The following is a 72089-nucleotide window of genomic DNA, read 5'->3' as shown; positions in this document are numbered from 1 at the left end:
TTTTCACAAAAGAAGATTGAAGAGAAGCTAAGTCTGGCGAGAGATGATTAATAGAGCCATAGTCCTAACCGAGGTTTAAAATTTCGGTTTCAGTACTGGTTTTGGACCCTGAGATTTCAAAATTTCGGTCGAAATCTGGTACAAAACCCGAAACCAATATTTTATTCAATATTAAAAACAACAGATTTTTTGGGTCAAATTTCGGAAAAACTGAAATTTCGACCAAAATTCCAAAATTTTGACCGAAATAAATGACCGTTTCAGTTTTGATCGATTTCGGTGTTCGTCTCCACCGAAATCCGATCGAAATTTAAAACCATGGTCCTAACTTCCACGCCCTCACATAAGTGAATAAAATGGATCCACCGAACAAAAGCATCTTGGCACATATTTGAAACGGGACGTCCTTGCTCAAGCTTCCATCCTAATTTCTTACTGGGACTACGCTTTCCCTACTTCTATGTACCTCATAAAATATCTCCCGTTCCCTATAACACCCCACCTGCAATATTTATTCAACTATACTGCGAGTGCGAACACACGCATTTCTTACAATTTGGGATTTGCTAGTCACCATCGCAGAAGGCATTTCATGCATGGGCTGTTGCATCTGAGAGCAGCCATATAAGCTTACTTTTTGGCTTATTCATTTAATTCATCTCAGGTGGCTGCTCTTAGATGCAACAGCCCATCCGCAAAATGTCTTCTGTGATGGTCGCTAGCAAATCCCTTACAATTGTGGGCTTTCCAATGTGTATTCATTAGCTATAGCCCTCACCATAAGGGTAGTGTCTACACATTCCCTCTGTGCAAATCCACATCTCCACTATGTCATCTTTAATGAACTCAGATTTTTCTTTTCATCTACTTCTACTCCCTCTACCATTTTTTCTCCTCTGCCATCAGTGCCAATCTTACATGAAGAGGCTTATATGGCTCAATCACCCAGTAAATTTACTGATTATCATAAGCTTATGACTTACGAAGAGTTTCTAAATGAATATTCTTGTTTTCTAACTTTGTGAATGGCACATATTAGAGGGATAAGATCAATTGATGTGATATGGGGACTTTTTGGGCCCATAGCCAGCTCAATAGGTTAACTTTGAATAATGAGCAAGTAGCTTGAGCTTGTAATTTTGCCTAATAATGTATTTTCCAAGGAAAATGTTTTTTCAGTTCGCATACAATTGCTCTAATTATTATTTTACAGACAGAGGTCATGTGAAATTCCCAATTCCCCACTTTCCAAGCTACTTCAGATGTAGCTAGGGAGACCTTGAGAGCTTATTTCATCGGAAATGAAATGGTAGAAAGAAAAACCTTTATGGGCCCTTTTTTTTTTTTTTGAACGGTAAAGAACGAAATTAGTAAACAGGAAAGAACAACACAAGAGAAACATTTGGATGGACTGGAGGTTTTCCAACTGCGGCATTAGTTTAATTTAAGTGTTATTGGGGGCTTTGGAAAAAAACAAAAAAAATGGAGGGGGAAAAGCCAATCACTAAGACTATAATTTAGAGCATTCTGCACAATAGAAGCTACATAGAATCACAATTGAACACATTGACAACCAGAACTGTCAGAATTCAGGATTCTCTTGTTTTGGGTCATTAGCAGGGAACTGGATTCTTTACACATGAACCACCTTGACACCTTCTTTTCCTCATTCTTCCACAGCCTTGCAGCCAGAGATGTAAACAGGCTCCTAACATATGTTGCCACTGCTACCATGAGATCTCTGCATAATGAAAATAACTATCAGATATCACAAAACCCCAGGAATGAAGGAAAGAACAATTGAGAATAGCAAGGAACCTGAAGACCAAGTCATCTGCATAGAAATTTATTGTCCTTGTAACAGTGACGCATACAACCAGGGGAAAATTCTAGCACATGCACAATGAACTTTATCACAGTCTATCAAATTTGGCCTACATTTTTTATCTCAACCTGATTTGCTCGGGGAAAAAAATCAGATTTGCTATTCGTTTTCGTAAAATGAAAATGTAGCCATTGGGAATAACCAAATTTTTAATGCATTGATAAATGAGTGACAAAATTCATTGCCATTCAAAAAAAAGATAAATGAGCGACAAAAAACTTCTCTTTTTTTAGTCGAACAATAATTCTTTCAAAACTATCTGCATTTCAATCGAAACAAGGCGTCATCCCAGACCCAACACTTCTTTTGGCGAGGTAGTGGATTCATTGTGTCTTTTTTAGCAACACAAATGTTTAGATTGCCCACACACATGGTAAAACAGAAGAGTCGGGGATGCAACTTGTAAGGAGTGGGCTTACTAACTCTATGGAGATATGATTTTTCAATGAGGGCACACTTTAACTGAAAAGTTGCAACGATGGAAAGATGGGATGAGCTCTCACCACAAGAGCTGGCTTACAATTAAAATTATATTCTTACTGCTGGTTTTTGTTGTCATACTCTATAGCATTGTAATGTAATTCTATTCTTTTTACTGTAATATGACCATATCATAACGTTGGGTCACACAAATCCATAGAATTTCTCATTGATTTTTCACTTCTTTTGGGATCAAGGATGTAATTCATAGCATTATAATGTAATTCTATTCTTAAAGACAGGTAAAAGTCGAATATTTTTACCGTATTACCTTTTATATCTCTAGAACAAAATACTGTTACAGAAATGAGCGCACGCGCACACGCAAAAAAAAAAAAACCACTCAAAAGCACTTTTGCCTTTCAATAGAAAAAGAATGTTGACTTACAGTGGGGAACATGGAGATCGATCGCCATTCACATAGTACATAAACAAGTATGAGTCATAATGATGGCCCTTGATGTAATAGAAATTTGACAATCTTCCTAAATACTTGAATGACATCTTCTGATAGAAGTGGATGGCAGGATCATTGTACGCTATGACGTGCAAGTAAACTGCTCGGCAAGTAGGAATGCTTGAACCATATTTGATAACCTCCCGAATAAGTGAAGTAGCTACAAATACAAAGCATAGATGCACAAATTTAATTAAATCAAGAGCACAAGTTTTCGAGGAAAATAGAAACAGAAGGGGGGCGTTTGGATATGCGGATTTTAGAATCTTGAATTTCCTCAAAATCGTGGATGGAAGAGGAGATAAGGGGGAGACCGTCCGTCGTTTTCTGATTTCTCACCCTTCTTTCCGTCGAGCGAGAGAGTAGGAGATCGCCCCATGTTTCCAGGTTTTAGAAATCTCAGAATGGGGGAGAGATTTCTAAAACCTGGATTTCTTACTTGAACCCTTTAAACCCTTCATCTGCAACCTACTTCCCCCACATCTGCAACCTACTTTTTCATTGTAAAATCCAGAATTTTACACTGATTTCAAACTAGAACCTGGATTCTGAAATCCACATATCCAAACAGAGGGAAGAAGAAATACCTATTCCAAGATTTCTATAAGGCTCTACTACACCAAGTGTTAGAATATAAACTAGTGTTTGATCCGCGCTTGAAGGATCGTATCCGATCATATCCCCTATCTGTCACACCAATAGATAGTTCCAGTGAAATTAATACCTTTGAATAAATTTTGAAGGAAAATTATATTTTAAAATATAAAAATCTTGATACGCACGTCACTTTCTTTTGCTAAAACAATACGTGCGGTGACAAATCCAATGAGCTCATCGCTTTGACTGCCAGGCCTACTACTGTCAACAGCCGCCCAAGAGACTATGTCATGGCTATTGACAACATTGAGAAAGAACTCTGACTCATACCTGCAATATCATCTTTTAAAACAGTGCCAATCTACCATTTTAAAAAAATCAATGTCAATCTACATGCATGCACCAAAATCTTCATACTCATGCCAGAAATCAAGTACAGGATGCAAAGGCACTCCATGAATGTAACACCATGTGGCTGTCAAAATGAGCATTTACTAGAGCTCATCTCACCTTATAGGGAATAAGGCAGCGTGGATCTTCTCAAGAACTTCAAGATCAGATGGCCGTATAGGCCTATAAACAATGGTTGGAAAATGCGCGGCCTTTGAGATTATCATGGAAATTCTACTTTAATCCCCTGAAAAAAGTTTGATATATTTGGAGAACATGCACAAAAACTTTTGTTTCCATTTATGCCCTCTCCCAGACAGTAATCATATGATCATCTCTGGAGTATGTTGTAGCACCTCTCTCCTTTTTTAGTCCCCTGTATTAGAAAAAAGTAATAATAAATTTTCTAGAAGCCAGACCTTAAATAGGAGAGCTGTGAGTAGTACCAATCAGAAAACCAGAAAGAGGTCACAATAGCATGGTTCAAAATAAAAATGGCTTATCTTTAAAAAAAAATTAAAAAAATGGCTTGATTAGGAAATATTGCATATATTCAGTCTATAACAGCCTTGGCTCAACCACCCAGAAAGGTTTAAAATCAGAGGTTGATGCAGGATACCAGCAACAAATATCTTCAAAAGCGACGGTGAGGCATGGACGACCCAAATCAACCGAAGGTGGGCCCCACTATCCAATAGTGAGTCTCATTTTATTGCTAAGAGGTCGAGTCCTTTGAAGCATTCCATATACAATGAGGTTGAGAAAGGCAAGTCAAAGTTCTCCCAACTATGAGAGCTCAAGAAATGTTAAGACCCCATATCCCTAACGAAGTAGTGTTTGATAAATAGAATATCAAAACAAGGTTTCCTAGACTCACATGCCTTACTCCCTTTCAAATTGAAGTAGCTCAAACTTCACGTCATAGTACTGAGTAGAGAAGGAATTGACGATCAAGGGCTTCACTTTTATTTTCATGAGTTCCTCACTTGGTTTTTAAATCCCAAAACTATGTTGAAAAGTTTTTACATTGAGCGCAAATAAACTTGTTATGACCATCACAAATACTAATCATTTACTTGTCCTGTATGGTATCATAAGGATTATGGTCTCATGAACCAGATCCAGGGATTAAGATTCTTCCAATTTTTCTCTTTTTTTGTTGACAAATAATAAGATCCTCTAGCTGCAGGACAAATGGAATGCATCGATGACATTTTTTTCCTTTTGAATCATAAGACAAACAACAACATTTGGAAGAAGTATAAGGAAATCAATGATTAATAAACTTAGGTTATCACCGAATTCCCAAATGTATTGATCATAAGGCCATTACCAAACACCCAAGGCCAACCAAGTATTTGCTCACTACGCAAAATTTAAAATCGTAAGACACCAGATCAAACCATCTCCAGCTTCTAAAATAATTTGTCATTGTTTTCTTCTTTTCTTTGGCGGCTGATAAGCTTGGTAACAAGCGACATTAACATTGTAACCCTTGTGTTCTAACTATAGGTTTAAAACTTACCCACGTCATCGTGGACTCCCCCGAGTCGACTCCCTTTTACCTTGGCCGTGTTCCATGTTTTGCCGTCGCATTCCACGTTTTGCCCTACATAGTCAATAAAAACTCCTTTGATTCCCTCGAATTATGACCGCATCAACCGGGGAACTCAGCCGTGTCAACCGAATATGTTACGGTCCTGAGTGGGGGCCCGCCTAAGTATGAGACTAGGTGGGACCCAGCCTAGCATGGGACAGGTTTAAAATGCCTTGCCTAGCGTGTTCCATCAGCTTTGGAGCTTTTGGCGTATTAGTAAGGTACCTAACATTTGGTATCAGAGTAGCCACCACGTCTCGTGTTCGAGTCACGGAAGGGGCGACCTGTAGAGAGGGCTACCTAGCAAAAAAAAAAAGGCAGAGTGAAAGCTGCCAGAGTGAAGTTGCCACAAAGGGGGTAATGCGGATGAAAATCATAAAGATTGTTCCAGTTGTTGGCGTTGAGCAAGTGTTTATATTTTAACTATTATTTTCGTCATTTTATTTGTAGGCTACTTTTTAGGCATCAAATCTCATCCGTTTGAAGTATTTTTTGTGTCTTTAGAAAGGTTCTTTGATTACCCATCTAACGAGCCCAAGATCACATGATTTGGATGTGTTTTGAGCAAGTTATGACTGTTTTAAGGAAGGGTTGGTAAGTTTTTATCTTTATTTAGCTTTGCTTTAGATTAGATGAGTGGTTAAGATTAGTTTTTACTTTAGGTTATCTTCTAGGGTTTCTTTTCTTATAAATATATCTTATCAAAGGAATGTAAAGGGACTTTTGAATATTGAATAGAATTGAGATTTTCTTTTGTGAGAGCTATTGTGGCTTGGACTTCTTCTACTCTTCTCCTCTTGGTGGTTTGGAACCATCTTCTCTCATCTCCTCTCCTCTATTATCTTCTATTTCTTCAATCAAATCAGCACAAAGAAGGTTAATAAATCAAATTTTCTTTTTTTTCTTTGTTCTTGAACCCTAAAATACAAAAACCCAAAATCCATAGATCTCTCTCATTCTTCAAGATCTCGTTTCGAGACTTTGAAGGATTGTTTTTATGATTACACCTTAGCCTAAACACCCAAGAACCATAGCTTTAAATTCCTTTTGACCCTTATTGAAAATTTGCGTAATTTTCAAGCCCAAAAACCCTTTTTAAAGATCCATAGCTTAACCTGCCACCAAATCAGAGCCTAAACCCTAGATTAATCTTTCTTTTACCTTCTCAACCTTAACCTAAGATTTGGACAACAGTATTAAACCAAAATTCCAGATTTGCCAAATTACCAAAATACCCCTACAACCCAAAATTTGACCGTTTTGAGCTTTTTACTGCTGCTGGACATTTTTTTTGTTTTTTCTTCATTGAATATTATTATTTTCATGCTTGTGTGACATCTATTTCATTGGTACTTGCATTAGCTTTTTAGTTCTTTTAATTAGTTGCATGCGTAGGCCTAGTTTCAGACTAATCTTTCTATTAACAATTCATCTTACGAATCCTTATTGCTTTGATTGATTTGTATAAGATTTAGTTCATGCTTAATTACGATCTTTATAATTATTTATGCTATTTAAGTCTCATTATTGTTGCTGCCCATAGATTAATTAGGCGTTAATTTGGCAAGTTGTTAAGTGTTCTTTTAATTTTCCGCGTAAGCCCTAAATTGTCCTAACGTCTTAATCTCATTAGGAGTGTAGGATTTTCCCTATTCTAGGCATTGTCCTGCATCAGGGAGCCACCAAGGAAGGCAAGGCACTTTAAACCTGTCCCATACCAAGCTGAGTCCCACCCAGTTTCATACCTAGGCAAGCCCCCACTCAAGACCGTAACAGAGTACTCGATAGCAGCATGCCGAGTTGGCTAGGATTTTCTTCGGCCGTGTTCCATGCCTCATCCGCATTTTTAAACATTGGTTCTAATATCAAGACCGTATGGCATAAACCTTGCCAGTGTTGTGACATGAGACTCATCAAACCAATGAGCCATGTTAACATTTGAAATAGAAATTTAGATTTACATACACAGTATGATTCAATCACCATTTACAAAGTTGGAATTCAAGAAATCAATTCTCTATACTGCAAAAAGCAGCGAACCCATAACTCAGTTTCACTATCAATGATACAAAAAAAAAAGATCCAATTTCACTGTAAACAAAGTATCATATGACCTAACTGAATGGCTTAGTTACCAAAAGGAAAAACCGAGCTCGGTTAATTCTACAGAGTAACCAAACAGATATAACAATAACTAGGTGAATAGAATGTTTGTCTATACCCTTGAACAACAAAATTGAAGCCCTTATATCAGTTAATGCTTGTGGCGATACCCTTGAACAACAAAATTGAAGCCCTCATCATCTTTTTCTGGATAAAGATTCTAGATTTCACCACTCTCATAGTACAATTCACCAAATTCAAAGATTTCATTTACAAAAATTACTCCTTTAAAGTACTAAACCCATTGGGAAGTACTAAAACAAAGAGAACCCCTTCACCTATATACACAGACAAAATTCGAGGCAAAAACAATGTGATTTCTGCATGATATTTTATTTAACCATGCCCACAAACTCCAAAGCACAAAATTCAGCTATTAAATTACTAAAAATGAAAAGCCAAAATTGGAACTAGTCTTAGAAAAATAACACTCACGTATCAACTAATATTGTATTCAGAGAAAGCAATTGACACATAAATCCTAACGATATAGTCATAATTTATCTATGAAGGTCCAATTCCACAATACCCACAAACCCTAAATCACCAAATTCAATAATTCAGATGCCAAAAAGGAAAATCTGAAAATCTGAAATAACTCATTATCACTGTAGTTTCTTAAGGAGGATTAATTTTAACCATACCCACCCCAAATCACTTGAGTAAAAAATATTGTTACCCAAAAGAGAAACTAACTATGAAAAAATAACACTATAAACATAATTTATTTCAATTCTACCAAACCATTCAAAAAAAAAAAAAAAAAAGATTCAATTCTACCATACCTAAATCTGAAATAGGACATAACCATCATAAAAAAGAAAGCCCAAAATCTCAAATAAGAGATGACCATTGTAATTTCTCGATAAAGATTGACTAATCAAATTTGAGCAGTGAATTACCAAAAAAAGAAACCCCAAATCTGAATATAAATGGAAACTCGTGTATTAGCCTAAAATAAAGAAAATAAAAATGCCGTTAAAATTTAAGTTTTTTTCGTGAGCAAAAAAAAGGGGATAAGGAATTGCGTATATCACCTGTTTTCCATGGCGTAATTTGGAGAGATCTCAGGATGGGACGCCTTCTTTTCTTTTGCAGAGAACTCCTTGAAAAAATTTACATGTGAGCGTGGATTTTTCCTGGATCTTGATTTATGCCAGGTGGAAACCCTCCGTTTGGTTTCCGGAATTTTTTTGGTTCTTCGGATTTTTGTGGAACAAAAGCTTCCCGAGAGATTGGTGGGAAAAAAAACTCCCTGCAAGTATTCCGGTAAAAATTTTCGTTTGGTTGCTTGAACTGTTGGGAAGAAAAAAATCTTCTGCCAGCTTATTTTTGGCTCCTGGGCTTATTTTGGCTGCAGGGACTATTTTTTTTCCTTCATGAGGTTTCGTGCGTGGTTATTTTGGTTCCTGGAATTATTTTAGGCCCACCAACCAAACGTGGGTTTCCTGCTAAAATTCCACAAAGTCCCAAGAATAAAAAAATTCCGGCAACAAAGCTCGGAGGATTAGCCGAACTAACGCATTGTTTTTTTTATAGACAAGTAATTGATGGAATTAGTTAGGGGTGCAACTCGGGTCGAGATGGCCTCAACCTGACCCGACCTGAGGAACCTTTTTTCCCAGCCTGAACTTGATACGACCCGATCTCCAACCCGACGAGGTTCAACCCAAACCGACCTGGCCCGAGTTCAACCCGACCCAACCCAAGTTTTTAAGTTTATAAAAACAAAAATTCATTAAAATTGTTGGGTTTCACTCGGGCCGGGTTGCCCAGCCCTCAACCCGAACCCGACCCAGAATTCAACATAGGTTGGGTTTTCTCAACCCAACCCGACTATTTTTCACCCAACCTGAGTTGCACCCCTAATTTATTCTTCTTGGGATTTTTGCCTAGTAATCATATTTTTACTTTAAAGGGATTTGCTATCGTCCGCAGAAGGCATTATGCAGATGGTCAGTTGCATCTGACAGCAGCCACCTTGTGAATGAAGACAAAATCTGCTGAAAAGTGAGCCTCCTCTGTGGCTGTTGTCAGATGCAACTGACCACCGCGAAATGCTTTCTCCGATGCACGCTAGCAAATCCCTACTTTAAAATATAATTACCAAAAGGTAATTTCACTCCCAGTCCCTCATAGCTTAAATTCACTCCTTTAACGAAGCCCTAAAGTGTCTGGTTAACCATGCCCTATTCTAGCGGCACCAAAAGGCCCCGGGCGGTGATAAATTCACCAAGCGATGAAGTGTCCAATTAACCATGCCCTTTAGGGCTGGCAATTTCACCTGAAAAGGCAGGGATCCGCCCCGCCCCACCCCGTTTGGGGCGAGGATTCCCTGATTTGAGAGAGGAAGGGTAAGGGGAAGGGGATTTTAAAAATTCCCCGGTGCGGGGAGGGGAAGGGGAAGGGGATGGAGTTGTCCCATCCCCTCCCCCACCCGCCTCGCCCCGTTAATCAATGCCATTTTGTTGTATATTTTTAAGTTTTTTTTTTTTAGGAAAACTACTAGAAACTCTGTGGATCGGCTACAAGATTCCCCCAAATATAGACTTAGCTTGTCTTTTCCTTTTAATTAGCTTCTGAGAGCATTTTGGGAACTATAATAACCTTTTGATAGATGTTGAAATAATAAAGACAAGCTGAGTGAGTGAGTGTATGCAATTATCAAAAAATCATGGTGCCAACATCGGTAGCCAAAATAAATTGCATTTTCTTATTAAAAGTATGGTATGGCCCGCACCATACGATGATCCAAACCATCCATTAGATGAGGCACACCCTAAATAGGTTGTGCCCCAAAAATCATTTCCATAGGTTGATCCTAACCCTCCGATCTATAGAGGAATAGGATCATTCAGTACCTCTACAGATCGGAGGGTTAGGATCAACCTAAGGAAATGATTTTTGGGGCGCAACCTATTCAGGGTGTGCACCATCTAATAGACGGTTTGGATCATCCTATGGTGCGGGCCATACCTTACTTTTAATAAAGTCAGGAGTGCGATCATCAGAATACAGTAGTGCTCATAACATTTCCCAAAATTAATGATCCAAATGGGGTTTGGATGTTGGGTACTCTAAGTGGCAGGCTATGATACCACTTGATCTAAAATTGAAGTTGGATCGAATCCAATTAGCAATGTGCGGAAATCCCATCATCCAACAACAGCTACTGTCGGTCCAATGGGTCCATCCATCCATCGTCCACACACAAATACTGAATATGAATCTGCCCTCTCTTATTAAATCTTCAAGTAAAAAAACACTGCAAACAAGTGAAATCTGGACGTTCGTTGCTGCCCAGCATTTCAATCAATATATAAATAAGAGAAGACAAAACTCCTTATACCAATCTCTTGCTAATTTAATTAACAGCTAGCCTATCGATTGTTAGTTTATAACATTTTTATATATTGAAATTGCATCAAGTTGATTAGAGACACCCAGCATTAGTGTATCAATGATTAAAGAGGGGGTGATGTTGGGGCGGGGCGGGGCGGGGAGGAGAAGGGGATTAGATATTCCCCGCGGGGAGGGGAGGGGGATTCCCCACCATCCCCGTAGAGGGGAGGGGAAGGGGAGGGGGGAAATTCCCCGCAGAGGGGAAGGGGTAGGGGACCCCAACATCCGGCCCCGACCCGCCCCGTTGCCAGCCCTAATGCCCTTCTACCAGCACCAACCAATCTCTCTCTCTGTCCACGTAATAAGAGTTCTTATAGGGTGTAAGGCCGTCTGCGCCAGTATTTTTCAAAAACTAATGTATGGCTTACACCATAGGATATGATCCAAATCATCCCTTTGATGGGCCACAACGTAAATAGGTTATGCCCCAATAATCATTTCCATAGGATGATCCTAGCCCTCCGATCAACAGAGGTTTCCCTAATACGTAATTCTATATATCGGAGGGCTAGGATTATCCTATGGACATGATTTTTCGACACAACCTATTTAAGTTGTGGCCCATCAAATGGAAGGTTTTGATCATCCTATGGTGTAAGCCATACAATTGCTTTTGAAATATAGATCCAAACAGTCCCTTTGATGGGCCACAACGAAATAGGTTGTGCCCCAATAATAATGTCCACAGGATAATCCTAACCCTCCGATCTATAGCGGTTTCCCTAATATGTAGTTCTATATCACGGAGGGCTAGGGGATCATTCTATGACTAAGGAGTCAACATGAACAATTAGAACTTGACCAGATTTTATTAGTGGTCCGTATTTGGATATACATACATTTTCACAAATAAATTGTCCGAGAACAATTATTGTGGATGTCTTCTCACAATAATCGTGATGGAGAAAGCACCAAGGACATGATTTTTTTGGCACAACCTAATTAAGTTGTGGCCCATCAAATGGACGGTTTTGATCATCCTATCGTGTAAGCGATACAGTATATTTTGAAAAATGGTGACCCATACGGCCTTACACCATATAAAATAGGACATGGTTAACCGGACACTTTAAAGTAACGTTAAAGTATCGTTAAAGGAGTGAATGTAAGGAGTATTTATGTGGTGGCCGACAGTCAAACAACAAGGGTAGAGAGAGAGAGAAAAATCTCCCCCTTGATTTTTGATCCAGGTCAAACTCACTTTTTTAACTTCTACATTGATCAAAAATCAACGTGGTTGATTTTTTCTCTCTCCTAAAGGGCAGCCACCATATAATTTCTCGAATTTAAGATCTCGGGGAGTGAATTTATATCACTGTCCCCAATATAAACTGCCCTTACATTTTTTCCGTTTAAAATTTTTAAAAAGACAATTGTGCCCTTGGTTTTAAGGCATTATCTATTCACACATTTTTGCATACACGCACGGACCGACAAATATAGTGAGCCCCACATTGTTTTGATGATCCAAACCGTTGATATGGTAGGCCTTAATGTATATATGGTGTGCCCAGATAATCTTCTCTATAAGATGATCCTAACCCTCAGATTCATGGCCGTTTCAATATGATCTCACCATCCGATCCATGGTAGTTTCAAAATAATGTGAGCCGTACTGTATTTTTGGGATTTGCTAGCGTCCATCGCAGAAGGCATTTCGCGGATGGTCTGTTGCATCTTATAGCAGCCACCTTGTGAATGAAGGCAAAATCTGCTGAAAAGTGAGCCTCCTCTGTGGCTGCTGTCAGATGCAAATGACCATCCTCGAAATGCCTGCTGTGATGGACGCTAGCAAATCCCTACGGTAAAATATAATTACCAAAGGGCAAATTCACTCGGAGTCCTTCGTATCTTAAATTCACTCCTTTACCGAAGCCTTAAAGTGTCTGGTTAACCATGCCCTATTCTACCGGCACCAATCAATCAATCTCTCTCTCCATAATAAGAGTTCTTATAAGGTGTAAGGCCGTATGGGCCAGTATTTTTCAAAAACTAATGTATGGCTTACACCATATGATGATCCAAATCGTCCATTTGATGGGCCACAACATAAATAGGTTGTGCCCCAATAACCATTTCCATAGGATGATCCCAGCCCTCCGATCTACAGAGGTTTCCCTAATACATAATTCTATATATCGGAGGGCTAGGATTATCCTATGGACGTGATTTTTTTGGACACAACCTATTTAAGTTGTGGCCCATCAAATGAAAGGTTTTGATCATCCTATGGTGTAAGCCATATAATTGTTTTTGAAAAATAGATCCAAACCGTCCCTTCGATGGGCCACAATGAAATAGGTTGTGCCCCAATAATCATTTCCACAGGATTATCCTAACCCTCGGATCTATAGAGGTTTCCCTAATATGTAGTTCTATATCTATGAGAGCTAGGGGATCATCCTATGGACATGATTTTTTTGGCACAACCTAATTAAGTTGTGGCCCATCAAATGGACGGTTTTGATCATCCTATCGTATAAGCCATACAGTATATTTTGAAAAATCTTGGCCCAGACACCATATAAAAACTTCTGTTACGTGGGCAGAGAGAGAGAGATTGTTTCCGGTAAAATAGGACGTGGTTAACCGGGCACTTTAAACTAACGTTAAAGGAGTGAATTTAAGATCTCAATGAGTGAATTTCTATCAGTCTATCCGGGTTGAGGCCGAGCCAAGTTGCACTCCTACCCTAACCATTTGCAGCACATCACTCTTGCCTCCACAATGTGGTGGTTGCTTTAGGGGGGGTTAGTCGCGCGGGATTGTTGGTCACTCTGAGAATGCCTGGGACTACGGGTTATTCTGGGAAAGTCCAGGGGATTGTTGGTCACTCTAGGAATGCATGTGACTCCTCAAACATGGATTTCAAAGTGATCGAAGATTCCAAGTTTTGGGTCCCACTAAAATGGGTCGAAATATTTCTACTCACATATATCGATTATATGAGAAATTATATGATTGGTGGCCATGAAAACACGTGAAGTCTGGAAAGTATGGTACGGCCTACTCCATATGATGATCCAAACCGTCCGTCTGTTAGACCAGAACTTAAATAGGTTGTGCCCCAAAAATCATTTCTATAGGATGATCCTAACCCTCCGATCTGTATATGTACCACGCTAAAAATCATTTACGGAATCTTCTACAGATCGGAGGGTTAGGATCATCCTATGGAAATGATTTTTAGGGCACAACCTATTTAAGTTCTGGCCTAACAGATGGACGGTTTGGATCATCATATGGAGTGGGCCGTACCATACTTTCCATACTTCACGTGTTTTCACGGCTACCCATCATATAAATTATCCGATTATTATATGAAACTAGTTGCAAACCCGTGCGATGCACGAAGTAAATCTTACATCAAGTAGATCGGTTGGGTAGATAAGATCAATCAATTAAATCAATCCTACTTATCATGCCAACCACGAAGTCTTTATCACTTATCTCTTTATCACTTATCTGGGAGGAGTCTTAATTAATTAAAACTCACCAACAGTTTTTTAGTAATCAAGTAAAAGCAAATATAAATGTTGAATGAAAGAGAATATAGTGAGGGTGTCACATGTCACACTAGCGCAGACACTAGCTTTCTCAAGTTCTACCATTTTCGACAGAATTTGCATCTCGCCTTTTTTGTAAAGCGCCTAGAATTTAGGAGACTCTTTACATGAAAATCCATCCCTCCCAACTACCGCTAGTCTTCTCCGACTAAGGGGGTATTCTCCAAGTCCTACGTAGTGCATCGAAGCCCCCCCCCCCCCCCCCCCCCCCCCCCAAAGAGAGAGGTTTTTATACCTAGGTTTTCTAAAGCCTAAGATATAACGTTTTATGGGTTTTGCTAGGGCACCCCTTATGGTGCATTATTGGAAATGATATTTTACAAATCATATAATATATATGTAAAACAGAATCCTGGAAGACACCCAATTTCCTTTCTCCACATATTCACGATTAGAAAAGGTAGCTATTCCTTCCTAGAGAGCTCCATGATATCGTCAGATCCGACCTTAGTGGTACCAATTATCCCAAGTCTAATGTGCTCTATCATTTTGATTCCCCATTTTCCCTCTATCCCATGTAACTGGGAGCTTGTTCCCATATTGCTGGCCTTTGAGCCCCCCTAGTTGTGCTCTGTTTTTTTTTTTTAAATATATTATGGTCAGGGTCTGCCTAACCCCAGCTTGCCTACCAAAAAAAGAAAATGTAGCTATTTAGATGAGAACTAGTTTCCTTTATCCAAAGATTCACGTTTAGAAAAAGTAGCAACCACTTTCCTTTCTCCACATATTCACGAGTAGAAAAAGTAGCTATTTAGATAATAACAAGAGGAATACGATCAGAATTTGTGCTTTAACGGTTTGTTTGAGAGAGATATTAGCGATAGAGTAAACTAATGAAGCTTTATGGGAGAGAAATTGTAGGAAGTTTAGAGGTTTTTTAGGATGTTAATTGGATTCCTTTTTGGCTTTAACTTCCTCTCCTATGCACCTAAGATTAGAAGTTGGACGCAAGATAGGCTTGGTATAGAGTTTTAAGGAAAGTGTTCAAGAGGTATTATGGGTTGAAAAGTTTGGCAGTGTCTAATAGGAAATTTGCATTCATAAGGTTTAAATAAGGTCGGATCACCCAAATTCTTCCACTTTACATGAGTATAGTTTCTTAAACGCCCTGCAACTAGTCTTTTGATAATAAAGTCACCATATGAGTATAGTTGCTCTGTTTAGTTACATTTTTTTTGAGAAAAGTCAATGGAATGTAATTCTACTGATTTGCTTAAGGCTGATTGGTTTGAAATTTAGCAAAATTGGGAGTTTGACCACTGGAGTTGTCGGCCCTTGTTTGCTGACATGGAACCCCCTAAACTCCCTCCATAAATTTCTCCAAAACGAAAAAAAAAATGGGAGAAATTCTCGGGCAAATTCTTTTGCCTTTTACAGAACCTCCTTCACATCTCCCTACGCAATCAAAGCAATCAAACAACGTGGTTAGAATTGCTTCTAATCTCCCGTTGACTGATTTGCTTTTAATTTCCTCTTCGACTTTTCTCCCACCCATCTGCAAGTAACCAAACATTAACGTGTGCTGGGCACTCGTTAGTAAAACCAAGTTTGATTTGATTATGCTTTCCTGCGTTCCCGTGAGAAACAAGGCAGCTCTCCCAACAACCGTGATGAAAAGAACATCCTTCAAAATCTATCTCGAAGCGATTCATTCTTTAATATAATCTCGTCTCCCTAGGGTATCCCTCCCTTAAACGGTGAAACCTACAGAGAGAGAGAGAGAGAGAGAGAGAGAGAGAGAGAGAGACGGAGAGGAGAAGAGCAGAGCAGAGGCCATGAGCATAGAAGAGGAGCAGAGTAGAGCAGAGGCCATGAGAAAAGGAAAGGAGAAGAGCAGAGCAAAGACCATGAGAAAAGGAAAGGGGAAGGTTGTCCAGGTCAGCGATAGATGGAGAATAAAACCCCCCAAACAAGACAATTATATGCATGTACAAAACCCATCCAATTCAAAACCCATACCCACTTCACAATTCATTGTAAAACCCCCACAAACACCCCCAAATCTCCAAAACTCAGGTGGGTTTTCTCCAAATCGGCCTGCTACTGTTGACGAATCCCCTAAAAACGAGGAAGCTGAAGTGGGTTCTTCTTCTCATGGCAAGGAAGTTGAGGAGGATAAATCTGATGTTGTTTGTGTCTCAAAATCTATGATGGACTTAAATACGCAGATAACAGAGGGTTCTGAATCATGTAGAGAGATAGTTGATGCAGTTAGTAGATTGGAAAAACTTAAATTGGGGGCTGAAGAACCCGCCTTGTCTGAAGAACAACTGAAAATCAATGACCAGTTGCAGGAGGATGAGGTATTTTGTTAGGGTTTCTTAAATAATTTTCTAAACTTAATTAATTTTTTCAATTCCCTTTAGTCAAAATTGGTTGTATTTCACTTGTTCTGGTTACTGCGAATGCTCCTTTATCGATGCCAAATTCGAAGAGAATTTTTTTTTTTTTTTTTTGAGATAATATTGAAAACAAGTAAAGTTGAGAATTTCTAATGTTTGAATTTGAATGTAGTGATACAAATTTAAGAAGGTTTGTGTATATTTTGAATGTAGTAATACAAATTTAAGAGGGTTTGTGTATATTCTGATTTGAATGTAGTAATACAAATTTAAGCGGGTTTGTGCATATTCTGAGAGAAGCATGAATCTGAAATCAAAGTGAATAACTTGAACTAGGTGTGAGGTTAGCTATAGAAAATAGCAATGCACATGTGTAAAGAAATTCATAACAACCAACTTGTTATATAATAAGGTGGCAAGCAATGTACATAATATATTTTCATAAGCGAGTAAAACCGAAAAACAGATATGCACGGTTAGGTTAAGAAGAGATTGATTTCTTTAATGCACTTAGGTGTTGACAGAATTCTGTCAACGTTTTTAGACAATGAACACATGTGATTAAACAAAACCAATTTAAGGAACCAAGATATCTAATATGTAGTTGAAGATAGTTGTATGTTCAGACAGAAATCAGGATTTAGCTATATTAGAATGGTGAGAAAAGAATTTATCAACCCTTTCAAGCAACAATCAGATACAATGTAACAAACCAGTTTAAGTGACCCAGATATCTAGAATGTAGTCGGAAATAATTGTATGCTCCGACAAATCAGGATTTCGATTGTGCTAGAATAGTGAGATTGCCAACAATCTTACTGTCTTTAAATTTTAAGATTTAAATAAATACTCTGAGTGAGGCAAGTAATTCTGAAAGTAATGTAAGCAGATAAATATCAGCAATCCAAATGAAATATGCAGATTACTCAGCCTATTTCATAATCTTGCAGACCAAAATTCCAAGGATGAATAATATTAACAAGAAAATAAGCAGGAACCATTCAAAAAAAAAAGAAAAAAAGAAAGAGAAAAAGCAGGAGTGAGTTTAGATCTTCCCTTTGCAGGTGTCTGTTGAGGAAGCTTGTTTGCGTCTAGATTAAGAACCACGAGATAAGGGGTTGGTTGATGCCCTATTTTTTTTTTTTTTTGAAAGATAACAGAAATATTATTAAAAAGAAGAGAGGGGACAAGATGTCCCAGTACAAAGGTGTTTTAAGCTATACAGCAGATCAACGCAGGGTCATAGCCTCTGAAAATATTGCAATGATAGACATTAAGATGACACCCTCTTTTGCCAGCGTGTCTGCCGAGGAGTTGGCAGTTCTCCTACGATGTGTGAGAGTGGGGCGAATGGCCCTTACAAGGTCCCGGATTTCATCAAGGATATTATGTAATCTCCATGGCCCTCCACCGTTATTGGTCGCCCATGCTAAGACATTAGAGGAATCCCCCTCCACCATTAAAGGCCCAAAGTTATGAGAGAAGTACCATCGGAGTCCGAAAAGCAGACCCCTAGCCTCGGCTTCGTTCGAGTCGCAAATCCCTGTGGGTCCGGAATATGACATTATAGTTCTCCTAGATGAATCACGAATCAAACCCCCAAAACCAGCAGATCCAGGGTTGCCTTGGGAACTGCCGTCAAAATTAAGTTTTAGCCATCCCTCCCCCGGTGCAACCCATATCGGTGTTATCTCCCTCCGAGGTAGCCTTTCGCGCTCCATCACATGCCAGTTTTGCAATGCCAGACCAGTAGAGTATGGAATGCTTCCGTTCGCCTTTGCCCAGGAGATAAGGGCTAATCCGATTTCCAGAGTAATGTGCCTCCAATGCCTCGCCTTGTCATTGAAGATGCGGTTGTTCCGTTCCTTCAAATAGGGTTGATGCCCTATTTGAAGACGATGAGGTCGTCGTTGCGTGTTGCCGCCTCAGTGTTGTAAATGGGGCCCGAATCCGAATCCGCATTGGGTGTCAACCTCATTAGGCCCAAATCTGGGTCAAGCATTGGGTTTCAGCCTCATTCAAATTCTTCGTCCCAATGGGAGCCCATCTCGTTTCCCCCTGATCATCTCTAAGAAGGCCCCCTATTCCAGCTGAACCATGGTTGCCAATGCTTGATCCATCTAAGTGCGGTACCCATACACTTGCAGAGGCCTCAATCAACTCGCCGCTCTTGCAGACCTCTCTCCGGTCATACTAGAGATCATCGGCTGAGACAAATCTGAAACATGAAAGGGTCTTTACCCAGGCGATGGTTAAGGCTATTACCTTACTGTAAATGTATTGTGATCTTTTAACAAGGCCCTTGAACACTCAAGCATTTCTTTCCTTTCATAGGACCTAGATAGTGGCTAGGAGGGCCACTCTCCATAGGATTCTCCCTTTTTCTACTAGGGTGCGAAGAACCAACAGTCCAACAAGTCAATTAATCTCGACGGAAAAACCCAATTAATCAACCTTGAGGATTTTGTCGAGAAAGATTGTCCGTCCAAATGCGTAGACCTTGGATATGAGACTGGTGAGAGGCTAGGGTCCATAGCCTGGGACCAGCTGATATTAGAATGATTTGACACTGAATACCCTGGAGGAGCACCAAATCCAAACCCTTTTATCTTCCCCTGACCTCTTGATAAAACATGTCTGAATCATCTCCAATAATCTTGTTACTTGATCCAACTCTCTATCAAAAATGTTCCTCCTAAAGTTGAACTTCCAAGAACTCCTGTTCTCTTACCAATCGAAGTAGTCCCTGACAAATGCTTCCTTTTCAGTGGCCCCCGAGAACAAGCTTGGGAATACATCCTTAAGGGGAGCCTCTTGACATAACTTGGCATACCATAATTTGATTCTATCTCCCTTGTAGGCCCTAAACCGGATTACCTCGTTGAATTTATGCTTTTGCCTCATAATGTCCATCCATACTGATAGAGCACTGTGAATGTATTTATGGTTGGTAATCCACTAACCCAGTAATGCCCCATACTTACTTTCCATGACTTTAATCCATAGATGGTGACGTTCCTCCCCGAACCTCCAAAGCCATTTGCCAAGTAAAGCATTGTTTACTTCCCTTATCCTCCTAATCCCCAGACCATACCTACTTCCAACTAACATGATGTAGTTTCCTTTTCACCCCACACCACCCCATAAGAACCCCCTCTGGATTTGCTCAATTTTTTATGGCACTCATGGGACATTTGAAGGTCGATTATTGATAAATTGTTATAAATCAGTATGTTGGCCCGAACGACTTTAATTAGTGTGATTCTCCCCCTTCTCCCCCCTAGAGAGACTAAGTTACACCTCCATGTGTCTAATCTATTCTCCACTCTTTTCACAATCAGGTCCTATTCTCTCTTTCTCAGTCGAACTATACAAAGAGGGAGGCCCAAGTACTTGGATGGGAAGCTGCCCACCCTACATCCAAGAACATCAGCCAGGTCCTCTGAAATATGATAGGGGATATGAATGCCAAAGAACCCGGACTTCCGAAAGTTAGACCTCTGACCTGTCCCCGACTCATAGCATCTAAGGACGGCCTTTAAGTTTATCATCCGTTCTACATCAGGGACACTTAACATGAGGGCATCGTCTGCGAACTGAAGATGAGAGGCCTCCACCTACTGGGATCCCACCTTGAAGCCCTCAATAATTCCTTCGTTTTTTTCCCTTTTCGACCATTCTGCTTAGGGTCTTAGCTACTATCATAAATAAGGAAGGAGATAGTGGATCGCCCTGCCTCAAGCCTCTAGAAGACTTGAAGAAACCTTTTGGTAACTCATTTATCAGTATTGAAAACATGTGGTAATTGTAAAGTTAAGTAAATGGCTTCAGTAAATATAATGCTTTATCTCCACATAAAAAACTTACTATAATGATAGATAAAGCTCAAAACATGCGATAATTGTAAAGTTGTGGTAGTAGTATTCAGAAAAAAATAGACAACAGAATCTAGAAGTGTCGCAAAGAATCTCGAAGTATTGGAATCCGTGATGTGTCTGACATGGGTATTTGCCCATTCAAAAGAATCCGTGTAACATGGACGGTGAACTATCACTTTTTTCAAGATTTAATTGTCAATGGCACTTTTCATGTTCGGTTTGTTCGCTCTTATTAGAGAATAAAATTAGATCTAAGATTTGATTTGGATTGATTGGGGCAGATTAGGCAGGTAGGCTGGATTAGGATTGTGATTATCTTTTAGATCTTTTCTCTTGCCATATTTAACTTGTAAGTGCTTTATAAAAGCACCCATTGTGTTTAGTTGAAAATTATCCAAGGATAATAGAAATTTTCTATTCTCTAAATTTATCATGGTATCAGAGCAGGTCGATCCGACCCCGCGCTGAGCACAACACAAAGAGTTTCGTTCTCCGGCGGACGGCCGATCTAGCCGGTCCACCATCAATCCCAGCCACTGCTACAAATCCAAACCCCTTCTTATTTGTTTTCTCCTTCTGGTTTTGCTTCTACTGCCTTTTTCCCAACATCTGCCCAGCCATCATTGTCCAAACCCCATTTCTTATCTGTTATTTTCTATCCCAGTCCATCAAATAGTCAGCCACATTGACATATTGCACCATCTTCCGAAATCTGGGTCTCAGAGATCACCTCTTCAGAGCCTATTATATATCCCGTGACACAAAGCAATGGAACCTTATCTTGCAGATCTACCCGGTGATGGAAAATCCCCAACATGCCATAGCTTCCGCATCTTGCAAAATCAAGGCCATAGCTTCCGCATCTTGCAAAATCAAGGTCTCGATGGTCCATTCCATGGTCGTGCGGCGTTGCTTAGAAATTCTAAATCTTTGCAGATCCTCGTTGTTGACCGAATCAGCCACCCATCTAGACATCGCTGTTGCTCTCTTCGCATCATGCTATTGCCACCGTCGCAAAACTCACTATGCAGAGAAGAGATGAAGAAGAAAATAGATTTTCTTTGTGCCGTTGCCATTTTGATTTGCACGTTAGGTAATAAGGGAAGAAATGGCTGCAAGATGACACCCAATCTCATCCATTTCTTTTTTATCAAATCTCAAAAACACCATTTCCTCATTTGTTAGCAGCACTCTCTTTCCTTCTTTATCCTTAGTGAAATTATCACCCCCAACATTGATAATGGCACCTCCATTTCAGTTCCTCATCAATGGTGCACTCCTTTTAATATCCATAAATTCGTTGCACTTTGTTTTATTTGCCCATTGTTGCCGTTATTATTCTCAATTGCGAATGTCACACTCTCTTCATTTTTTTTCGTTCTCTCAATTCCTTCTTTCTATCTCCCAACTTTTCTTATCTTTCGTTTATTTCAGTTGAAGTATCTCTTCGAAATGCGTGCCTGAAATTGATCTCTCTACTCAGTTGAGGGGCCTCAATTATTTGAGGTTCGTGCCTGAGAGAGTCAAATTCCATGAGGATTGGTACTTGGCGACCAATGATGTCTTGCCCATTAAGGCCCATTCTCGCCCATCGAGGCTTTGGTCCATTGTGACCCATTTCCATGGTTCGGTATTCAAAACCAGCCTAAAGACTCACCCATTCCAGGTAGAGTCCAGTTCTTTGAAGCTCTTCGCAGATCATCTTTCATGCGACACTTTCTTTAACAGCAGGAGGCAACTCATCTTCAGCAATATCAACAACAGGCGAACATCAATTGTAGCAGTGTGCATCAAAAATTGTAAATTTTTTATAATTCGTTTAAATTGCAGATTTTTATAATTCGTTTTGGGGATACCTATTGTAATCAAACGTATATCGATCTTCAATCCATCTATGTTTGAGGGGGCATATTAGCGAATAAAATTAGATCTGAGATTTGATTTGGATTGATTGCGGCAGATTAGGCAGGTAGGCTGGATTAGGATTGTGATTATCTTTTAGATCTTATCCCTTGCCATGTTTATCTTGTAAGTGCTTTATAAAAGCACCCATTGTGTTTACTTGAAAATTATCCAAGAATAATAGAAATTTTCTATTCTCTAAATTTATCAGCTCTCATCAACTTGCAAACGTTTTTTACACAGAGCCTTTTGACTCCATCTTTTTGTCACCATCGATCAACTTGTTGTTCGTACCTGCCAACAGCTTGCGGGGGAGTAATTGCAGTTCTACAGAAATAGAAATGTATAGGCTGGCTTTGGGATTGCCAAATCCAATCCCTTGTATATTTAGATAAGCTCTGTATGTAGATAATCCTTATCTTGTATTCTTAGAAAGTTAAATGTTACCAACTCAATACATATACCAAAGGCAACACCCACATTAGGGCTATCCATTCAACTCAAACTTTCTGCAAATTTCATTTTTCATGGAGCTTATATGACAATGATTGACCTACCATCCTCTTGACACTAATTTATATTCTAGGTTTATGCTGGCTTTTTCATGTTTAATTTCTTATATCCAGTATGTAAATCGCAATTGCTTCCTTCTCATCTCTGACCTCTACTTGCAGTTATTGGCGTTGGAGGCTATTTATGGGGATAATGTTTCTATTATTAACAGAAACGGAGGTCTAAGATCTTTTCAGGTTTTGCTACAACTGGGCTAATTCCATTTCTTGTATGTGAAGAAGAATGCAATTCAGCACACCTGTGTTTTTTTGCAGATCTATATACATAATGAAGTTCCTGGGGATTTTACTATATCTGCAAAACTCAATGCATTCAATGGAAAATTAATTGAAGGAAAAGCAACTGAGTGCATGGATGGAAATGATGGCCCGGATGAGTTTCTCTACTCATTCAAAGTTCAGTATCTGCCTCCAACTGTGTTGACATGTTTATTACCTCAGACATATCCTAGCCATTCTCCTCCTCATTTCACAATATGCATTTATTGGTTGGATTCCTTGAGGATTTCCAATCTTTGTCACATGCTGGACACTATCTGGATGGCCCAACCAGGGCACGAAGTTATATATCAATGGGTGGAATGGCTCTACAGTTCTTCTCTTTCTTACCTAGGCTTTGATACAGAAATCGTCCTAGGTCCATATGATAAGCCAGATATTGGAGATGGGCGAGCTGTTTCAGGAAGTGTCTCACCAGATCAGAAGATTCCCTTGATGATGAGTTACAATGATGAGAAATGCAATGAAATTTTTCGTAACAATATACATGAATGCAATATCTGCTTTAATGAGTATGCAGGTAATTTTCGTTCTTTGCTTTGCAACTTTTAATCTCTTTCTATACTCTGGGGAGTATTTTAGCATTCATCATTTCACTGCACTGTATCAGTTTTTACCATTTTGATTCATTTTATTTGATTTGTTTTTGTACATTGTGCATTTTTTAATTCAGTATAGGATCAACAACATGACTTATAGTTTTCTGTGTTTATACTAAACATTCCTTTCCTCATCACCTTCTAATGGTATACTAACTTTTGAAGGAGTAATATTCATGCCTTTTTTTTGAGAAGATAATAAAAATTGCATTAAATCAGAGAGAGTACAGAGCGACAAGATGTCCCGAAATCTACAATGACAATGCAAAAAGGCCCCACCCGAAGGCGGGCCAAAAAAATCCAAAGATTACAACGGCGGAGTAAAATGGAGAAGCACCGAAGCAAGATCCACGCCGGCCTTTGCTAACACATCCGCAAGATCGTTGCCCGATTTGCGTGTATGCTTGAGCACATGCCTAAAAGCAGCTACCAAATCCCTGACCTCGTCAATCTTGAAAGCAAGACGCCAAGGGCTACAAATCTTATTGGCCTCCCACGCAATGACATTAGAAGAGTCACCTTCAGCAATAAGAGGCCCAAGATTATTCAGGACATACCACCTCAAGCCAAACAATATGGCCAACACCTCGGCTTCATTCGCATCACAAACATCCAAAGGTCCCGAGAAAGACATGCATATATGAGCATCATGATCACGTATAACGCCCCCGATTCCAGCCTTGCCAGGATTACCATGCGAACTGCCGTCAAAATTAATTTTAAACCATCCCACAGGAGGAGGTCTCCATTGAGACAATATTTGATGCACCGCTTTCCGTTCCGAAGTCACCACCACCCAATTTCGTATAGTTTCTTTAGTCGAATAAGGGAAGCCCCCTTTGGCTTTTGCCCAAGACAAAATGGATGATTTTATCTCAAATATAACGCAAGACCAACCCCACTCCTTTCCACAGAAGATACGATTGTTGCGTTCCGCCCACAGATGCCAAACAATGGCATACGGAATTGAACGCCACATGGAGTCGCCAATACGGCCGGCCAACACGCCCCACCAGTTGTTGACAACACTATCAATGCTCCCTTGTAGAAACCATGAGAACCCAAAAGTCCAGAGAATACCCATCCACACTTTGAAAGAAAATGGGCTTAGAAGGAATAAATGATCTGAACATTCTTCCGCATTTTTGCATAACACGCAACGGTTTGCAAGGTGGAATCCCCGGGCCTTCAGCCTTTCACAGGTGTTAATGCCGTTAAGCAATAAAGACCAGAGAAAACCTTTGATGTGAGGCGGGACGACATTTTTCCAGATTTTAGCCAACTGAGATGGGATACCGCAATCATCATTTAATTTCTTGAAAAACGACTTCACCGAGAACGCCCCTTGAGATTCAGGTATCCAGATCCACCGATCCACACCCCCAGATGGTAGATAAGTAGTAGATAGTTTGAGAAGGAGGGAGCTGAAATGTTCTATCTCGGAGTCTTTTAAGTTTCGTCTCAACCTAATATCCCATACCTGATTGGCGTGACCATTGTTTCGAATCAGATTTTGAGCGATGGTGGAGCCCGGATCAGCAGCAAGCCGAAACCAATCAGGATACGCTTCAGCCAGAGTGCTATTGCCCACCCATTTGTTGACCCAGAAATGGACAGAGTTACCCCTTCCAAGTTAAATCGCACTAACGATAGAAACACGTCCCTAGCAGATGATATCGACTTCCAAATGCCCGACCCCCCTGGTTTGACACCCCATTGCATGTCCAGCACTCCCAACCGCAGCCATATTTTTCACCGACCACATTTTGCCATAAAGCATCTTTCTCCGTGCCGAAACGCCAAAGCCATTTGCCCAGCAATGCTTTGTTCCGGAGACGGATTTTCCCAATTCCAAACCCCCATTCTTCTTGGACACACCCTTTTCCATGCGATAACGTGCTTAAGTCTCTTCCCCTTTTCTTTGCCTTCCTAGAGGAAATCCCTCTGAATCTTTTCAATACGTGAAGCGACGGCCGCGGGAATCTTGAAGACTGACATAAAGTATACCGGCATATTCGCGAGTGCGGCTTTAATTAGGGTAATGCGACCCCCAAACGACAGGTAAATTTTTTTCCCACGATGCCAGCTTTCTTTCGATCCGCTTGGTGACCGGATCCCATTGCGAAGCTTTTGGAATGCGGAACCCCAAAGGCAATCCAATATATTTTATGGGAAGCGTGGCGACTTTACATCCAAGAATGTCCGCATAAGCATCACAGGTATGCGAGTCCACATTAATACCAGCAATCACTCTTTTAGATAGATTGATTTTGAGGCCGGAAATAATCTCGAACCATCGAAAAATCCGTTTCACGTTAAGCACCTGAGACATATTGTCTTCCAAAAAGAGAATAGTATCATCGGCGAACTGCAGGTGCAATATATGAGAGGAGTATATGTCTTCCAAAAAGAGAATAGTATCATCGGCGAACTGCAAGTGCAATATATGAGAGGAGGGCCCAGAGGCGGTACCAAGGCCATAAATATAGCCACAAGATTCGACCTTGGCAAGAAGCGAGTGCAATGACTCAGCCACAATGATAAACAAGTAAGGAGCCAGAGGATCACCTTGGCGCAAACCACGAGAGCATCCAAAATACCCTTCAGGTGACCCGTTGATGAGAATAGAGAACATAGCAGATTTAAGACATGCTGATATCCACGATCGCCATTTTGGACCGAAACCCATACGAGACTGAATGTAGTCCAGGACCTCCCAATCTATATGATCATATGCTTTTTCAAAGTCGATCCTTATAAGCACGCCACACTCCCTCCTCCTCGTAGTATCAAGAATCTCGTTAGCAATGAGAATCCTGTCCAGAATTTGGCGGTCAGAGACAAAAGCGCCTTTGTATTTAGAGATGACATCTTTCATAACAGCAGAAAGACGCCTTGCCAGAACCTTCGACAGAAGCTTATAGATCCCATGAAGGAGACTGATAGGCCGAAAATCCTGTAAGGAGGCCGCCCCCTCCTTTTTCGGAATAAGAGTAATAAACGTAGAGTTCAACTCCTTGCTGATGAAACCCCTCTCGTGGAACTCCGACATGAAAGCAAACACGTCATATTTCATAATATACCAGTATCTTTGATAGAATCCAGCCGGAAAACCGTCAGGGCCCGGAGCCTTATCCTTTTGGAGCGATGCCAATGCCCCCTTGACCTCCTCCATAGAAAAAAGGACGTTCATGCCACTGTACCTGAGCAGCAGATAGACGATTGAAGTGGAGACCATCGAACTTGGGCCGCCAATCATGCTTCCGGGTATATAAATTGCTATAATACTCCAGCACATTGCGGCGAATTGTCTCCATATCGTCGACCGGCACACCATTGATGGAAAGGCATCGGTTAGAGTTTGCGCACCTACGGTTGGAAGCCATCCGATGGAAGAACTTAGTATTATTATCCCCATCTTTAAGCCAAATCGCGCAGGACTTTTGACGCCAACTTCGCTCTTCGCGTATGAGGAATTCGTCATATTCCAATTTAAGAGACGCTTGAGTTTGATGTTCGAGATCAGATAAGGGTTTGGATTCTTCTTTGGATTCCAAACACGATAATGCCTGAAGTAACTCACCCCTTCTCTTCTCCATTATTTCCTTCTCGCTGCGGGACCATGATTTGATGGAACCTTTAAGTGCCTGGATTTTTTTACAGATGACAAACCCTTTCTATCCCTCCCCCGAAAACGAAGCCCACCACCCTTCAATAGAGTCATTGAGAACCGAGGACTCACACCATGCCATGTCCATCTTAAACGGACGCGGCCCATCACGGCGTTCTGAGAGCTCAAGCAAAATCGGGTTATGGTCCGAAATGGGCTTAGGCAATACGCGCTGAGAGATAGAAGGGAAGATATCAGACCATTCATTGGAAATGAGGTTGCGATCCAACCGACTCATCACCAGCCGATCCTGGTTATTAGACCATGTGAAGCGGGCACCGGATAATGGTAGATCCACAATTTCAGCATCCATGATGAAATCAGAAAAGTTGCGCTTACTGGTAGTAATCCGGCCCGCGCGATTTCTCTCATGCGGAAAGCGGATAGTGTTAAAGTCACCCCCCACAACCACGGACCAGCCCATAAACGCCGAATGTTAAGCAATTTGGTCCATAATCCCCTCCTCTTGCGAGCGCGTACGGGGCCATATATAGCCGTGAGTAGCCAGTTCATGGAAGTAGCCCTGTCAGTGAAGCGGATAGATACCGAATGATCCCTGATCCAACATTCCACAGCAGAGAGCAAATAATCCTTCCATACTACAATAATCCCCCCCGATGCAGCTATGGCGTCTTTAGATACCCATTCCCGATCACTCACCCCAGCCAACTTTGATTCAAGAATTACCAACATAACAGGGCGGCAATATGTGCAGAGATCCTTAACCGCCAGCACCTTCCGATCCGAACCCATACCCCTAATATTCCAATAGACTATCTTCATGATAACAGACTTTAAATCCCAGGTTCCCAGCAGTGAAAACCCCACCTTAGCGCAGGCGCCACAGCTCCCGCGACCCCTTTGATTTTGTTTTACCAGATGGAGGAGGAATTCTCTCAACATCCCTCCCATCAATCTCATGGAGCATCCTTCGAGTTGTCGGGATGTTTTCCTCGTACTGAATGCCAATATTGTCCGCCATCAAGGCCATTTCCCCAAAATCGTCAGATGTATCCACGTTAACCGGTGTCAGGTTCCCCCCCCCCTGGTGCAAACATTCAAGAACCATGTTTCGCAGTTCAATTTCCAGTGAATCTTCCTGGTTGGAGGATCCCAATGAGTTCTCCTCCTGCACCAGTTCATTTTTACCCGACGTTATGGCATAGACCGAGCCTTCATCCCCATTCAAAATTGGCAAGACCTCCCTCTGATCTGAGCCGACCCCCATCACAGATTCAGATACCAGCCCGTTCGGATTAGAGATGACATTTACCCCCGCGCATCCATCATCGTTTTCCCCCATCAAAGGGTCAAACAGATCCCCCATCGTAGGCACAAGTTCCAAATCTTTTGAACCAGAATCTTTGAGTTCATCTGAACACCCAACAACGTTCGTCCCCGATGAGATCACAGGTTTGAGACCAGCTGAGACAATGGTGTCTCTCACACCGTGACCCCCATCACCATTAGGTTTCTTGTGTTTATGTTTGATAAACTCCCGAACAATTTCCTCACGATTCGGAAACTCATTCGCAGCACGCTGGCGCTTCCAATACAGGATTTGGATTTTTTTATAAGAGTGATATCCATGACGTTTCCTCCAGCGAGTAGATAGGTATCCGCAGAGAGAAGCATGCCTATTATTCTTCGAATAAGGGGGGTTTACACCGAAACTTTGTGTTTCACCCACATTCTCAGAAAGGTGTCTTTCATTTCCCTGGGAGAGACGACAGCTGTCCCCACCTCGCTGCCCATCACTACGATTTGGCCATGTGGTCCGATAGGACCCAAGCAATGTCCCACCTCGCAGCCCAACGCTACGATTTGGCCATGTGGCTCGATAGCACCCAAGCGATGTCCCACAGCCACGTGATCTGTCAGCTTCCAAAATTGCCAGCGACGTGGCCGTATGCATGTCTCCCACTAGCCGCCCAGCTTCCTTGCCCAACAAGCAATGTCCAGAAACATCCCTATCCATCCAGGGGGAAAGGCCACCAAGAGACGACATCTGTCTCGTACTGCCAGCACGCAGCAGTAAGGCCCCATCAAAAGACGACACGTGTCTTGTACTATCGCCAACACAATGCAGAGAAGACACCCCCCGCCCCAAAACAGCACCGTTTGAATGAATGGTGTTGATCGAGTTTGTATCACCGCAAGATCCACGTGTCATCAGATCCTTACCTTTCCGCAGTCGTTCAGCAAGCCAATCCGGATCGTTGGATGTTGGTTTATCCTTCAACGTCTGATCGGACGGTGCCATCACCATCTTCTCTGATCTTACACCTGATGACTTTCGACGCATAATGTTGACCGGAGGTTCAGCTTCAGCATTACGACCAACCTCAGCCCCATTTTCCATGCCATAAAATCGAGAGTTGCCACCATCGTTTGCCGGTATTTTGACAGCAACCCCGAACTCGCCGGCAACCCCAATGGAATATACACGATCTTCCACTTTGAGAGATACCACCGATCGTAAAAATTGCCATTCGGTCGTGAAGACCTTCGCTTTAACGTAACTGAGATTTTGGGGATCATCCGCGTCCGCTCGAACCTCCATTACCGAACCAAACAAACCACCAAGAGCTTCAATGGTGGATTTAGCCAGAGCATGCATCGGAATGCCATAAAACCGAATCCAAATCGCCCTAGCACCCGTTTTATATGACGGATTCCATGGATATAAGGACCAGTGTTTAAAAACTCGTCGACTCGGTTCGGAACTCGGTAGAGTCGACGCGGAATAGTGATGGCCGCGTTCAGGAGTCACGGACTTGGCGAGTCCGGGCCGAGTCTGGTTGAGTTTTGCCAAGTTGAACACTAATCTAGCGGCCATCACTGTTTCGTGACTCCCCCACCTTTTAAAAAAAGAGAAAAAACAAGATTTGTTCCACTAAAAAATCATTAGATTCATACCTATAAATTTAGGTTTAAGGCCATTCGCCTCCATCCCATGAAAAGCCCTCATCATCGTCTGATTTCTAGATCGTCGCCGTGGCAAAAAAAAAGCTGCATGCTGGTTCGTTTCTTGCTTGTTTCTAGTTTGAGGTAAGAGGAGAACGATAATGCTTTATTCGAATGGTTAAAACACTTGAAATCTGAACCGTTCGATCATGGGATCATCTTTCATTCACACCACGTTTAGAAAATAGCAAAACCCTAAAAACCTTTGGCAGGATTTGAAATTTTTTAGTGCTGTAAATGGCAGGTAATATATTCAGCATTATTTTACACGGGACAGCAGCCTGTTGTGTAAAAGAGTGATCATAAACATACAAGAAGAGGTTGTACCAAGTAAAAACAAGGTGCTAATATATCACTCATGATGCCTACCACCATAAGCTAGTCATTTTAGAGTAAATGTGCTCTGACTTTCTCTGTATGCCTAAGATGTATAGGAAGAATAGGGAGTATGTTAATAGGTAGGAAGAATAAGTGGGGCACAAGTGCATTCTTTGTCCCATCCTCTCACACCTGCCATCATTGACCTTCATTAGATATTAGGAAGTGATATATCCACCCCCTTTTCTTTCTTTGGCCAGCTCCATCTAGAGTTTTTATGGCCATACTTTTACACTACAAGGGGGTGGACCAAAGAATCATATATTCCTGCAAAAACATAATACATTTAGGGAAATGGCATTCACCCATTTTTCTTCTTGGGAACCCCTTCTAGTGTAAAAGAGTAATCACAAGTGCACTAGAGGGGGCTGGTCCAGGGAAGAAAAGGGGCCAAATATCAAATCAATGGACGGTTCAGATTGTTGCAGTAACCCAGCTTGCCTTTTCTTTTTAAATAAATTGGCTTGTGAGAGTTTTTTAGGATTGTAATAACTTTTTGACATTTGTTAATTAATAAAATTCAAGATGAGTTATTATCATTTTTTTTTTCATTTTTTTAATTATAAAAACTAGACTCAATTGACTTGGCTGCGTCGACCGCATTCTAGGCCGCGTCCGCGCCGAGTCGACAAGGATTTTCTTCGGCCGCGTTCCGCATCGCATCCGCGTTTTTAAACACTGATAAAGACAGAAGAAACTCACCAAGCACCCTTCCGCCCTGGGCCTTTTCATTCAACACTTTGATTTCCACAAGGAATCCCATTCCTCTGATTGTCAATTTGTTCTTTCGAAAGAATGATCTTTCTTTAGCAGTGGTTTTGAAGGATATCCCACAATAGTTAGTGCATTTGTGATTTCTTGTGTGTCTGACAGATCCGGTAACTCTTTTTATATATAGTGTTGCTTTTGGAATTTGCAGAACTAATTATTACATGCATGCATATTTATGTGTGTATTACTTCCTTTGAACTTCTCCATTTTCCATCATGCAGTACCGTGGCAGGCTGCCAGGCTGGTCTGGAGAAAATCTTAATAAATATTGTGTATGAGCCTTTGAGGCTACATCCCTTACTATTTGCAGAATGTTACATTCGAGCATAGTGATCCCTTAGCAGATAGTCTTACAGTGCTCAACAATGTTTACTCTATTGTGTCTATTCTTCAATTACTCTATTGTTTCTATTCTTCAATTCTGTTGTATGAATTTTTTTTAATGTTTATCATACATACTGTTGCATAATTTTTTTTATCAAGGGACTTTTTTTTTCTCTCACTTTTTCAGTTTTCCTCAAACCATTTTTGTATTAAAACAAGAAAAAAAAGATGCAGCAATACAAGACAACACAAAGCTCATAAGAGCAAGAAAAAAGGGGCTGCCCCACCATGGCCACCAAGAAAAACAAAAAATAAGCCCAAGCAGGCCAAAAAGTCAAGTAGTTTTTTTTCTCTCTCATTGTTGCCTAATCCAGCTGTTCCTTTTCATTATTGCCACAAGGAATTCCAGTCCTTTGGTTGACAACTTGCTTAGTGGAAGGCTTAAAATATGGATAAAGTTATCTACCTAGCGAAATTTTCCCTTTTTTTGAATAACAGAAAAATATCTTTAACAACCTTAAATAATCCCCTTGCCAAATGACCTGTATACATTGTTCTAAATTCTAATTTCTCGAGTGCTGTGTATTGTTATGTGTTTCTGTGCTATACTAACCAATATTTATTCATTTTCACAAATGGGAACTTTATTTAAAAAACCAAACAAGTGAGATACAAAGACAACCCAACATCTTTTCCCATTGTGTGGTTGTGTGGCTTTTGTCTCACATATGAAATGCCATTAGTACTGGATGCCAGCGTAATGCACGCTCTATTATAGTGAGTACTTACATGTAACAGTACTGTGTAATCTGTTATTAAAAAGACAATTCATAGAATCTTATATTTGAAGAAGTATGTTGGAGGACCTTTAAGTAAATTGCATCAGTATTGGTTGATAACACTATTTTATGCTTTATAAAGAGTTTCTAGAATTGAGTAGATGATAATACACACACACAGTAGATGCATATATGTATAAAGATTTCTGGCTATGTACCCTTTGTAGATGAAAAAGGGTAACATTGAGTAGATGAAAAAAAAGTTTCTCAACAAGAAAACCCCTAAAATGTGAATAAAGATTTCTGGCTATGTTACACTTTGTTAAGCACGGACTATTGCTGTGGGTGAGTAAGAATTAGGATGTGGCATCTACATGGTAGGGCCAATCATGTGAAGGGTTCAAAACATTTTTGACATTAGGTTTGTGGGCCCAATAATAGGGTGTATCAACACTATTTAAGAGATGTTAGGATATGGTATTGTTGCCATTTTTTTGGTAACTCTGTCTGACACACGTAACGCATGGTACTTTGTGGTGATCATTTCCGTTGATCAGGTCAGCTACCTTTAATCTATCACATTTGTTTCTTCATCCTTGATCAAATGATCTTATCAAGATATTGATCAATTGCTTATAATAATCCAATCATGGTGGAATCAAAGAAAATGGACCAGACTAGTGGTGGCCCACTAGACCAACAGACTCGATCAATCAAATTATCTTATCAAGATATTGATCAATTGCTTATAATGATCCAATCATGGTAGAATCAAAGAAAATGGACCAGACTAGTGGTGGCCCACTAGACCAATAGACTCGATCAATCAAAGTCTCATGTTTAAGAATGATTAGAGAAACGATCCATTATGTAGCATGCACCTTGAAAGGTCCCTATGCAGGAATTCCATCATCATGGGTCCACAACTTGCTATTTTGCTGATTTGCTTTGTTTCATTTGGCAATTGATGGGTCCCATGGGCCATCATTGTCCAGTCAGACAATAGGCTCCTTTCTTCTAGGGAGCTGGTCCAACCCCATATTCCCTGGAACGCGGATCCGATTCTGGAATCGATTCGAATCCCCAAAAATTGGGAATCGGGGTTTGGATTCGTCGGAACCCCGATTCCCAATTTTTAGACCCGTGATTCCCAGGCGATTCCCCGGCGAATCTCCGGTGAATCCCCGACGAATCCCCAACGAATTCTCTGCGAATCCCCGGCGACTCTCCTGGAAACCCACGATTCCCGCTCCCAACCATCCCCGGAGCCTTCGATTCCCGCTTTCGAATCCCGAATCGAATCCCGCTTTCGATTCCCGCCTGGCAACCTTGCTCCTGACAACCAGAGTACTTCTGTTTTTTCACTTGGCTGGAAGATTTGTTTTCTATTACTTATACCACAACAATATTGTGACTTAATTTTCCAGTTCTGATAGCATAGAACAATTGGTTTAAATTGATGCATTTAATATTGTTAATCAGGAAGTGACATTTTTGGACTGCTACCATTTTATATATTTCATCCTATGTGTAACATCTATGCTTATTTGTTTATCTGTAGTCCTAAATGCTTTGACTAACATATTTTATTTTACGTGCTGCATCTGGCTTCTTCCCATTGTTAACAAAAAGATTATTATACATTAAGATAACATGATTCTGCATAAGCACCAAGACTATTTGATGCACTGTTAAAATGTATATTTCAATGTCATATCAGGCACGGAGTTTGTCAGATTACCATGCCAGCATTTCTTTTGCTGGAAATGCATGGAAACTTATTCAAACATGCATGTAAAGGAAGGTACAGTAAACAAGTTGCTATGTCCTGATACAAAATGTAAAGATCTTGTCCCTCCTGGTTTGCTGAAGCGGTTGCTTGGAAATGAAGCATTCGAACGTTGGGAGTCCTTATTGTTACAGAAAACATTGGACTCGATGTGTGATGTAGTCTATTGCCCGAGATGTGAAACGGGATGCTTAGAAGATGAGGATCACGATGCTCAATGTACTAAGTGCTTATTTAGCTTTTGTAGCCTCTGCAGAGAACGGCGTCATGTAGGAATAACATGTATGACACCCGAAAGCAAGCTTCTAATTTTGCAGGTAGCATACATAGTGCTCTCATCAAATGGGTGATACTGTTGTACCTCCTAGTCTCGAATAAAAATTAATTTCATGTCTAAAATGAGAAATTCATGTTTGCTTTTATTTGTTGCATATGTTTTCTAAAGTATGTCTTCTATTTTCATTAAATCTCTTTTTCTATGGATCTTTGTGAACATAAAACTAACAGTCCAATTTTCTTCTGGTCATTTCTTACCATTTTGAACATGGTGGATTTTCTAACATGCCATAATCATATGCAGGAACGCCAAAATTCATCTCAACTTCAGGGTGTGCAAAGACTTAAGGAGCTTGAGATGATTAATGAGATTCTAAGTGTTAGGGAAATATTTCGTGATGCTAAGCAGTGTCCCTCTTGTAAGATGGCAATATCCCGAATTGACGGTTGCAATAAGATGACATGTGGAAACTGTGGCCAGTATTTCTGCTACTGGTGTTGCAAGGCAATTGATGGATATGATCACTTCGGGTAACTCATTTTCTGCAACCAAGTTGGGTCTTCTATATGTTTTTTCCCCATATACTATTTCTTTATCACCATTTTTTGTAGGATCTATTATTATTATTATTATTAATATTAATACTACTACTACTATTACTACTACCAGTAGTAGTAGTAGTAGAAAACCGACCGGAAAATAATAAAGATCATCAAATCAGAATTTTTAATTTACAAATCTAAAAAAAGAAAAGAAAAGAGGAGATTGATGTCTTCGAAGTGATCCTGAATAAAGACAAATGCAAAGAAAGAAATTCATAGAATGTGTTGGACCTTTGGTATGTGTTAGATGAGCAGTTTGTCAATAAATGGCTATGAATCTAGCAATTTGTCAATATATCTATCCATATAAGTATATACGTAGCATTTTACTTAAAAAAGTACATAGTCAAGTAGTTATTCGTACATAAGTGTACATAAAAAATGGATGTGAGAGGATCAAGGTTGATAAAAAATGAAGTAAAACAAAGTAAATATGTGGAAGTGGAAAGTGCAAATGTACCCATGATTTGCAGCCATAAAACTGCCAAGATTGTATAAAATGAGTTATAACATACTCTAGAAATTGTCAAAAAGGCCCAAGGACTAAAAAACAGGCGTGATGACTATTTTTAAATGTTCCCTTTGAATGAGTTCGGTGCCATTGGATTACAATAGTGTCTGTACTCTGTACATGGAGGCTTTTCACCTCATTTGAGTCCAAAACAGATTTTACACAGCCAACCAATTACTCAGGGCCATACTCATCTTGGATTTTGAGTCCAAAACTGATTATTGGACTCAAAATTAAACTCAGTTTCACTAACATCTGTTCAAACTGAATGAACCCAGAAGTGTCCATATGCATGCCAACCCCTCTATACACTTTCGACGATCATGAATTGGAGGATCAATGAATGAGATTCCTAAGCTGATTCGAGATAGAGGTGATGCACTTATTATATTGAATCGAAGAAGCTGAAGATTGCGTGTCGATCTGCTTGGAAGCTAAGGCCTGGGCTGCAAATGACATAATTGGTGTAGGAAATACATCTGTGACAAAGGAAACCGAAGTTTCTTGCACTTTAAGGGCGTGCAGAGGCATGAACTCTCCCTTGTAGAATACATCCTTGTGGTTGAACTTTTGGCTTTAGGTTTTAGCAAATTTTAGCAAGCCTACATACATACAGCCTTAGGAAAAGAAATTCAGAAAGTGTATATATATATATATATATATATATATATATATATATATATATATATATATAGAGAGAGAGAGAGAGAGAGAGAGAGAGAGAGAGAGAGAGAGAGAGAGAGCAGCTATTAGCTAAAACAGGCTGCAAGCTCAGCAAAAAAGTTTAAGATATATCAAGCAAAGTCAAATACAGAGGCCACCTCAAGTTAAGACACATACACATTGTCAGACCTTACTTCAAAATAAGATCATTTGAAGTTGATTTTAATCGCAAACGGGACATTAAGACCTCCTTGGAAGCGATTACTTGTACTATTTATAAAACTGCTATGTTTATTACTTGTAAATAGCAATATTTTACATGAAACCGTTGGCATCTAAGATTTTTTTTTTTGAATGATAGATTACATGGCATCCAAGATTTTATGCCAATAATTTTAAATAGTTCCAAAAGAGGCCTCAAATTTGTATCTATGTAAAAAAATATAAAGTTGTATAAACAGGGAATAAATAATACCTCGCATTTAATGTTCTTCTCCGGTGGAAGCTTTCCAAAACGCTGCAGTTCCAATCTCTGGTTTCAAGCCTGAGACTCCGCTGCCAGACCAATGTAATCATCTTTTAATCATGAAGTGCAGAACATAATGGAGAGATGAATCGTACCCTAAACATCCTAAGACTTACCGTCCACAAATAGAAACAAAAGGGAATAGAAAATACCATCTCTACCATAGATTTAGTCCAAAACACAAAGGAAGGATGAAGCATATGTGACAGAACCATCCTATAACAGGAACCAAAATTCAAGAATAGAAAAGAAATGAAAATTGGAAAACATAAGGTTTGTAGAGGATATGTGAGCATGCATGCAACTTTATTGTCTTATCCTGAATCCAAAAGTGAGCAGCATTTAAAATATGTTTATTATAGTCAGTATGGAACCATATGGAACACTATCATGTAGTTATAACTGCATGGGGTCAGCGGACATTGTTTCTGCATCAATCACATTGACATTGGATATTCTGAATCATTAAATATCAAGGAAAAGAACCATTAACTATTGTCTTATACAATCGTTCAACAGAAAACCAATGACAATGTCAACAGTGATTATAATTTCTCAAAAGATGGTGGTCACTACTGTTGGAATTGAGCTCATAATGTGTTATACATTATTAAAACAGGCCTCTTATCAATTTCGATCGGACTTATATATCAATAATTTACAAAAAAAAGAAAAGAAGGAGACAGAATGTACTCTAACCTTGCTAATGTTACCATTGTAAACAGATTCTTCACAGTTCCAAACCATCCGTGATGTCCGGGGTGAGAGAAAAGTCAATGATTACTAAAAAAACAAAGACTTTTTGCAACTTAGAGTGGAAAGTCAATAAACCCGGAGTTTGAAACAAAGAGTTCTGCTTTATGATGTTTTTACAACAATACGATTCTCTAGCATAAATATTATCTAATTCATGTATACCTGTAATGTGGAACGAAAACAGGTACTACATCATTCTCTATGGTTGCCAAGCTTAAAAAAATATTACAATCAGGTTTAGATTCTATGTATCAGCCATAAAATTTAATAAATACAAATGCAAAGATGGTGAATACATGAGCTCACCAGGTTCACAATCTGGAGCAACATGTTCAAGTGGTTTGGTTAAGAGAGTTTTTAACTCCGTTTATCCATAAGAAAATACAATAGAAATTTGATATTTCTGTGTTTCCTGAAAAAATTCTGAGGGCGGGTAAGTTTTAAGGAGGGATTTCAAGGCAGTTCATACATTTTTTGTAGCAGAATGTAGAGGTTTTCATGCCTCAAATTCGGAGACAAAACATCACACTTTCTGTGATGTTTTCAACCCTTGAATTGAATTTGGACATGAAAAAGTCCCATCTAATCTACAATCTAAATCTTTGTTTTAAGCTGTATCTGTTAATTGCGGAAGTAAAAGTTTTATGCAACATAAATTGGCCTTGGGACTCGGCATATTCTCAATCGAGATATAGCTTTTAAGGAGCATGGTTTCACCCAGGAAACTGAATTTTTAAAACCTGCAGAAACAGGTTTAAAACAGCCCAGTTTTCTTCATTGCAGATTACGCAATTAACTAACTGAACATCGGGATAGTTAAAACCCATTGGAGCAACGTAAATAGGTATTTGTCTAAACCATAGAAGAAACAGCTCATTTCTGGCAAGCACCTGCCAAATATGAATTTATTCTATTTGACCGAGTTTTTGGAAAATACATTTGTAATTGCTCACATTTATGTTTTACGGGGGTAAATTTGTGTCATAAACCATACTTAGGCCCTGCAGTCATTATAGCACAGTTCTCTGTATGAAAAATTCAGTGAGAGTGCGATAGAGAATTCACTTGGTTGAAGAAATCTACAGCTGGAAATAAAATCCAACAACCTTGATTCAGCTTAAGATCTAATATCAAAAGCAGGGAACTTATTGCAATAAAATCTATAGGACAATGAAAAGCACAATCTTACTACAGTCGTTTTTTGCTTTCAATAGGTGGTTGTATGGCTTTGAGTTTAGGGAATTAAAGCTCAAAACCTGGCCTCCTTTTAGAGATTTCCCAAAATGGTATGTTGCAGATTGATGTTGGGCAAAAAAAAAAAAACCATTGCAGATCCAGCAATTAAAAGCACATTCTTACCCACAGGGAAAAAGTTGAAAGGGATAAAATAAATGAGATCTGAAAAAACGAACAATGAGAGGATTTTAAAAAAAAAACGAAGAAAAAATGAGAGTAGAAAAAATTGACAAAACACTAAATGGCTTCAATAAAAAACCCAGAATCACAACAAATATCAATTTCAACTTCTAATAAGTAGGGGTGGGGGATTTTAATAGCATAATCTTGCAAGGAATGCAATGAATTCATAAAAAATCACATAATTTCTCCATAAATTTGCATTGAAGTACATAGAATCGAAACAGAGATGAAAGAAATGAGATTCGAAATGAAATATGCGCCGGATTTCGAAAAAGTAAGAGAGGAAAAAAATTGCCTTACTTGCAAGTCTGCAACCAGAATAGGGAAAACCTAGAAAAGTTTGAGAAGCAGGCAGAGATCAGGGTAAAAAATTCTTGCAGAATGCCTCCCCATTATATAATAAAATATGATCTTCAAATAAACCAGATAATGTTGGCCATCTTCACCATCTTCAAATAAACCAGATAATGTTGGCAAAACGCCGAAATGCCGAGTCTGTTGTCAACGATAAAAAAAACAGCCGTCTCAAGAAAACGGCATGTCGCAGGAAACGCTCACCGTAAACCCGCAAATCCGAGGATTTTTTGGACCGTAGATTGCCTAGAGATATTTGCAAAGAGAGCGTCTAGAGACGAAGACGTTTCGTTTTAGTAATGGATACAGGGTAGAAGAAGAAGGACACTTCGAGACCCAGTGAGAAAGAGAGTGCTGATGGTGAAATCGCCGGAGAAAGAGAAAGCGGTGAAGAGAGAGAGAGGTTTTCTGGTTAGTGTTTGTCGAAGAGAGAGGAGAGACGTGGCGGGGAGAGCAGTGGGATGTGGAGAGCGGCGGAGAGACGTGGCTTCACTGTAAAATGCAAGTGGAGAGGAGAGAGCGAAGGAAAAAAATATTGACAAAAAATTTACACGTAGCAGTCAAAGCCCACTTGCTTTTGCTGTAAAGATTGGACAGTTAGTGTAAGGGCATTTAAAACTTTACAAATAAGGGCTGGAAGGTAAAAACACATGAGAGAGAACGAAGGAGAAAAATCGTCAGAAATAAAAGAAATTCCGACTTTCTCTCTTGCTATATAGTTGTAGATTGTTTTTGTTATTGTTATTGTTATTAGCTTGCAGCCTCTAATGTTGTTTTCATCATCATCATCATTAGAGTAAGTTGCTCTCTTTTCCCACGTCAAGTGATCGAAAACTGGGAGCGTGAGATGAATGGACGCCAAGAATTAGGTCAGATGCGAGCTGAAATGTATCCCAACTTAGGTATCCCATGTCCTAGTTGCCGTCAAGTGAATGCAAAGGTGAGTGATGCTCAATTGCAATTCTACATTGCTTCTTCAATGTAAAACATAATAATGTACTGCAAGTGCCACTTGTGAAGCATATGTTTTATTACATTTCTGCCATAGTAGACTCATATTGAAGACTTCAAGGCATGTCTAAGTTTTATGATGTGTTCTTCTTATGCTCACTCTTCTCCATATTTCAGTAAATGTCCACTACATGCTAATATCTACATCACGTGTTAAGCTTCTTGATGTGTTCTTACACATCACACATGCACACACGATTGCATGTTTAATCTCTATAAAAAAAATTACACATATAAGGTATTTTATAGTTAAAGGAACACACACACACGAAAATATCACGAGTGTATGTTTAATTGCTATAAAAAATTACACATATAAGGTATATAATAGTTAAAGGAAAGTTTACAATTCTAAGGTATTAAATAACCTCGGGGCCACCCAAGTTTTCCCATTTTATAGTATAGCTGGATAGATAGTATTGTTTGTTTTTTTTTGGAAATAGACAATGTATTATAGATCGGTTGGGACAAGTTGTCCCCCCCAAAGTACAAAATAGGATCAATGATCCAAAACAGACCCGTGAAGGGATTTCAAGGAACTAACAACCAACATTTCCTCCCTCAGGACTCCTGCTTTTGCTAAGCTGTCCGCCGCCTCATTTGCCACCTCCTTCGATGTTCAATCCTAGGACCAAAGACCTTGTTAAATCAAGTACTCTCGCTATTAAATCTTGTAGTCTCCAAGGTCCGTTTGAGGTACTGATGCCCATGCCACTGCATTCGTCGAATCACCCTCAACAATTAGTGGTCGTTGATTGTTCTCGTATGCCCACCGCAGGCCAAAGAGGAGTGCCCTAATTTCAGCCTCATTTGCCTCGCGTATCCCTATTGGTCCTGAGAATGTCATGATAGTAGTTTCCTTATCATCTCTTATCAGGCCCCCAATGCAGCCTTCCCAGGGTTGCCAATAGAGCTCCCATCAAAATTGAGCATCAGCCACCCACATGCTGGGGCCTTCCATTTTGGTTTTGGCTTGGTTCAGTTTGTTCTATCCCAGATAATTGACCACCAATTCATAGAATTCCTTATGAGATCTTCCACCCCATAGGGGATTCTTTTTTTTACCTTGGCCCATGTAATAATTTCCACCTTGATATCCGTCTCCAATCGTCCCGATGTCTTACTTTGTCCCTCAAAGATACATCTATTCCGTTCCTTCCAGATATTCCAGACAATGGCGTATGGAAAGGTGGACCATAATAACTTACCAGTGTCCCCAAAAGGTCCCATTTGCCAATTAATAAGAAGTGAACTAATTGAGCTGGGCATACCCAGTTCATTCCAAAAGCTCCAATTGCCCTTGACCATAGGTGGTACGAGTAAGGACAGTGCAACATCAGATGATCCAATATTTCTTCATCGTGTTGGCAGAGAACACACATGCTTGCTAGACTGAAATGTCTCCCTTTTAAGCGATCTAGTATAGATAAGGTATTTAATAGCTATTGGGAAATTTAAATTGTCATAAAAGCACGTATTTTTTCGTGAATGATGCTCGGCCTACACGTGCCATTTTCTCTATAGCTATTAAATACTTTGTCTATACCATTTTAAATCTTGGCTCTACTTTTACAGCATAAAATTGTCATAAAAGCACATATTTTTCCCATGAATAATATTCATGCATAGCCGTGTTTTTTTCTTGCTTATAGTATATAGTTATATAATAGATATATACTCTTATGAGAATTTATATGGGGGCCGACCGTCAAGTCCCGTGAAGGTGGTACCACCCTTGATATTTGATCCAACAGCAGCCTGTTAAAAAGTGCGCTGCTGTTGGATCAAATATCAAGGGTGGTACCACTTTCATGGTACTTGATGGTCGGGCACCATATAAAAACTCCACTTTTATAACATATTTAATAATTAAAGGAGGCTTTATGTTCATAAGGTTTAAAATAACCTCTGGCAAGCTTTCCTATATATATATATATATATATATATATATATATATATATATATATATATATATATATAGGCAAGCTTTCCTATTATATTAGACTCTAAACTGAAGGGCACCCTTGCAGGAATGGGGTGAAAGGGCACCCCCATTGGCTGCAAGGGGCGGTTATGCAATTAATGCACTTTGACTTTCAGCCATTATAAATGCACAACTACTCCTTGCAGCCAATGAAGGTGCCCTTTCACCCCATTTCTACAAGGGTGCCCTTCAGTTTAGAAAACCTCTCTCTCTCTCTCTCTCTCTCTCTCTATATATATATATATATATATATATATATATATAGTAGAAGAGAAAAGGAGAGAATTTTGTCCATTTAACACGTCAATGTGGATGATTTTTACCGTTTTTTGCCCTCGCCACATATCTGTACATACTATCTGTGTGAGGGTAAAAAAGATATGAATGTTTGGAATTATTTGCAAAATCTGTGGCATTAACACCTTGCGGGTAATTTCGAATCTGGATTTGCTAGCCACGTTCTCCAAACGCTATGTCTCGCCCATCCTTTGCAATTGTATGTATTCAGAGATTTGTCTTATTAGATGTGATGAAAAACTGCACGGAAATACTATTTCTTGAAAGGTTGCTAGCAGTAATACGTAAAGAAAGAAGCTAGCAATAATAATCATTACGTAGTAAAGTTTGGGAGGGAAATTACGGACAATGGGTACCTGGATATGACAATTACGGAAAAAACTATGAAGAGGTATCAAAATATGACAATTACGAAAAAACTACTTTTCCTTATTAATTCTTTGAGGATATTACGAATTCCACACACCTGTAAAAATATTTACAAGTTCCGGGCACCTTCAGATTATGGAAACCTCTATAGATTGGAGGGCTAGGATCAGCCTATGGAAATGATTTTACGGGCACAACCTATTGATGTTGTGTTCCATCACATGGATGGTTTGGATCAACCTATGATGTGGTTCGTACAGTTCTTTGTCGGCCCGTGCATCGCACGGGGTTTTTTACTAGTGTATATATATATATATATATTTATTTTATTTTATTTTGTTACAATTTTTTTTTTTGAATCCTTCAAACATTTGCCTTACCGAGTTTTTTGGAATCTGAACTTCATAACTATGCCAAAAATACTAGTACCATATAATAATAAAAAAAATGTTCTGTGACCCTTTGTCTTTTGCGTGCATGTATCTAAGGAAACATAGGCATTTACATGTAATTCTCTAAGCAATCTTTTGCGTACTTAAATTTCCTAAAATAGTAGAAGATCAAATAAAAGGGTATGGATATGGAATTCTTTTTTTTTTAATTGTAGGAATTCTTCTGGGGATTTTTCTGTCAAATCATTTTACCGTCATATTGTGTTTTACACTGTGCCCTCTAGAGTAGTCACAATTTGGACATACCATGCCCCTCGGTTTATGCATTTGCATGGGTTGCTTTGCTCAACAGAATTCAAACGGTGTATTTTTGCGAGAACGAAAAATGTTAATCATTGGTCATTGGACGCTATGCATAGAGGTGGAGGAAATAATATATATCATTTATTCCTACACTGCAAGATGGCTAGGGAGGTGTGGAGCGGTGTTTTAAATAGATTTGGCATTTCTTGGGTATGTGTTGTGACACTTCTAGATCTACCGGACTGCTGGTCATTCTCTTCTTGGAAAAAGATTCTTTGGAAAGTATCCCTTCTAGCAACTATTTGGGTTCTTTGGAAGGAGAGGAATGCTAGAGTCTTTGGGGGATTTGAAAAGTGGTCTACTTTTCCCTTCTTCAAGGTGATTGCCCTCATATGATTGCATGGGTAAAAATCCTTCCAAGCTTTAGATTTGTCTCCGCCTTTGATCTATGGCATGGGTGGAAGGAGGTTTGTTTTAGCTCTGAGCGAAGGCCACCAATAGTGCAGGATTGGGAGCCTCCTGCTCCTGGCCTTATGAGATTTAATTTTTATGGATCTATTGGAAATCCTGGGCGAGTAAGATTTTGGGGGAGTTCTTAGAGACAAGGCGGGGTCAGGATGATCAATTTCATATTAGAGTCGTAGATTCTAGTGAAGCGGAAGTACGTGTTGTACATCAAGGTATTAAACTTCTAGAGAATGAGACCTTGGATTCTTTGGTGGTGGAGGGGGATTCCCTCAATGCCATACATTGGCTTAGAGGCTCTCATGCGCCTTCATGGAAGTTCGCAAAATTCTTTGATGAGATTCAAGATCGAGTGGGAGATTCTAGGATAGCCTTTCAGCACATCAAGAGGTCGGCTAACAGGGTTGTCGATAGATTAACCAAGAGTGGGATGTTTAAGGAGAATTTGGAACTATGTGATTTCCTCTTCTAGGATGCCCCCCCCCCCCCCCGGATAGTGAGTACAATAGGAACGGCCATGGCCCTCAGCACCGCGGCCACCACCAAAATCGCAGCCGCCCCTGCCACAGCCACCACGGCCTCAACCACATCCGGCCGAACTACCACTGCGGCCTAAACGGAAGCCGCCGTCATAGGCGGCAAGGGCAGATCCCTCAGCAAGAAGAACAGTAGAAGAGGCACCCGCCACTACTAAGCACGTGAATAAATCTCTGTAAGTGATGGAAGCGAATCAGAGCCTAGGAGTCGCTGATGAAATGGTAGAAAATCCGGCCCCAGGGACTCGAGGAAGTGAACACGGAACTGGTCGTGCTGCCGAATAAGTACAGTCAGATCAGTGGTCAGGCGCATATAGGCGTTCAGCTGCTGACATAGCGAGATAAAGCAGTCACCACGCTAAAGACGTATCCACTCAGAATAAGTGAAGCAGATGTGAGTGAGGTTATCAACCCCAAAATAAATGATAGAAGCATGATCCCATATGGCCTTGGAGGTCCGCAAGGTCATCATCGGTCGAGCCACCTGGGGGGTCATACTCTGCCACAGAAGGGTGTGGATCAGGGCATCATCCTGGCGCCACCTATCACACAAGGGATCCGAGGAAGGAGGAGGATCCCGCTCAATGAGAGACACCTTACCTTGAGCAAGGAGGTAGGTCTCAACAGCTAGACTCCAACTCAGGTAGTTGGAGCCATCAAGGTGCTCCAATGTTATCTGCGGGAAAGAGTGTTCCACAGACGGAGAGTAGGATGAAGGAGTATAACTCGAAGAGGAAGCCGGCGCCGGAGCGGAAAGGGTGTCAGCAAGAGAGGGGCTGACTGGAGAAGGATCCGTAATAACTGGAGGATCCGTGACAAGAAACGGAAGAATGAAAGAAGTAAAGAAGATAAGAGGCTCTCGACCTCACCGGCAAAGCAAAAGAAGGAGAAATGAGATAGAGAACGAGAGAAAGAAAATCTTAGCAGGGAGGTAGAGAAGAGGATGCGGCCTTGATACAGATGACAGAGGCGAGAAGGGCTAGCCATATAGAAACAAGGGGATGCTATAAGCATGATCGGAGCTGCGAAGGAGGTGAAAAAGAGTATTAAAGGAAATTTAGGCCACGAGGAAGAGGGAAGAAAACAAGGGAGAGGTGGAGAGGGGTAAGAAAGGAGAAAAGAAAGGTAGAGGAGGAGTGATGAGGAGTGGTAGGGTGGAGAAGAGGGGAAAAAAGGGGGGCGAGAGGCATGGGAGAGAGGGGAGATGGTCAGGGGGTGGGGGCGTAGGGCGAGAGGGAGGGGAGATTATCAGGGGGTAGTGCGAGAGGCAGAGTGGGGGGGGGGGGGGGGGTAGGGCGTGACGCAGGGGGAGGGGCGAAGATGGGTCGAGGGGGGGGGGGGGGGTCGGGCGTGACGCAGGGGGAGGGGCGAAGATGGGTCGAGGGGGGGGGGGAGAAGAAGATGAAGGGGGGAGGGGGAAGTGGTGGGTTTGGATTTTAGGGTTTGGGGGGAAATGGGGAGGAGGGAAGGGTTAGGTTTGGATTTTAGGGTTAGGGTTTGGGGGAAATGGGGAGAAGAGGGGAAAAAAGGGGGGCGAGAGGCATGGTGGAGAAGAGGGGAAAAAAGGGGGGCGAGAGGCATGGGAGAGAGGGGAGATGGTCAGGGGGTGGGGGCGTAGGGCGAGAGGGAGGGGAGATTATCAGGGGGTAGTGCGAGAGGCAGAGTGGGGGGGGGGGGGGGGGTAGGGCGTGACGCAGGGGGAGGGGCGAAGATGGGTCGAGGGGGGGGGGGGGGGGTCGGGCGTGACGCAGGGGGAGGGGCGAAGATGGGTCGAGGGGGGGGGGGGGAGAAGAAGATGAAGGGGGGAGGGGGAAGTGGTGGGTTTGGATTTTAGGGTTTGGGGGGAAATGGGGAGGAGGGAAGGGTTAGGTTTGGATTTTAGGGTTAGGGTTTGGGGGAAATGGGGAGGAAGAAAGGGGAAGAACAATGGTGGTCCCTGGGCGTCCATGCCCTAGGGCTCTGATACCTCGTTAGCAAAGAAGAGAGATGAGAGAATTTGTGAGTTGGAGAAGAGTCCCCCTCACTTATGTATTTATATAAGGTAGAGAAGCGTACAATGACAACTATGCCCTTAGAAGAAGTGATCTCTCTGGTGGATGTAGCCTATTGTGCCCAACCATGTAAGTTTGTGTGTTCTCTTTGTGGGTTGCTCTCTTGAGATTATTGCGGTTGTTTTTAGTTTGCCTTTGATTGTGTTTTTTTATCGGATTCATTGTTCGACGGGGGTTTTCCACAGTTTGCATCAACATCTGTTAATTATCTTCAAGTTTCTAAAACAATAAGCTGTTCTTTTCATATCTACTTACTAGACAAGTTTATATCGCATGCCCCTCCATTATGTCTAAGACCTCTTCCAAAGCATTAGCAAATCTCTACGGAAACCCCTAGTCATCCTTCGCCCCAAGGATAACTGTTAACAAGTCTCCTTCCACCACAAGGGTGTCAAGAAGGGAAGGATCCAAAAAGGGTATCGCTCTCAAGGGCGCAAGTACTTTGCCTCATTAGAATCAATCTTGCCGAATGGACCAGAAGTCGCCTACCTGACCGAGCTTTATGGGCTGTAGATGAGGCCCCCAATACCCACAAGGCCTAGGTTCCCTGAACTGGAACCATCAAAGTTCAGCATTAAGAACAAAGTTATCTTTTCAACTCTCCTACCTATCACTCCAAAGGAAATCTTTTAAGAGAATTAATTTAATATTAGCATCCTCCTAGAGAAAGATCACTTCTTTTCCATGTTGTATGTTTTCTTTCAAACCATTGCACCAATGGGTCCAAAAGCTATAAGAGGCTTTCCAGTTTGAACTGTAAAGATGATATCCCATGCATATCGTAAAATACTATCTATTTCTGAAGCCACACTACTTTTTGGCCTTGACCACCCTGACCACTTCGTGGAAAACTATAATTCCTTTACCTGAGACTGCCCCTTAACCTCTCAGTACCGCATTTGAAGAAAGGCTTGCTCAACCAAAGCCCTACAAACAAGATTTTTTTTCTGAAAGACGAGATAATATCATCGACGAATTGTAAATTGGTAATTAAAAAAAAATTCTGAATCATCATGTCTTAAATCCTCGGTAGTGGTTAAAATACAATTCATTGTTTGCATTTCATCTTCCAGCTCTATTTTCTTGTGCTAAAGGCTTTATTTATTGCAGTAAGCTAGGAGTTACTCAAAACGGCATATGGAACTTTAGAGATTCAGAAACTAAATTATATTTAAATCACTTGCTTTGAACATCATTGTTCAGCATGGGAATGAGTAATGGGTCCCCAAGTGAGGCTAGCATTTCAGCACTTGAGATGGCAAATCAGGGAAGTATTTTAAGTTTGCTGAGAACATTGCCTTCTATTTGAAATGTTTTGGAATAAGGGTCTTGTCTAGTAGATCTTATTGTTGGATTTATGTTTTGTAAAATATATCATTTTACTCATTTACAAAAGAAAATATGTGAATGCTGAATAATGAAGACATGGCTTTGTATAACTACATTGCAGTTTGAGCGGTTACATTTTTTTATTTTTTTTGAATGCTAGTTTGAGCGGTTACTTCGGCACAATCAAAATGTGATTTCACTCTTCATACCTGAAAAATAAGTTCATAGTAAATATATTTGCATTCAGATACTTTTTGTGCTGTGAACTTTTTAGTCTTATTACTGGCTTACTTGAGCTTGTATTGTAATTATCTTATTGGTTTCAAGTCATGGTCAGTATCTAAATTGAATGGCTGATAGTTTCTTTTGTTAAAAAACAGATGGGGAATAACAACCACATGTTCTGCTGGTCTTGCCAAATGCATTATTGTGCCTCGTGTCGAAAGGTTGTCCGGCGCCCCTCTCAACATTATGGACCCAAAGGTTGCAGACAACACACTGCTGGGTGAATTATCTCCTCGGACTCCATTGAGAAGCCAACGGAGTCCGAGGAGATGCGAAGTGGCGGCCAACATTGCCCACAAACAAGTCTATAAATTTTCTGTCATTGGTCTGTATGTTATTTCATTGAACAACTACAAATTTTCTATTGTGTTTATTTTGAACCTTTGAATTATTTTCTGGTGCTCTGCTCCTAGATTCTTCTAATATCCCTTGTGGGTGCAAAAATAATAATTATAATAATAATGGTGTGAGTCTATTTGCTGATCTTGCTGCCTATTTCATTTCCTCTTTTTTTTCCTTATTTTTGGACACTTATTTCAGGATTATGCTAGAACACTTCTATGGTGCTACCTGTTCGGACTGATCTCTTATCGGTCCTATCCTTTTTGAGTCTGGGTTGTGATCCAAATAGGACCGTCCATTAGAGGGAAGTGAGAGATAGATGCTATCCAAACAAAAAACGGAAAATGAAATGTTATTTTTCCTTTCGAGTAGGTTTTTTTTTTAATATTATCAAAATACACTTCATAAATAGACATAAATTTGAGTAATATTTCTGTACATCAGCACACTTTGGTCGAACTTTTAAGGCTGCATTTAGGTTGCAACATCCGAAATAATTTTGGGCCTTCTGCTGCATTTGCGTAATGAATCTATCTGTTGGGCCCAAATCCTATCAATCTCACAGTACAAAGAGTATCGTCTCAAGAAGGGGCAGGTTGGAAAAAGCTTATAGATTGTTTTGTTAGGGCTCTTTCCACCATACAGTGAAAAAAGCCCTCCAAAAATAGGCGTATGCCTCTTAAAGTGGCGAGCACACGGTATTCTTTAGTAAAAGGCGAAAGAATAGTTCGCTCTGTGCTCACCACGAGACTGCGTGAATGTTACCACTGCAGTCTAGTCTACTATATACAAGTGCTAGTAGTAAAGATTTCTGCCCAATCCGATGTGGGACTAAAATGTCTCAAGCAAGTAATACTGCTTTTCCAACCGAGCGTGAGGCAGTGTTATCTGAAAAATGAGAAAAAGACTGTCATCATGAACATGATCCGACGGGTGAAGGCCACTTAATGATGACCCAACTTCGATTCTTGTGAATGGAACGTTTGCTCATCATGGGGACTAGGATTATTTGGATCGACTCATGATGATCTACAGGATAAACGGTGTCGATTACACATCCATATCCCCTTGTGAAATACAAAATTTAATTGTCACCATTGGGACATTAAAACCTTGATTGTCCCAAACCCATTTATCACTAAGCATACATTTCACATTGCTTTGCGTGGATCATGCACTTGTCAAATGATGTAGACACTTGAGCCATGATGCACCAATAGAATCTGCCTAAAAAAATTTATATAGCTTGCAGTGATCTTAACCGTTTGACCGAATACATCATTTTTTTAAAAAAAACACCCAATCCCACTGTCTTTCCGTGGCAATCAGCTCCATTGAATCCTTCTGATGTGAAGTACATCAGCTCCTCAGCAGTCATTGATACATTGTTGCTGGGTGTCCCAAGTAATAAGAAAGGGCAGGGATATCACTTCCCTTTTCTTTTCTTTTTTGTTATAGTGCAATCAATACCTAGAAGTTGTAACAGGCCTGCGGGCATATCTCTACCGTCGTGGAAATGCTACCTTTGGGGCCCATTAAATGAATAGTTTAGATCACCAAGTAACGTGGGCCCCACTATTCTTTTGTGGACCATATACACAAATAATTTTTATTACAACAAACACCCCTATTTTGTCGATAAAATGAAAAAGCTAGCTTATTTTACTGAAACAATATTCACTTGTCTATTCCTGTGCGTTTATACTATATGTCATGCAGAGGGATTTACAAAGGGGCCCACTTGATGAACATTTCGATTTAACTTTGAATTGAGTTTCGGTTGTTCGCCACGGGGTTTAAAAACCTTGGATAAGTTGTTCTTGGGGTTGACTATCCTGCTTGGATTAAGCATATCTTAAAATTTTATCCATGAACAAAGGTAGACGTGAACAGACAATAGCAAGTTTATCCCAGGATAAAACAACCCTGAGCTAGCTATCCCCATACAGAACAGCCCCATTTGCGTGTTTTCTGATAGAGCTAGTTCAATATCTATAGGTTTGCCCATCGATGAAAATCATTTTTATTTCAGAATTGAAGTCATTAGATTTTTATTCACAATATTAATGGTTCTTTTCTCACGCCTTAGAAATCCTAGAAATCCCACTTTAGGATTTCCACACAAACTTCTCACTCTGCATGAAATATCATTTAAAGTCATGAGTCTTGAGCCAATCCTATTGCCATAAAGGTTCAATGTCCTCACAAAACCTACCTGTCCATAAATAATCAGAAAAAAGAAGAGAGAAAACTAAATACCACCTTCTGTTGTTCACCCAAACACAGGACTTCCATGTTCTCTCCGGCGCCGGAAATGACTAGTGTTGGAAGACTCTCAGAGTTCCTCCAAACACTTCAGAGATATCAACTTGGAGCGTGATACTTCAGAAGTGGTTGGAGGAACTCCAAGGGAAAGCCAACTTGTAAAATCCCAACTTGCTGTATATTTCTATCATATATGACTGAGATCTCTAAGGCTTAGGAGAATGTTGTAGTGTTGAGTAACACCCAGAGTTCCCCCAAACACTTCAGCAACGCTGCAGAGTAATGCAGAAGTGGTTAGAGGAACTTCAGGGATACACCCAACTTGTTGAGCCTCCCTACACAAACCCACAAACAAAAACACATGTAGGTCTAAAGTGTCAACCCTTAATGTCTAAGATGGTTTGATGGGCGAAGAGATGACCACCCTCTTCTCTATTTATAGTCTCCATATGTTTGATTAATAATAGACTTGTGATGAAATCTCAAAGGTGTAAGGACGTCTGCATACCAAGGTGAAGTTCTGTTCATTGAACCTGGACTGTTTTGCACTCCAGTCAAGTGGGTAGAGAATCATAGCTTGTGGTCACAACACAGCCCTTGCCATATCTTGGGCTATTTCATGTATGAATTTTCTTTTGCAGGTCATTGTCTCCTCTATCATAAAAGTAAAAATAGCCGTCTTTTAATTTGCATATTGCCCTCTCCAAATTTCCTTAATTCTCTTGGAGGAAACTGTAAAAACCATTTTTTTTGTGTGTGTGTGGGTGTTCACAAAGTTCCATTGCACTTTTGTACATTCTAAAGGTCGTGTTTGAATGATTTGGGCGTAAATGAAGTTGCTCAAGGAAGGCATCCAGGAAAATATTTTCTCCTTTGTAAGTTGTTGTACTTGTGGCAAAGTGGTGGTCACGTCTATTGCTTAAGTCCCCAATGAGGAGATAAGGATTAAATGATTCATTGGCAGCGATGATAAGAAAATACAGCAAATTAATACAATCCAAAGGGAGATAATGGTTATCGCCAATAACCATGTTTAGTGTCAGGGGGTAATTTTGCTCTTCTCAAAGGCAACCCGCAATGGCATTAAGTCCTCCAAACTTAGTCAGCCAACCTGAGTCAGGGGTGTGACAGTTAGCTTGTTAGGTAGTGGTTGAAACATGACTGTCCTTCGGTGAAGACACCCACAACTTAAAGATGGCCGGTATCACTGAGTAATACATTCTTTAAATAAATGATATATAGTCAATTTCTATGTGCCATGCTGATGCATGTGCATTCCCGCCAACCCGTTTTTTAGCTTGACTTTTGGACTACTAGTGGCAGAATCTGAAAATTTGGTAAACTAAGAAGTTGCAGATCTTTTTGAGATCTTTCCAACGAGTATAGCCACTTGTAATCGGACAAAGTGATTGGAGTGTTATGACTCTTTTAGCGGAATGTGTCTCTTACTAACCTAGTTCGGTGTTGTGAGTTCCTAAGTTATTTATGAGGATGCGAGTCCCTAAACTAGTTAGTGGGGTCGCTTGAACGTTTTTTCTCAAGCAGCCCTCCATTAAAAGTGTAGCAAACATTTGTAAATGGAGTTTTTGTTGAAGAGGAAGAGATATTCTAATTGTTTGGCAAGAATTTAACTTCTTGTTCTTCCTCTACAACCCTAAGGATTGAGTTCGCCGATCTGGATGTGGATGGGCTTATAAGGGCTTGGACACCCTCCCCTTAACGGCTAGCTTTTATGGGTGAATTGTACCCGGGTCCCAACATTTGGGCGGAAAACTGGATTTGCTACTAAGCACGTGGCTTCATTATTGGAGATCGTAGGCAAATCCCTACGTGATTTTGATTAATAAAAGTTTCGCAGCCGTGATGCATCAGCTTACGTGAAAAAATGTGGAACCGTTGGTTGTTGCTTGGAGTCCCATGAGATGACATTAGATCCAAAAAAGATGCAAGAGATCCAAAAAAGTTGCAAGAAAACCTGGTTGATCTACTATCGTGGGGATCTGATATATATATACGCACAGCTCTTTGAGGGTTTGGATCATCCTATGGAGATGATTCAGGGGGCAACAAATGAACGGTATGGATCATCCTACGAAGCAAGCCAAACTACTGGGACTTTATATAAAAATCTTTTTTTTGGGTGGGTAAGTTGGGATTGAACCCATGACCTCAAGGCTAAGGCTGAGATACAAGCTGGGGTTGAACCTGCGACCTTGAGATTGAGATACAATGACCCAGCCATTGAGATATAGTCCCAACCAAGGTTTTAAGAAATCATGGGTACTTGGTTGGGTAGGGCTTTAAGTTGAAAAGTCCGACTCTTATAGGTGTACTATTACTTTCTTAACTCTCTTGCAGATTATTTTCTAATATATTGATATAATTTTTTAAATTGGGCTGATCATGCTTTTGGATGTGGAAAATAACTTCCTTCTTAAATTGATCTTTGAAATTAGTCATTATCCTTATGCTAGTTCCTTCTTAAATTGAACTTATAAATTAATCAGTATCCTATAAATGATAAGAACCAGACCAAGATTATTCACAAAGAGAACTAAAATCAAAGGAATACCCGATTCAATGTTTGCCCACATTCAGAAAAATCTGTTTTCATATTGATTTGCTAGTGCTCTTTCCACCAAAAATAAGCTTATGCCTCTTGAAGTGGCGAGCACACGGTATTCCTTAGTAAAAGGCGAAAGAATAGTTCGCTCTATGCTCACCACGAGGCTGCCCTATTATTGATATTCATGTCCATTCTATTATATACAAATGCTAGTAGTGGATATTTGTCCAATCATCCGACGTGGGACTAAATGGTCCAACACAACTGAGGCAGCTTACCCAATAAATGCTAAGGTCACTGTGTGGACCCACTTATGCAACATGAACGTGATCTGGTCTTTTGATTCAACACAGGACCCCAAGTTTGGAAAAAATCTAAACTGCTGATCCTTTTAGGCTTCTGTCTTATGAATGGGATTATGGGAGGCGTCTACTCGGCATGAGACTAGGACCATGTGGGTGGTCTCATGATCTTCTACAAGATAAACGGTCTCGATTACACTTCCATTTCCCTCGTGAAATACAAAATTGAATCGTCACCCTAGGCCTCGCACAGACTTCGCCTCTGGCCCACCTTGATCAAATGACCTCCTCCCTGTATAATTAAGGATTCATTGGGGGTCCACCAATGGGAGGTCCATTAGGGATTTGACTTGGACCATGTGGTTCTTGACATATTTTTCCAAGAGATAGAAGTAGTAGGCCCACTTGTTCAATGATCTAAACCATTTATCTCTATTAAAGTAGTAGGCCCACTTGTTCAATGATCTAAACCATTTATCTCTATTAAAGTAGTAGGCCCACTTGTTCAATAATCTAAACCATTTATCTGTTAGGCGTTGCTCTGGATGGGTCATGTATCAAAATTCACTCTTATTGGGCATGTACTCTAAACTCTAATGCTCCAATTTATAGCCGCTAAATCGACGGTGGAAAAAATACAGAAGCAACCGTATGTATTTATGATCACAGATTGGAGGGGTTTTTGGAATCCTATCAGGTTGCATTTGGATTCTTCAAATACTATCAGTCTATCAGGTTGCATTTGGATTGTCGGAATCAGAACATTCGGCATCATATTCTGACTCTTCCTCAAGCGGAATGAGAATAAGTTTTCAATAAACAATTTTAATTCAAAAAATTCTAATTAAAATTCCATTCTGACCGGGGCGAAATCACAATACCACCTTTTGGCGTGAGAAACAAATTCCAGCATCATCCCCTCGACTCTCTTCTTTTTTGAACCAAACGCTGGAATCAGGCATAATTAGAATCAGCTCTCGATTCCACAGCCTGATTCTGACAATTTTGAGCCAATTATCGGTTGGGCCCTTACCAAACCAATATGGCCTTAGGATCTTTGGCAGAGAGATCCACGATACCTATTTTTTACTCAACCGGAATTGTAATCCTTAGGCAGGATGCTTGAGAAGGTCAGGAGTTATGGGCTTGTTGAAAATTTTTATATTGGGCTGACTAGGAGTGGAGATCATTCACCTTTTCAGTGTGCCGATGAAATGGGGGTAATTAACCTTACAGAAAAAAGCAAAGGGGAGTGATATCCCCCCCCCCCCCCCAACAGAAATCTTTTACTATTATGCTTTTGAAGTTAACGGTTGCTTCTCCACCCCTTCATAATTAACGAAAACTGTTTTGGGGGGGGGGGGGGGGGGGCGGGGGCGAGGGAAGAATTGAGTTGTTATATTCATAGAATTGAGTTGATCATATCTTATTGTGGACTTGGCAGTTCTTGAATCGTCGACCAGTTGATCCATTCACTGTTCACCTTCAATTCCAATGGCGCTCTCTTCCAATTCCCAAATTCCAGAAATTGTTTAATCCAGAAAATGCATGGGAATATGATCTCTTTGGCTTTATAGACCGTCCCTAAAACCCGGGAGCTAGGGTTAGGTTTGTCATTTCCCAATTTGTAAGGGGCAAATCGGTCTAGCCGTTAATCAGTGCTTTTAATCACCAACTTAGCCATTATTAGTTGGTGCTCCTATAAAGCCACGGTGTGCCCTACTCTCTAGTAGTTTTCCAATCAAATACATTTATTAAAACCCTATTTTGAGTCGAGTAACCCAAAGGGATTTTAATGGTTTTCCAATACCATATATTTCCATACTTCCTCAATTCAAAATGATCCTCAACTTGATCAGCAACAAAATTTAATCGTTTGGCAAATTTCCACGACGTAATTATTTAAGAAAGTAAATATTTAATAATATAATAAATTTATAAAAAATCACGTCACTTATTTTTCATCAAAAACATTCTGATAAAAAATCAATTTTGGCCTGATCAATCGTCAAGTTTAATCGGGGTAATTATACTTAATTATAGTGCATCTATTGAGCGCCCTAAATGCACTAAAATTAAATATATAATAATTGGGAATTTCACAGTTAATTCCTTAGCTTCGACCAGTACATTGCAATGAGTCCCAGCATGAGCATTCGTCACTCTGTCCCGTATAGTGCACTATGTCCCATACCAAAGAGCTCACCACAATGACTTCTCTAATTAAGTATAATGTGTGTGCACTATCACGGTGCATGTAATTCAAATGCATTCCGGAAAAATGTAAAGAGCCCAATTCCGTTGAATTTAGTATATCGGATCCCTCGCACGTGTGTATTTCCACATGTTAGGAATGGATACTTTCCGGTGTGAGAAACACCAAACACACTAGTCCATGTGCTTCCTCAAACAGATAAGGCCAACCATTTTCAGACATACCCTAGCGGAACAGTCCAAGTACCATGTTCCCGGGCTTAAAAATATTCCATTCACAAGTCCCATGGTCCTACCACCACTGCAATGTGTTATATTGTCTTGTCCCGGCATTAACTAGGTCAGTTCACATTCTTGGCACGCCACTCACCATGGAAATATAAGTCTAAGTCAGCTAAGGGGATTTTCCAAGATTCCATCAATCACATTATGTACATTAGAGTACAATAGGAGGAAATTAGATTAGTGGCAATGAAATGGTCTTGCAAGGACACACAAAATGCCATAAATCCCAACATTACCCACCGTCACACCTGCATACAACGTAGAACTTAACATCCTCTTTCATTGACCCAATATTTGATCTGTATTTGCAAGTAAGGTTAATTAATTTAATCTTTTTTTCGATTGAATTTGCAATTCAGAATATTTTAATTTGATAATGTTTTCAAATGCATTTGCAAATCAAAATATTTTATTTAACCTTATTTTCAAATGCATTTGCAAATAAATTATTTTAATTTAATCTTATTTTCAAACGGAGACGGTGTTAAGGCCTCGTTGGTAGCCAAAACCATCCCCATTTCTAAAACTCCTATAACCAAAGTTTGCAAATAATTGTATTTAACTTCAAAACCATTTGCAATATAATTTCATATATGCAAATAATCTACAGTGGTATATGTTAGAGCAATTAGGGTTTAAGCAAGGATGCTTAAAGCATTACACCCAAGGTATCTAGTTTGGAATACCAAGTTTGTTGCCTCCAGCCCCTATATATAGAGATACACTAGGGTTAAGAGAGGTTAATGGGCTCCAGCCCAAATGGGCCCACTACACCTGGTCCATTACCTATTGGGCTTATATTAGAACATACATGGGTTATATTATATATACCCAACAATCTCCTCCTATGTTCTACATATAGCACAATCCAATAGATAGATAATGTGATGTCCAAACAAAATTATTGAAGCACCCATATCACCATATCAATAAAGATTTGTAATCCAATTGAAAACAAAATACTTTAAAGAATAACCAAAAGTTTTAGAAATAATCCAAACTCAAACATAAGCAGTTTCATATGTAAGTGAACTATTTAATCAACGGAAAAGAAAATAATAGTTCCCACTGCGCTATAAGGATTCACTCATCAAGTAAGTCATCCTCATCAAGATCCAAATTGAGGCAATCTCCTCCATTTTCGCCAATTCCTGTAAATTATCAAATATGAATTTCATTAAAAAATGAATCCAATCATTTGTGTATTTTGCTAAAAGTATCTAGTTCTACCAGAAGAACTTAGTACAATTTCATAATGGCTGAAAAACAAATATTAATATCAATAAGCATCAATGTCAAGTTTCAATCAAGAACAAGACCTAAATAGTTTCTTTTACAAAGAACCATTCCATATTTCCATTTGGAATGTTACAGGCATCATATCCAAATTGAGTTAAGTTGTATCATCAAGTTTGGAATGAAACAACCTTTCCCAAGAAGGACATGTCATCAAATGTAGAATGACATAAAGATAACTGTAAACATCATTGAAACATATCAAGTGCTTATCTTGGCCAAGATAGAGAGATTCGAAAAAATTTAAAATAATAGGAATGTAGGTTAAGACACTTCTACACAGTCTTTAACCCCATCTCCCCCGCAGTTTTGAATATTCGATCTTTGTTCAGTCCCTTCGTAAGAGCATCAGCCATATTATCCTTCGATCTCACATCAACCAAAGTGATAATACCTTGTTCTAGAAGATAATTCAGCGTGGCATGTTTCAGCCTGACATGTCTCATCTTACCATTAAAGAGTGAGTTTTTCACAATCCTAATTGTAGCTTGATTATCACAGAACAAACTTAAAGAGTTAATCTTTAAATGGGTCAATGGAATGTCAATGATCAAATCTCTTATCCACTCTGCTTCATCTCCTGTAGAGGCTAAAGCATAAAGTTCTGATTCCATAGATGACAGAGCAATACAAGTCTGTCTCTTTGACTTCCATGCAACAGCGGCTCCACCCAGTGTAAAAACATAACCACTGGTAGATTTACTGTCTCCTAATTCTGAGCCTCATGATGCATCAGAATACCCTTCCAGGATAGGAGGATGGCCAGTATAACATAGAGCATATCCTTGAGTACCCTTAAGGTATCTCATCAGCCTCATAAGGGCATCCCAGTGCTCATGGCCAGGATTACTAGTGAAACGACTCAGCATGCCAACTGTAAAGGCTATGTCTGGTCTAGTACAACTCATAACATACATGAGACTACCAATCAGTTTAGAATAATCTAACTGATTCACACTATCTCCTTCATTAGAGATCAGCTTCTTGGTATAATCAAATGGTGTCTCAATCGGTTTACACTCACTGTATCCCCATGTAGAAAGTAGTTTTTCAATATAATGGGCTTGGCTAAGAGTAATCCCTTGCCTTTCAAAACTTACTTTCATACCAAGAATGGTGTCAACCACACCAAGATCTTTCATGTCGAATTCTTGAGCCAAAGTGGTTTTCACGTCACTCACTGCAGAGAGATCGGAACCAAGAATCAACATATCGTCTACATACAAACAAATAATCGCAACCTTATTCGACACAGAACGATAGTAAAGGCATTTATCTGAGTAACTGGTCTGAAAACCAAAGCTCTTTACTACCTTGTCAAATTTTTTATGCCACAATTTAGGTGCTTGTTTAAGACCATACAAAGATTTGTGTAACTTACAAACTCTGTTCTCGAAACATTCCATGACAAACCCTTCAAGTTGGTTCATGTAGATTTCCTCTGTGAGGTCTCCATTAAGGAAAGCCGTTTTTACATCCATTTGATGCACAACATACTTCTCAATAGAAGCCAAAGCAAGAAGAATTCTTATCGTTGCCAAATGACAGACCGGTGAGTAAACATCAAAGTAGTCTATCCCACTGACTTGAGTATAGCCCTTAGCTACTAAACGTGCTTTATACCGAGCTATGGATCCGTCAGGATTAAGTTTCTTCTTCAAAATTCACTTACAGCCCACAGTCTTAGCCCCTTTTGGCAAATCGACTAGCTGCCAAGTTTGATTTTGTAGCAGAGAGCTCATTTCATCATCAATGGCTTCTGCCCACAACAAAGAGTCCCTAGATCTCATCGCTTCCTTATAGGTTGATGGATCATTCTCTACATTGTAGGTCACAAAGTCCTCACCAAAGTTTTTGGGTACTCTATCTCTTGTAGAAACTCTTAAAGCTAGTGTAGGACAGGTGTCAGAAGTATTCTGTTCAAACTCTACATGCGATTCTGTAACCATCTCAGTATCGCCAGGTAGGTTCAAACCATGATCTCTGAGAAATTTATTCTCAAAGAATATTGCATCTCTAGATTCTATAACCAAATTGGTAGATAGATCCAAAAACCGATCAGCAGCACTATCTTCTGCACCACCTAGATAGACACAAGTGTTTGTGCGAGGTCCTACCTTAGGTCTCCTAGGGTCTTGTATCCTCACATAAGCAATACAGCCCCAAGTCTTAAGAGTGTCATATCTACAAGGATGTTTATGCCATAACTCATAAGGAGTAGTGGTCAACTTAGAGTGGTGTACTCTATTCAGGATGTGATTTGCAGTTAAAACTGCTTCTCCCCAATAGCTAGTATGCATGCCAGCTGTCAATAACATAGAGTTTAATATTTCAGTTAACGTCCGGTTCTTACGTTCAGCTATGCCATTAGATTGAGGTGAGTAAGGAGCAGTAGTTTTAAGTATTATGCCCTGAGAGGCACAGAATTCTTTGAACTCTGTCAAAGTGTATTCTCCTCCTCTATCACTCCTAAATCGCTTAATTTTCAAGTTCAATTGATTTTCAACACGATTCTTGAAAATTTTAAATTTATCAAAAGCTTCATCTTTCGATTTGAGGAGATAAATATGACAAAATCTAGAAAAATCGTCTATAAAAGTGATTAAATACTTCCGACCACCTCGAGTAGTGAAACTTTTAAAGTCATAGAGGTCAAAATGTATTAACTCAAGAAGGTGTGTGCTCTTAGAAACTGAACGAAAGGGTTTTCTAGTGATCTTGGTTTGTGCACACACTTCACACTTGTCAAATCTAATCGATGTATCTAAATGTATATTATAAGTGTTAGCAAGTTTTACCATTTTTCTATAGTTCACATGTCCCAATCTAGTGTGTAACAACTTAGGATCAATCAAAGTGGAAGTAACCTGACTAACGGTTTCATTTGCTAAACTCAGTCTATACATACCATCGATTAAGAAAGCACAGCCAAAATAATAAGAGTTAACAGTTAAAGTTACTCTACCACCCAAAAAAGATGAACACATGCCAGCATTGTCTAAAAGACTAATAGAAATTAAATTCTTTTGAATAGCAGGAACTACTTTAACATTTTTTAAAGTTAGTATTTTACCTGAAGAAAGGACCAGGTTCGCAGTTCCAGTGTGAGTCACCTCTGCCTCAGCTCCACTAGCCACTGTAACGGTCTCTCTCACGCCAACAGCATCCGTAAGTAGTTTCTTCGAGTTGCAAACATGGCAGGTGGCTCCTGTATCTAACCACCAGGCTGAAGAAGTACTGGCCTTACCATTGCCTAACATGGCAATAAAATTCTTAGGCGCAGCACTGCCCACCATCATATGAGCTTCCTTTTGTGGTGTATCAGATTTGGGCTTCTTAGGTTGTTTACACTCTGCAGCAAAGTGACCCCATTTCCCACAGTTGTGGCACTTGCCCTTCTTTTTCTGAAAGATAGTCTTTTTGGCCTCCAACTTGGGATGTTCACTTTTAGGTGACTTGGATTTCTGAGGAAATTTCTTGGGATATATTACCGCGTTAGCAGCTGATTGTTGCTAGACCTGGCAAAAGTGACCCGTGCCCGCGGGTCGACCCGGCCCACCCGCAAATTTGCGGGCACGGGTCTAAGTTTCCGTGACCCGTCAAAAACCAACCCGCGGGTGACCCAACCCGCAAAAACACGGGTCGGGTCGGGTCAACCCGCGGGCACCCGCATTTTTACAGTATTTTTTAATCTTTTTGAGAATGTTATCATCACTGCTGTTTGTTTTTTATGAGTAACTCCTCACTTTATAAAAAGTACGGTATGTCCTGCACCGTAGGATTATCCAAAGTTCCAAACCGTCCATTAGATGGGCCATACCCTAAATAGGTTATGCCCCAAAATTATTTCCATCGGTTGATTCTAACCCTCCGATCTATAGAGGGTTAGGATCAACCCTCTAACATTCAGATTGGAGGGATAGGATCATCCTATGGAAATAATTTTTGGAGCATAACCTATTTAGGCTATGGCCCAACTAATGGACGGTTTGGATCATCCTATGGTGTGGGCCATATATAAAGTGAGAGTGCCCAGTAGTGTTGATAACATTTAAATATGGTTTTTATTTTATTAGAATTTGCTATCAAGCTTCTCCTTTGGCAATTTCTCGGCAAGTGGCCTTTGTGTATGCAAAATGCGCGCATCCAAATGTTGCTAAAATGTTCCTAGAAAATGTAAAAAAGTAATCATTACACCACAAAAAGTAAATTAGCTAAATTATAAAGTTTTGAATGAAAAATTACCTAGAAAGGGTTATAAAATTTTAAAATTACGAAAAAAATACCAAATCACATATCGGAGGTTATGACAATTACGGGAAAAATAGAGGCTGTCAAATCAAAATAATTATTACAATCCCATATTTGCGGGTGACCCGCGGGTTGACCCGGCCCACCCCCGGGCCGCGCGGGTCACGTAAATTTTGACCCGCCAAAATGCGGGTCATTTTCTCACCCGACCCGTGGACCCACACCCGCATCACCCGCGGGTTGACCCGACCCGACCCACCCGTTTGCCAGGTCTAATTGTTGCTGTCTAACCATCTCCAAGTTATTCCTAGCTCGATTCTCATCTTTGATTCGAATGAATCGTTTGAGATCATCCAGTCCCACTTGCACCTTTTTCCGATACATTTCGGTTTTAAAAGAATGCCATGCAGATGGTAACTTATATATAATTGCACCCACAAGAAACGAATCACAGACAGCTATTTTTTCATTATGCAACTTAGATCTCAAATTCTCTAGATCATTCACTTGAGGAGTGATTTCTTTGTCCTCTTGAAACTTGAAATCCATGAATTTGTTCACAAGATGGGTCTTGGACAATTCCTCCTCCTTCTTGAATTGAGCATCTAAGTTGTCCCATATTGCTTTAGCAGTGTTAAATTTACTATAGGTTTCTGCAAGACGATCTGAAAGACAATTCAACAAGTAGTCTTTGCAGAAATCCTCATCTCTAAGCCATTGAGATTCATCAACTTCTTCATCCGTCTCAGCAAAGGTACTCAAAACGGTGTAAAAACAGTTCATATATTTTAGACCGAATTGAGTCTTTCGCTTCCAAGAGTTAAACTCAGACCCACTAAAGGATTGAAGTTTGACCATCTCAAAAGGCATAGAATTCTTTTCCATTGTATTTTTAGAGGAAAAAAAAAATTGGAAAGAGTGCACCTGGATGGGAAATGCAGAACCAAATCCAAGAAAGCAGAGAACTATTTCCAAGTTGAGCTCCAAGAACCAAATCAAAGCCGAGTCCAAGAGCCGATTCAAACCGACGGCAAGATTAGCCAATGGACCCGAAACGATTACCAAAGTAATCAGCCCCAAATGAGGGTTACGCTCCAAACTACCACCAAAGTAATCTATCAATGGGCTTTCCTCCAAGGGGGTTTCTACGATGGGATTTAGCCACAAAAATTTGATTCGGCAATGGACGTTTTCCAAAAATTGGAATCGGCAATCACGCCCAAAAATTGCACCGACCAATACTCTGTCACTATCAGAAAATAGGAACAAGTGGCTTTAAGATTGTTAGAGCAATTAGGGTTTAAGCAAGGATGCTTAAAGCATTACACCCAAGGTATCTAGTTTGGAATACCAAGTTTGTTGCCTCCAGCCCCTATATATAGAGATACACTAGGGTTAAGAGAGGTTAATGGGCTCCAGCCCAAATGGGCCCACTACACCTGGTCCATTACCTATTGGGCTTATATTAGAACATACATGAGTTATATTATATATACCCAACAGTATATCCAAAGGGACCCTAACATTGCCACTTAAATGGGTTGTTCTCCAGCAAGATAGTTAAATTTGGATAAGATATTCCTTGGATTAGCTACTCTGCTTGGATAATGTTATATCTTGAATTAACTGCTGGAATTGGCTCGCCATACGCTTTACTCATTTGGTGATATTCTTGATGTGAACGGGGGATGGGAAGCCTGTCCAAGGATAAAATAAACCCCGGATTGCTATCCTAGAACAGCCCCAAACTCTCAACCACCCAAAGTTGGAATCAGCCACTCTTCTGCTAGAGATTAAATACTCCTTGGTTTCTCAATCTATATTAATGTTATCACTAGGTTTTGACCAAAAATCCCGTTTTGAAAGTGTTATCCTGAAGTAAATTGGCTCGAATATTCCAATATTTGGGCCCATATCCATTTATCACAAACCATACATTTCAGTGGGCTTCGCTATGGGTGCGACAAGGACTTGTCAAATGGTCTTGACCCTTGAGCCATGTTGCACCAGTACGACCTGAAAATCCATTTAGATCTCCTGGGCTTTGGATCATCGACTCGGCTCACACATTATTCAGTCCGCATACACCACCTCTAGTTCCAAGAAAGGTTGAAACGAGAGCATTGGCTTCAACGATCTCATCTTATGAAAATACATTATGAAAAAGCTTTGTGTGGCAGAAGGAAAAGCTTTGTTTTAAATTTGTTATGGCCCTTTCTAGTTCCAAGAAAGGTTGAAACGAGAGCATTGGCTTCAACGATCTCATCTTGTGAAAATACATTATGAAAAAGCTCAGTGTGGCAGAAGGAAAAGCTATGTTTTAAATTTGTTAGGGCCCTTTCTCACCCCATAGGGTGAAAAAAGCCCTCCAAAAATAGGCGTATGCCTCTTAAAGTGGCGAGCACACGGTATTCTTTAGTAAAAGGCGAAAGAATAGTTCGCTCTGTGCTCACCACGAGGCTGCGTGATTATACCAATTTACATCCATTGTCTTATATAGGAGTGGTAGGAGTGGAGATTTCTCTCCTCATCCGATGTGGGACTAAAATGTCTCAAGCAAATACCACTTTTGCAACATAGGTTGAGGCGTCTGTAGTCTCTGCCCACAAAAATTCTGAAATGATACTCACTATGTGGACTCCATGAACGTGATCTGGTCTATGGGTCTGATAATTGGTTTTGGACTCACGATCATTTGTCATAATCTTAAACGAAGTATCTAAACCGTTGATTCTTTTAAGCCTCTATCTTAAGATTGAGACGTCTGCTAGGCATGAGACTCGGACTATGAGGGTCGTCACATGATGGTCTACAAGATCAACAGTCTCGATTATACATGCATATCCCCTTGTGAAATACATAAATTAAGGGAAATGATATTTAACTCCCCTCTCACACGAATAAAATCCTCCCCTTAACCATTAACTTTTAAAGGCTAAGAACAACGTTAAAAGGGGTGAATTTATCCTCAAGCAGTGAACCATTCTCACATAAATTGATAAAGTGGGGATTTTATCCGTTAGGAGGGGGATATCATTTCGCTAAGGCCCGTTTGGATACCCCTTGGATTTGGATTTGGAGGTGAATTTGGATTTCCAAAATTCATGGATTTGAAATCAAGAATTTTAAAATTGACAAATTTATAAATAATGTCGTTTGGATGACCACGTATAGATTTGGATTTCAAATCTAAATTAATTTTTTTTTTTGGATGCTCTTTGAATTTGAAATCTAACAAAACAAAAAAGCCCTAAAATACTTGATATAGGGGCATTTCAGCCATTTTCAATGATCCAGGTGCATTCTAGTCATTTTACCCTATATCGGGGTATTTTGGTCAATTTTTTGTCATAAGGGTGTTTTAGTCATTTTCCATGACTCAGGGTATTTGGTCATTTTCACCCAGTATAGGTGTATTCCGGTCATTTTGCATGACCCGGAGGTATTCTAGTCATCTTACCTAATATGGCGTATTTTTATCTCATGAGGGTATTTTTAGTCATTTTAGTTATTTTTCATGAGTCCTAGGTCATTTTTACTTGATATAATGGTATTTCGACAATTTTTCATGATTTTGGAGTATTTTAGTCATTTTACCCTATATGAGGTTATTTTGATCATTTTATGTTATAAGGGTATTTTAGTCATTTTGCACGACTCGAGAATATTTTGTCATTTTTACCTAGTATAGGGGTATTTCTAGTCATTTTGCCCAATATGACGTATTTTTATCATTTTTATCTCATGATGGTATTTTCAGTCATTTTTTATGAGCCATGGGTCATTTTTACTTGATATATGGGTATTTTAGTAATTTTTTCTGATATTGGAGTATTCTAGTCATTTTACCCTGAATGAGGTTATTTTGATCATTTTTATGTCATAAGGGTATTTTAGTAATTTTGCACGACTCGGGGGTATTTTGTCATTTTACCTGGTATACGGGCATTTCGATCATTTTGCCTAACTCGGAGGTTTTCTAGTCATTTTAATACGATGTATTTTGATCAGATTTTAATGTCATGTGGGTACTTAAGTCATTTAACACTTTTTTGGTATATTTTGGTCATTTTAACCCCTTACGGGTCACATTTAGATTTATATATTACCTCTCGCAGAAAGGATTTATAAATCCAAAAAATTACACTAACATGAGGAATTTGTAAATCTTGTGGATTTCACTCAAATCCAAATCCAGATGTCATAAAGGCTTACCGAACGCCGAATTTGGATTTAAAAATCCAAATTCACCTCAAAATCCAAACCAAGGGGTATCCAAACGGGCCCTAAATTAATTTTTAAGATTATACATGCACATATCCCCTTGTGAAACACAATTCGTAACAAATCACCATAATTTTTTGCTCAAAGTCAAAAATAAAAGAAACGGGTGGAACGAGTGAGCATTGAATAACATTGTTCTTGGAGGCAAGGTTTAAAATTTTGGTTTCGGTAGCCGCTTCAGACCTCACCAAAAATCGAAGGTCCGAAATTTGGTAATTTGGTTCCAAATTCCGGACCCAAATTTTGAAATTTCAGACCGAAATGGCGAAATTCCGAAATTTTGTAACACTTTTTTTTAATAAATAATGTCATTAAACCGAAATTTCGGTCCAAAATTTGGTAAAGGGCGAAAAATGGAATTTCGAAAAATTCCGGTTTCGGTCCCCACCGATATCCGAAATTTCGGATTTCAGTCGAAATTTTAAACCATGCTTGGAGGTAAGAGAAAATATTTTTCAGAATTTTATAAATTACCATGGAAAATTAATTTCCAGTGTGTTAAACTTGGAATTTATTATAAAACACAAAATGACAAAAGAAAGAAAAAGAAAAGTGGGAGAATATATATCACTTCCCAACTTTAAATTGGCTTTTTAAGTAAGTGAAATTATATGGTGCCCGACCGTCAAGTCCCGTGAAGGTGGTACTTCAAAAGTACCATCCTTGATATTTGATCCAACAACAGTCTCTTAAAAAGTGAGCTGCTGTTGGATCAAATATCAAGGGTGGTCCCTTTTTTAGGGTACTTGACGGTCAGCCACCATATAAAAGCTAAGTGAAAGGAAAATGATACAACTTTTAGTATTTAAAGAGCTGTTAAAGGTTATTACAGTTCCCAAAAAGCACTCACAGGCTAATTAGAAAAGAAAAGACAAGCAAGGACCGTGCAACTGTTAAAACATGGTAGTATTGATACAATTTCCCAACACAAAATACACAAAATGAACCTATTTTGATATTTTTGCTATCTCATCTTGTCTTCTAGTATTTAAAGAGCTTTCAAAAGGTTATTACATTTCCCAAAAAGCTCTCATGAGCCAACTAAAGAAGACAAGAGAGCTGGGTTTGTGCAACTACCAAAATATGGTTGTGCTGATAACATTTGGGAGATGATTTTTTCGCCTGCCCTGTAGGATTACGCGCTCCCCCTTTTCATGCGAATTGTAGCAGACTTTAAGGGGCCGCTTGGATACGTGGATTTTGGAATCTAGGATTTCTTCAACATTGTAGAATAGAGACAAGAGAAGAAGCGGACCTGCCGTCATTTTCTGATTTCTCACCCTTCTTTCTATCAGCAAGAGAGTAGCAGATCATCCCGTGTTTCTAGGTTTTAGAAATCTAAGGATGCGGGAGAGATTTCTAAAACCTAAGTTTCTTACTTAAAATCCGATAGACATTGTCCGGAGAGCAGACAACAAGATCATGGATTCTAAAATTCGCCTATCCAAACTGCCCCTTTTACGCTTTTTGGACGTCAAATCACGTGAAAAAGAGGGAGCCATGATCCTACAGTGGGTGTGAAAAAATCATCGCCCCGCCGTAAGAAAAATGCTTAGAAGGTTATTTTGGTAGTTTCAAGTAATCGTACCCATGTGATCACGTGTCTCTCAGCTTGCCTCGCCATTTTATGGCATCTGCCAACCTATTGATAGCGAAAGAAATTGCCCATACTCTATACTGAAATTCCAAAACTACCCCAAGCCTCATTATATTATACTCACAGTAGCATCTAGCCATACTCTTCGTAAGTCCTAACCTCTTCCAACCAGAAGCGAGACCGGCCACATGGGCATATCCGTAATTTCAGTAAATCTCAGGGCGCTTTCAGTAGACTATAATATCCAACCGCCTTTGTTCTTTCTGCACTTTTTGCACGCCGTGCCTCTTCCCTCACACGTGTCGTCACCTTCCATGGAAAATCGTCTTATGAAAATCCCCAATTCGTACGACCTTTTCTTTATTCTAGGGTTTTGCCTCTGCAAAATCTCATCTCGATTTTCCTCGAATTTGAATCCCATTTACACTCTTTTAGCAGATTCAAACACTCTGTAAACCCTAATTTCTTCGAATCAATCTAGCTTCGAATCATTTTCTCTTTATTATTATCCTTCCATCCTTGTTCGGATCCATGTTCATCGTTTGATATCTTCACGATCAGAAGATGGACGGAATTAATGGCAATCTGAACCCTAATTCGAGCACGAACCTTCCTCCACCATTTCTCAGCAAAACTTACGATATGGTGGATGATCCGGCCACGGATCCTATAGTTTCTTGGAGCCCTAACAACAATAGCTTTGTTGTATGGGACCCGCCGGAATTCGCGAGTGAGCTTCTTCCTAAATATTTCAAGCACAATAATTTCTCCAGCTTCGTCAGACAGTTGAATACATATGTGAGCATTTTATTCTCTCTGCCTTTTTATTTACCAATTTAAATCACCTCTTTTCATTTCGTTACATTTTTCTTCTCCGATGGGAATTGCATCACTCTTTGTTGGCATGCTATTTATTTAAGGCCATGTTTGGATTGCAAGAAAAAAGTTTCTGACAGAAAAAAAATAATTTTTGATGGGAATTTTTTTTTTTTCCACAATTTAGAGGGAAATATCATGATTGTGGTTATTTAGAGGGATATTGTCATGAATTGAGGGTCCCATTCAGTGAAAAATGAATAGGGTCGGTTCAGATTATCCTTTTTCGTGGAAAAAAGTGGAAAATTTTAGAAATATTTTCCCTTCCAGACTTTTCCAGAATATTCCTGCAATTCAAACAGGGACTAGAGTTATTTACTGTATTCTTGATGCACTGGATTGTGTACTGTTATTTACTGTATATTTATGCACCTTTTATTTGATTTTGGGACTCTTTGATCTATGTTGAATTCACTTCGGTTGACAACATTCTATTCTTGACCAATGCAAGGCATAGCTTGGGAGTTGTGGGATTTGTTACTTTCTCCTTTTAAGACTGTTTTTTTTTTTTTTTTGAATGGTTCTCTTTTTAAGACTTTATTCACCGATATGCACGGCGATATAAAAAAACTGTATCTTACATTGCATACTAGAAATCCCTTTGTTTCCTATCTATTCACAAAATTGAACCTTTTTTTTTTTTTTGTGGATTTTGTTATTTTGGTATGCGTTGGATTTTATGCCTCAAGAAGTCATATTCCGGAGTTTCACCCTAATTTTTTCACAGTTCCCATTCTGCAACTACTTTATAGAGATGCTAAGCACCTCATCTAATCCGTCTACTAGGCCATGTGCATATTGAATCTTCGTTTGAAAAAGTATTCGAGGCTTATACCTCCTCTTGCAGTAAGACCCAATATACCTCAAGGCAAAACAGTGCAACTTTAAGGAGTATGGCTCACATATGAAGGCTTGCACCCATTTATGACTCCTGACAGCGACAAACTTTTTTAGCCATGACTTTTTGATTAATTAATTTTTTACTTTTGCACCCCTAACACTTGGATTAACTTAGTTATTGGTAGGGAGCTTGAATGAGGTCAGTGAATTTGTTTATGCAACCCCATTCTAGTCTTTTTTTCCATTTTCCCCCAGTATTGGTTTCACTAATCGATCTTTTTCATGAACTACTTTTCAGAGTACTTTCCTTCTTAGAGTCATCACATTCCCCTACTTCTTTGCTTGATTTTTCGTTAATTTTATTATTATTTTTAGATTTTAAAATTAAAAAAGGAAAAGTGTTGTGGGGCTTACATTTCATGCCTCGCCTTGCCTCATGACATGTCTTTTCAAATGCTGTTTTTGATGCAGTTCCATGCCCAAGATTGGCAAGCTATGTGTAAAATCAGATTCAATCTTGTGTGTATCATCACTTGTATAAGAGAAGATACAATAAGTAGAGGGAGAGGAGGTAAAAGTGTTCTCATTGACACAGGACTGTGATTTATGTATATACATTAGAGCAAAGGACAAAAATACCCTCTATGATGGGCACCTAAACACTGTATGTGAGGGTGTAAATAGTCTTAATTTTAACACACTCCCTTAAGCTGATATATTCTTCTGTTACATAGCATGTAAATAGTTGTAATTTTAATACACTCCCTCGAGCAGTAGGTTCAAATTGATTACAACTATTTGTTTTTTATACTGATCCAGGAGATTAAGTTAAGTAGTTGTTCGCCATGACACGGAACCCAGTCACTGATCTCCTTTTATCAGGGTCACCTATCCAATTATTTGGGACAGTTTCCAGCCAAGTCACTGAGCTCAGCACTAGTAGATGTCATAGCATCCAAGGTTTTTACTCATACCTTGCATTTTTCTCAAGGTAAGACTGTTTCCAACCAAAATTATTTTGCCGATGGATTTTACTAAGGATTTTGTAGCCAATGTTTCTCAACCTTGAGGTCGCAGGTTCGCTCCAAGCTTACCCACCCCAAAAAAAGGATTTTGTAGCCAAACAACCAGTACTGGACCATTCAAGGGTTTTATGTCTAGGATGGTTGATCTATGCCGTAGGTAACGGGCACACATACAAACTTACTGTAGAAGGATGTTTGAACTTAGAAGTGAGTCCATATGACAAACTCTTATGATTTTCTTTAACTGGGTTTCTTTAAGCTAGAAAAATAATCTTATAGCAGCTATTATCCACTCACATCACATGCATCATTGAGTTAATGGAACAGGCTTTTCATAATCTAAGAATGCATAGTTAGCTAACATGTGTTTAATAAACGATTTTTAACCAAACCTTAACTCTTTCGTTGAAGAAGTGATTTTTTTTTTTTGTAAATTTTAATTGTATATGGCAACAAGTCTGAAAAGAGCCAATGGAGTGCTGAACTCAGTGTACCCATGCATATAATCGAATGCAAATAGTACATTTTTTAGTGGCAATGCAAATAATACATTCTCATAGAAAAATTCAAAAACTTATAAAAACTAAAAATATTAATATAATTATTAACTACCTCATATTGATGTGTGATACAGCCAATTGAAATAGAAGATAGGATCTGATTGGTGGTCCTTTGAAATTCTGGAAAGGCCCACCATCGGTAAGGGGGTTCCCTTTACAGAGACATATTGCATTGACCTAGATCACCTTTGAGCCAAAGCATGGTCAGTGCATTTTGAGAAACTTCTTCCCATCCAAAAGCTAAAAAATTGAACCTATTATGTTGCAATGTCTGCTACATTGACATGGGCAAAGTCGCTAAGGTGACCTCATCCTTGTATACCATTGAAGTATGGTTTCGTAATGCCTTCACTTTAGTTTAGGCTTTTGGCCAGCAATTGGGAATGACTTCCATATGTTTCTTGGTCCACTGATGGTATAATAGCCTAAAGTGTGATCTTAATGGGGTCCTTTTGAAACTTCAAGGTTG

At 39.7% G+C, this 72089-nt stretch overlaps 3 protein-coding genes, 2 non-coding genes and 1 pseudogene across 9 annotated transcripts in view; 2 read left to right on the top strand and 4 right to left on the bottom strand.

The window, feature by feature from the left end:
* Window positions 1–1483: 1483 nt before the first annotated feature.
* On the bottom strand, window positions 1484–9045 carry LOC143883451 (histone acetyltransferase MCC1-like). Of its 2 annotated transcripts, XM_077386803.1 has the most exons (7): window positions 8607–9045; window positions 3930–4185; window positions 3605–3749; window positions 3410–3509; window positions 2754–2982; window positions 1819–1889; window positions 1605–1741 (listed from the first exon to the last, which is right to left on the bottom strand). In XM_077386803.1, exons 2-6 carry the CDS (start codon window positions 4034–4036, stop codon window positions 1847–1849), a joined length of 624 nt encoding a protein of 207 aa, XP_077242918.1. In that variant the 5' UTR covers window positions 4037–4185; window positions 8607–9045; the 3' UTR covers window positions 1605–1741; window positions 1819–1846. The 2 variants fall into 2 exon arrangements, with proteins under 2 accessions (XP_077242917.1, XP_077242918.1); XM_077386802.1 differs by lacking the exon at window positions 1819–1889 and having other exon boundaries at window positions 1484–1741; window positions 8607–9042.
* Window positions 9046–15999: 6954 nt separating this feature from the next.
* Window positions 16000–49400, top strand: NHL8 (NDR1/HIN1-like 8). 2 transcript variants are annotated; one of them, XM_077388692.1, is made up of 7 exons: window positions 16001–16840; window positions 23334–23408; window positions 23487–24030; window positions 34719–35104; window positions 35368–35594; window positions 40691–40835; window positions 49013–49274. In XM_077388692.1, exons 1-7 carry the CDS (start codon window positions 16313–16315, stop codon window positions 49139–49141), a joined length of 2034 nt encoding a protein of 677 aa, XP_077244807.1. In that variant the 5' UTR covers window positions 16001–16312; the 3' UTR covers window positions 49142–49274. The 2 variants fall into 2 exon arrangements, with proteins under 2 accessions (XP_077244806.1, XP_077244807.1); XM_077388691.1 differs by lacking the exon at window positions 40691–40835 and having other exon boundaries at window positions 16000–16840; window positions 49013–49400.
* A 498-nt stretch (window positions 49401–49898) lies between these two features.
* Window positions 49899–50011, bottom strand: LOC143885640 (U5 spliceosomal RNA). Its single transcript, XR_013253521.1, has one exon. It is a non-coding gene; the product is annotated as a U5 spliceosomal RNA (small nuclear RNA).
* A 4129-nt stretch (window positions 50012–54140) lies between these two features.
* On the bottom strand, window positions 54141–54256 carry LOC143885644 (U5 spliceosomal RNA). The gene has a single exon (XR_013253522.1). It is a non-coding gene; the product is annotated as a U5 spliceosomal RNA (small nuclear RNA).
* A 10526-nt stretch (window positions 54257–64782) lies between these two features.
* Window positions 64783–64900, bottom strand: LOC143885642 (U5 spliceosomal RNA; annotated as a pseudogene).
* Window positions 64901–68580: 3680 nt separating this feature from the next.
* LOC143884862 (heat stress transcription factor A-1-like) overlaps window positions 68581–72089 on the top strand; it is a 7460-nt gene continuing 3951 nt past the window's right edge. For 2 of the 3 annotated variants that reach the window (XM_077388689.1, XM_077388688.1), the window contains exon 1: window positions 68581–69117. In XM_077388689.1, coding sequence (XP_077244804.1) covers window positions 68884–69117 — 234 coding nt within the window. In that variant the 5' untranslated portion in view covers window positions 68581–68883. Of the gene's footprint in view, window positions 69118–70942; window positions 71268–72089 lie in introns of those variants that run through there. The other variant, XM_077388690.1, reaches the window with a different exon arrangement.

Source organism: Tasmannia lanceolata, unplaced genomic scaffold (assembly GCF_043159265.1).
Source record: "Tasmannia lanceolata isolate RefF3 unplaced genomic scaffold, GAP_Taslan_0.1 ptg000008l, whole genome shotgun sequence".
NCBI lineage: Eukaryota > Viridiplantae > Streptophyta > Magnoliopsida > Canellales > Winteraceae > Tasmannia > Tasmannia lanceolata.
Note: the sequence above shows the minus strand (reverse complement) of the source record. Positions and strands in the feature narration are given on the sequence as shown.

Excerpts from the sequence above, each read along its gene's own strand:
- LOC143883451 (XM_077386802.1), bottom strand. The coding sequence starts at position 4,036 with ATGATAATCTCAAAGGCCGCGCATTTTCCAACCATTGTTTATAGGCCT. Across the intron at positions 2,983-3,409 it reads TTATAGAAATCTTGGAATAG|CTACTTCACTTATTCGGGAG; the intron begins GTATTTCTTCTT and ends TTGTATTTGTAG. Across the intron at positions 1,742-2,753 it reads CGATCTCCATGTTCCCCACT|AGATCTCATGGTAGCAGTGG; the intron begins GTAAGTCAACAT and ends TTCATTATGCAG.
- NHL8 (XM_077388691.1), top strand. The coding sequence starts at position 16,313 with ATGAGCATAGAAGAGGAGCAGAGTAGAGCAGAGGCCATGAGAAAAGGA. Across the intron at positions 24,031-34,718 it reads CTGCTTTAATGAGTATGCAG|GCACGGAGTTTGTCAGATTA; the intron begins GTAATTTTCGTT and ends ATGTCATATCAG. Across the intron at positions 35,595-49,012 it reads GATGGATATGATCACTTCGG|ATGGGGAATAACAACCACAT; the intron begins GTAACTCATTTT and ends GTTAAAAAACAG.